The sequence below is a fragment of the Narcine bancroftii genome, chromosome 7, assembly GCF_036971445.1.
Source record: "Narcine bancroftii isolate sNarBan1 chromosome 7, sNarBan1.hap1, whole genome shotgun sequence".
In the NCBI taxonomy this organism is placed as follows: Eukaryota; Metazoa; Chordata; class Chondrichthyes; order Torpediniformes; family Narcinidae; genus Narcine; species Narcine bancroftii.
In genome coordinates, this window is record NC_091475.1 from 191,467,805 (window position 1) to 191,533,904 (window position 66,100).

The 66,100-nt window shown below is 43.1% G+C and overlaps 1 protein-coding gene across 2 annotated transcripts; it reads right to left on the reverse strand.

Annotated features, from left to right (window-relative positions):
* Nucleotides 1–18,692: 18,692 nt before the first annotated feature.
* fam168a (family with sequence similarity 168 member A) lies at nucleotides 18,693–53,079 on the reverse strand. 2 transcript variants are annotated; one of them, XM_069891798.1, is made up of 6 exons: nucleotides 53,001–53,079; nucleotides 33,118–33,243; nucleotides 28,210–28,352; nucleotides 24,029–24,203; nucleotides 21,554–21,684; nucleotides 18,693–20,388 (listed from the first exon to the last, which is right to left on the reverse strand). In XM_069891798.1, exons 1-5 carry the CDS (start codon nucleotides 53,032–53,034, stop codon nucleotides 21,572–21,574), a joined length of 591 nt encoding a protein of 196 aa, XP_069747899.1. In that variant the 5' UTR covers nucleotides 53,035–53,079; the 3' UTR covers nucleotides 18,693–20,388; nucleotides 21,554–21,571. The 2 variants fall into 2 exon arrangements, with proteins under 2 accessions (XP_069747899.1, XP_069747898.1); XM_069891797.1 differs by having other exon boundaries at nucleotides 24,029–24,206.
* Nucleotides 53,080–66,100: the final 13,021 nt, after the last annotated feature.

The window sequence follows — 66,100 nt, forward strand, 5'->3', positions numbered from 1 at the left end:
TCAGCATCTCAGGAAGCAGGCCACAGAGAGTAAAACAGAATTCGTGTTTCAGGTCTATGACCCTTCAAAATTGGAAAAGTCTATTAAGTTGCAGATGTGGAGGAGAGAAAAAGAATGTCCCCATTAGGGTGGAAACGAAGATGGCAGAGACAACACAATTACTCTTGGTGCAATCTATCAGGTAGAAATTAATGCTCATTAATTATTGTCGACCTACGTGGAGGACTGCATATAAAGGAGGATGAACAAAGTTGAGAGGAATAATGACAAATTGCAGTTTATCAAATGGAGCACCTGTTGAAACTCAAAGAAATTGCTGAAAATATTTAACAGATCAGGAACTTTCTATAGAGAGAGACTTAGTGTTTCATTATCAGCCTTTCAACACATTTGACTCTAGCAGGAAAGGGTAATTAGAAATTGTTGAATTCAATGTTGCATCTCGGGAGTTTCAACTTCCCTCGACAGATCAGATGCTGTTCCTTGAGCATGTACTTGGGTCTAGAGTAGGGAGTCAAAGATCAAGAAATCCGAGTGGGATGAAACATAGAAAATAGGGGTAGGAGTAGGCCATTTGGCCCTTCAAGCCTACATGGCCATTCATTATGATCATGGCTGATCAGTACCCAGTTCCTGCCTTTTCCCCATACCCCCTAATCCCCTTGGCCGCAAGGCCAAAATCTAAGCTACACTTAAATATTGACAGGGAGCTGGCCTCAACTACTTCCTGTGGTGAAGAATTCCACACATTTACCACTCTCTGAGAGAAGAAATTTTTCCTCATCTCAGTCCTAAAAAACTTCCCCCTTATCCTTAAACTATGGCCCCTGGTTCTGGTTTTTCCCAGCATTGGAAACAACTTTCCTGTATCTAGTCTGTCTAAACCCTTAAGAATTTTATAAGATCCCCCCTCAATCTTCTAAATTCCAGAGAATACAAGGCTAGTCTATCCAACCTTTCTTCATATGCGAGTCCCTCCATCTCCGGTATCAGCCTAGTGAACCTTCTCTGCACCCCCTCCATGGCGAGGATGTCCTTCCTCAGATAAGGTGACCAAAACTGCACGCAGTACTCCAGGTGTGGTCTCACCAAGGCCCTGTACAGCTGCAGCAGGATCTCCCTACTCCTGTACTCAAATCCTCTCGCTATGAATGCCAACATACCATTCGCCCTTCTCACTGCCTGCTGCACCTGCACGCCCACTTTCAATGACTGATGCACAGCAACACCCAAGCCTCACTGCATCTCCCCTTTTCCTAAACAGATACCATTTAGATAATAGTCCCCTTTTCTGTTCTTACCTCCAAAGTGGATAACCTCATATTTATCCACATTATACTGCATCTGCCATGTCCTGGCCCACTTGCCTAACTTGTCCAAATCACCCTGAACTCTCCGAGCATCCTCCACACAGCTAACCCTGCCATCCAACTTCGTATTGTCTGCAAATTTTGAGATATTGCTATCTATTCCCACATCTAAGTCGTTGATATATATCGTAAACAACTGCGGCCCCACTAGTACCTGCAGAACCCCACTAGTCATTAGCTGGCATTCTGAAAATAACCCATTTATTCCTACTCTTTGCTTCCTGTCCCTCAACCAATTCTCTATCCACCTTAATACCATACCTCCTATACCGTGCTTTTTAAGTTTGTACGCTCGTCTTTTGTGCGGAACCTTATAAAACGCCTTACTAAAGACCAGATATACCACATCCACTGGTTCTACCCTATCCATTCTACTGATTACATCCTCAAAAAACTCTATTAGATTCGTCAGACACGATTTCCCCTTCTCAAAACCATGCTGACTCTGTGCGATAATACCATTACTTTCCAAATATACTGCATCTTTAATAACCGATTCTAGCTCCTTCCCTACTACCGATGTCAGGCTAACTGGACTGTAGTTTCCCGATTTCTCTCTCCCTCCCTTCTTAAAGAGTGGGGTTATGTTGGCCACCCTCCAATCCTCAGGAACTAATCCAGTATCCAAAGAGGTTTGAAACATTATCACCAACGCATCAACTATTTCCTGGGCTACTTCCTTCAGCACTCTCGGATACAGACTATCCGGCCCCGGGGATTTATCCACCTTTAATCCCTGCAATTTAACTAATACAACTTCTTGACTTACAATTATTTCCTTTAGTCCCTCCGTCACAACAGATCCCCGACCCTCAATAATTTCCTGTAGATTAGTTAAACTGACCAGTGACTAGTAGTTCACTCTTGTGGACTGAGAATTTAACATTTTAAAATAGAGGGCTGCTCAACTAGTACATGAGCTCATGATTGATGGCTGTCTTGCCATTGCAGAGTTTTTAAAAAATGCTACACTCTCAGAGGCCTAACTATCTGGCAATATAATTTAACCAATGGCACTTGTGTTGAAGAGCTGGTCTAATGTTTATCCTTTAATCAGCTTCACTAAAATATATTCAACTTCCCTAATTCTGGCAACAACTTCATTAACCTTTTCTGTATCTTTCCAACTTTATAAACTTTGGGTAGCTCTGTGACCAAAATTGCACACACTTCGAGTGTTACCTCACCAGTCTTGTACTTCAACATGACATCCCAACCTTAGTATTCAACGCCCTGACCAATGAAGGCAAGTGTCCCATTCTCTTCACTACTTGAGCAACCTGTGCTGCCATCTTTAAAGAGCCATGAACCTGCACCCTCTAAGACCCTCTGCTCCATAACATTATTTTGGTCACTGCAGTTAACAGAGCCACTTCCTTTCTGGGTTCGATTTAACCAAACGTTGCTCCCCACTTATGACTTGAAAAGCATCCGCCATTCCTTTGCCCATTTAGGTTCCCCGTCTGATCTAGATCCCGTTGCAAACCTAGATAAACTTCTTCAGTATTCTCTGTAGCATATTTTTGTGTCATCACCAAACTTACCTTGCCAAAACATATTTGTCCAAATCATTTACGTATCTTACAAAAAGCAATGGTCCTAGCACTGAACCCTGATATACTAGTCATGGTTATCCAGTCTGAAAAACTGCTCTCTACAACCAACTCCCTGACTCCTTCCATGAAGCCAATTTTTAAAAAAATCTAGTTAATCTCCTAATCCCGTGTGCCCTAACATTTCATACCAATCGATAACGGGGGACCTTATCTTTACTAAATGCATTTTAAAGCACAATAGCTTTACTAAAATGCATATAAATAAACTGACTTGCCTTCATTTACTACCTTTGTGACCTCTTCAAAGAAGTTCTGCCAAGCTTCTGAGACTATTTTCTATGTACAAATCACGTTGGCTCTCCTTAATTTCTTCATGGCTATCCAAATGTTGAAAGATTATATCAACAGGTAAAGAAGACCTGACCACGTGGACGCAGAGGGTGGGGCTACAGGTCAAGCTGAGACGCCGGAACCTGAGCCTTCCACTCCCTACCATCCTCCTGGCCAATATACAAACCTTGGAGAACAATCTTGATGAACTCCAAGCTAGACTTCAACGTCAGAGAGTCACCAGGGAGTTCTGCATGATGTGCTTTATGTGGACATGCCAGACACGGTGCTGCAGCCCAAGCCCTGCACCCTCCATCACGCTGATCGAACACCGATGGAAAAATCAGGCACTGGAGGGACTGAGCATTGTGATAAGCATCTGCACATTCAGATGCCTTCCCAATCATTGTGGGAGACTTAAATCAGGCCAACCTGAAGAAAACAAACTACCACCAACATGTCACATGAGAGACCAGGGGAACCAACACATTCAACCATGGCTACACCACCATGAAAAATGCATACCAAGCCATACCACGACCGCACTTCAGCAAGTCTAATCTCCTGACATACAAACAGAGACTGAAGACCACAGCATCAGTGGTGAAGACAGCGAAGGTGTGGTCGAGGGAGCTGGAGGAGCATCTGCAAGACTGCTGTGAATTGGTGGACTGGAACATAATCAAGAATTTATGCATAGACTTGAATGAATATGCAACAGGTGTCACTGACTTCATCAAGACCTGCACAGATGAGTGTGTCCCCAACCAAAAGCCCTGGATGAATCAGAGAACCCACAGCCTGCTGAGGGCGAGAGCAAGGGTGCTTAAGGCCAGGGATCGAGATCTTTACAAGAAGTCCAGGTACGACCTGCAGAAGGCCATCTCCGAAGCAAAGTGGCAATTCTGGAGGAAGCTAGAGACAGACACTACACAAGCTATGGCAGGGAGTGCAGGCCATTACAGCCTACAAATCAAAGATGAACACTTTAGATGGCTGTGAAGTTTCACTACCCAATGAGCTGAACACCTTCTATGCCTGCTTTGAGAAGAACCAAACAGTGCCTACTAGAATCCTTGAAAAGGCTGAGGACCCTGTGATATCTGTCTCTGGGGGAGATGTCAAAACATCATTTAAGAGGGTGAACCTTCTAAAGGTGTCAGGCCCTGATGGCGTACCTGGCAGGGTACTGAAAATCTGCACCAACCAACTAGTCGGAGTGTTCAGACATTTTCAAATTCTCATTGCTGCAGTCAGAGGTTCCCACCTGCTTCAAAAGGGCATCAATCATCCTGGGAACCAAGATGAGTAGTGTGAGCTGCCTCAACGACTACCGCCCAGTAGCACTAACATCTACTGTGATGAAATGCTTTGAGAGATTGGTCATGGCCAGAATTAACACGTACCTAAGTAAAGATCCGGACCCGCTGCAATTTGTCCATAGTCACTTTCGCTCCACAGCAGATGCAATATCGTTGGCTCTCTACTCAGCTCTGGATGATCTCAAAAAGAACAGTGTCTTAAAAAAGCAGCCTCTATCCTCAAAGACCTGCACCACCCAGGCCATGCCCTCTTCACTCTGCTACCACTGGGGAAAAGGTACAGGAGCCTGAAGACAAGCCCTCAGTGGCTTCTTCCCCGCTGCCATCAGATTCCTGGATGATCTACGGTTATCATTATTTTATTTTATATAGTTATGTTGTAAGATGGTTATATGAATGTTTGCTCTGTGACGCTGCCACAAAACACTGAATTTCATGTCTTATTCATAACAATAAATCCTGATTCTGATTTAGAATCCTTTCCAACAGCTTTCCTACCATTGATATTAGGTCTGTTGGTACCTGGATTATCCTTGCAGCCTTTTAGAAATAATAGCACTACATCACCATTTCCCAGAACTTTTCTGTCTTCAATTATGGTTAAAAACGTATTCCAACACTTTCTTTCCTCCCTTCGAACAATGCTCTGGCATTCACCTGCTCTGGAGATTTATCCAACTTAATATGATCTAGGACTGCTTGCATTTCTTCACTCTAATCTATGGGGATGGCAAAAAAAATTATCAAACAACTCTAACTGTACATGGAGCTTCAGGGGATAGAAAAACCTCCGTAACATAGCTCTCACTTCTGTCTGAAAATAAGAACATGTTGAAAATCTTAAGTAAAAACAGAAAACATTGGGCAATTCTCAGAAAGTCAGGCAATGAAAGAAGCTGTCAATGTTTCCCGTCTCATCAGAACCAACAAAGAGATCAGGTGGAGTGATGGCAGTGGCTACTGGTACATTAAACCTTTTGTTAATGGTAAGGTGGATGAGACCTGTCCAACAGGCTGGACTTGTACAATTATAATATATGACAAGAATTTTTTTTTAAACTAGAGGGGGTCAGGCAGCATCTGTGGAAAGAGGGACAGTTCACATTTTGGATGAGAGATCCTTCAGAGTTGAGAAAGACAAATAATCTGAATAAGCAGTTTTAAATTTTAAAACATTTTAAAAATGTATTTAAACCTTTTTATGATGCCTCCAAAAAAAAGAAAAAAATATCAATGACCTCTAGAACCTGATGGGAAGAAAAAAGAATTGAGGCCTACCTTGACGATGAAACAGGGCGCTGGACTCCGTTCTGCTCCCGACTTGATGGAGGGGACTCCTGCTGGCACCTCTCAGCCACTCACGTGGAGAGATGGCGTCGGTGAGGAACCTGTAAGTATGCGCAATTTCTTGAACATGCGCGGCACGACGGGCCCCAAAGCATTACTAGGAGGGCAGCGACCCTTCATAAAAAAGTTGGGGACCTCAGCTTCGGCACTAGAGGAGGAAGAATCGGGCTCAAGAGGAGGTTCATCAGCTGAAGATGAGGAAGAAGGGATACAGGAAGAGGTAATGGAAGAAATTAAATTTTAGCCACAGAGGAGTTATCTGTAATGATAATGCAGCAGATTAAAGCAATGAAGGGGAAAATTAGAGGAGGATTAAATGGTGTTGAGGCTGAAATTAAAGGGATGAAAGAAGAAAATGATAAAATATTGGATGTTGTAAATAAAATGAAGAAGAAATTAGAGGAAATGGAAGAAACAATCACTAGAGTACAGGATGATGTACAGCATGTTTAACACAGGGTGTCTAATGTGGAAAATATGACTGGTTTAATTACGGTAAATTAAAAGTTTTCTGATAAAGTGGATATTTTGAAGAATTTTAGAAGAAATAACATTAAAATAATAGGTCTGTCAGAAGGAAAAGAAGGTCCCAATGTGATTTGCTTCTTTCAAGATTGGATTCCTAAAATATTGAGAGAAGATAATTTTGAGAATAAGATTGAAATTGAAAAAAAGCCCATAGGGCTCCGAGAGCCAAGCTTATCCTTCATCAAAAATCACATTCTATATTAATAAAGTTTCCGCTTTATCAAGACAGGGAGAAAGTCCTAAGTCTTGCTGTGAAAGGAGCGAAGGAACAACAGGGTTCTTTGCTATGGAAAGGAGATAGTGTGGCATTCTGCACTGTTGAAGAAAGCACAACCACCACGTTGAGGGTCATTAAAGACTGCTTATTTGAATTTAGCACGTGTGTGGTGATGTCATAATCGCTGCCTGAGGTGCGTGCTGAGAGGGAGGTTTGAATCAGGAAGAACCTCTGACGGCACCATCTTCCCATGGCTGCCCTGCCACATGGCGCTACACGTGGGGCCGATTTGCCATGAGAAGGTGCGCTGCCACAATAGGCCCAATTTGAGTGAAGATTTGTTGAGAAGAATTTAATTCACCTAAGAAAATTATATACGATAAAGGTTACAAGTTTGTCCTGTGATATCCTGCAACTTTTTTTTGTTCCAGGATAAGATTGTTTACAAATTTTTCTCAAATCAAAGAATATGCTTGGAGTCTTCCTGAAGCTCAGCCTCTTTAATACTTACTATAGACTTCATGCAATGAACTGATCTTTTTTCCTTTCATTTCATAATTGAGGTGAAAGATTTTGGCAATGTGTGTTTTTTTCTTTTATCCCTTTTTCTTTTGATTTTTAAATTGTTATCTTAATTATGATTAAATGATTAATTGATTATTTTTTTATTAGCTAAGCGATTAAAGTTTATATATTGAATGCACCAAAGGAGTTGATTTCTGCAGGATTATGTTTGTGTCTGTGACTTTGGCAACAACCCGTAAAATGGAGGGAGTTAGTGTTGTATTAGACAACACTTATTGGGAGGGATTTTCTCTATATTGTTATAGGTATGAATTTGTACACATTTTGTTGTGTTTTTTTGGATTGCTGGAGTACGTGCGTATGGATATAGATTTTTGTGGGATTTGGAGGCGACTTGCAGGATGAGGTGAGGGAGAGAGATTGATAAGTACTTGATCTAGATGCGTAATTAAGTTTGAACATTTTAATGTTAATGGGCTAAAATGTACATTAAGAAATTGGGAGTAGATGTAGCTTTCCTTCAAGAAACACATCTAATTGAATGATAGCATTTGAAATTAAAAAGGGATTGGATGGGATGTGTAATGTCATCTTCATTTAATTCTAAAGCAAGAGGGGTGGCAATTTTGATTGAAAAGATTGAAAGCAGTTCGACTTACAAATTAAGATTAAGGTCCAGGCATATATTTTCAGAAATGTGCACATTCTTGAATTTGACTGCTCCAAATATTGACAATGAGAAATTTATTCCAGCCACCTTATTAAATTTTGCAGAAGGACATTAAAATATTTTAATAGGAAGGGATTTCAATTTTTGTTTCGATAACGATAAGAGCAAAAGCAGCTAAAGCTACATTGGGTTTGATGAGTGATTTGAATTTAATGGATGTAGGGAGAATTCACCCTAGAGAGAAAGATTCATTTTATTCTAGAATTGATTTATTTCTGGTTTGGACTCAAATACAAACTAGGATTTATAAAGCAGACTATAAGACAAGGATTTTATCTGACCATTCACCTTTGTTAATAACTATGGAAATGTCTGACAAGGAAAACTCGATATATAGATGGAGATTATTTTTTTAAAGAGAAAGAAAGATTTTTGTGATTTTGTTCAAAAGCATATTGATATTTTGTGATACAAAATTTGAACTCGATAAATGATAAATTTATTATGTGGGATGCTTTAAAGGCATATTTACAAGGTCAAATTATAAGTTCCACTTATAATTATCTAAAATTATAAGGATTATATACGAGAAACAGATCAATTAGAAAAAGAAATTACAGTTTTGGAAAAGGACCTCCAAAGGTCTGTTTTTGAAGATAAGCATAGACAACTAATTAATAAAAATGTTTCATTGTAATACATTACAAACTTATAGGACTGAGAAAGCTATTATTAGAACAAGGCAAAGATTATGAATTAGGTGAGTGATCGCATAAAGTATTAGCCTGGCAATTAAAAGTGGAACAGACTTCAAGAATAATTAATGCAATTTAAAAAGATATGAATGTAATTACATATAAACCTCAGGAAATAAATGAATCTGTTAAAAATTTCTATATGAAATTATATTATTTGGAATCTTTAGGAGATGACGTTGAAATAAATGATTATTTATCACTTTCTATTGCTTAGGCTAAGTTTAGAAGAACAAACTGAACTTTATGCTCCGTTTACAAAGAAAGAAGTAAGAGAAGCAATAAGTTCTTTACAAAGTAATTTTATGAAAAAAATTAAAAGATTTACTAATTCATGTATTTATGCAAGTACTAGATCAGGCCTCACAAACTTCTACCCTTTCAGAATCATTTTCTTTAGCAATAATTACTGTGATTCCTAAAAATTCACTGACCCTTTAAAACCCTCAAGGGTTATGGGGAAAAAGTTAAGAAGTAATATGAGAGGGGGCTTCTTCACTCAGAGTGGTGGCTGAGTGGAGAACCACCGTAAGAGGTGGTTCCAGCAAGGTCAATGTTGTAATTTAAGAGGTTGGATAAATGCATGGATGTGAAGAAGATTGGAGGGTTAAGGACAGGGAGCAGGTAGGTGGGATGAGAAGAGATCACTTAAATCGGTGTGGACTAGAGGGGCTGAGATGGCCTGTTCCCGTACTGTAAATGTTATATGGTTATAGATCTATCTCACTTCTAAATGTGGATTATAAAATAGTAGCAAAAGTTTTGGCAAATAGAATGAATAATTTGTTACCTAAATTAGTTAATATGGATCAGACAGGGTTTAAAAAATCTTCAGAAAATGTAGCTCGATTGCTTAGTGTAATTCATCTACTGCAAAAAAAGAGTGATGCTGTAGCTTTAGATGCAAAAGAGGCAATAGATTAGAAAGGGACTTTTTGTTTAAGGTTTTGGAAAAGTTTGAAATTGGATTCAACTTTTAAAATTGGATTAGAGGATTATATAATAACCCTAAAGCTAAAGTAGTAATAAATGGACAAGTGTCTCTGCCATTCAAGTTAACAAGATCAAGTATACAAGGTTGTCCTTTGTCACCAGCCTTATTTATTTTAGCCATAGCACCACTTGCCCAGGTGATTCATTCTGACTTACAAATTAAGGGCTTTAGGGTGGGCTCAGAGGAACATAAAATTAGTTTACATAAAAACATAGAAGATAGGAGCAGGAGTAGGTCATTCGACTCTTCGAGCCTGCTCCGCCATTCAACGAGATCATGGCTGATCTTAAAGTTCAGTACCCCGTCCCCGCCTTCTCTCCGTAACCTTTAATACCCTTATACTGAAGAAATAGATCCAATTCCCTCTTAAATATATTTAATGAACCTGCCTCTACTGCCCTCTGTGGCAATGAATTCCAGATTCACCACCCTCTGGGTCAAGAAATTCCTCCTCATCTCGGTCCTAAATGGTTTGCCTATTATCCTCAAACCATGGCCCTGGGTTCTGGATTTTCCCATCATTGGAAACATCCCATCTGCATCCATTCTGTCCAGTCCTGCCAGAATTTTATAGATCCCCTCTCAATCTTCTAAACTCCAGCGAGTACAATCCCAATTTGCGCAATCTTTCCTCCTAAGTCATTCTTGCCATTCCAGGTATCAGCCTGGTGGATCGCCTCTGCACTCCCTCCATTGCAAGAACATCCTTCCTTAGATAAGGTGACCAAAACTGCACACAATACTCCAGCTGGGGTCTCACCAAGGCCCTGTACAGCTGCAGTAAGGTATCCTTATTCCTATACTCAAACTCAGATGATGTTTTAATACATTTGACTGATTCTGAGTCATCCTTACGAAGATTGTATGCCCAACTGGAAGAATCTGGAAAAAATTTCAGGTAATAAGATACTGGGATAAAAGTGAAATTATGCCATGGATAGTCGGTAATTGTACTCAATATCAGAGGGAAACATAGTTTAAATGGCCAAAAGAAGGTAATAATGAAATGTCAATGGAACAGGGTTCTTCAACTAATACCATGATAGGTGGTAATACAGGTGGTTAAGAACTCTTTATAATCAATATTAGACAATCTCAACTCATTGTTTCAATAAAGATTAAAAAATACAGGTTTACTGGTTTCTTTTGATAGAAGATGCATCAAAGCTAATTGATGGGGCAGCAATTCACCCTTCTGATTTCACTTATGAGTTTTCATTGCTGATTGTATTACATTTCTAATCACTGCTAACTGAGTATAGAGTGGGCTCTTTAAACAGTTCTTTAAAAACTATAATGTGCACACACCAACAAAATATCTATTAAAAACAAAGTCAGCTCCTTGGCCCAAGTCTACGCAGACCAGCAATCACACTAATCACACTTTTTATTCGCCTCATCTGCTCAACTGGTGGAATATCCTCAGGAAATCCAGTTAGTTATCTTGCCCCAGCATGTTCACCTTCAGTCTCAAGTAACCATAACATGGTGGGTATTCAGTTTCTGATTCATTGCAACACTTGAGAATGGATAGTCATCTAATATCATAGATATACCTTAAAAAGGTGGTCTCACTTTGATTTGTTACCATCTGCAGTTGGGTAAGAATTCAGTTATTTTGCAGCACGTTTGAAGATTTAACAGCCCCTTCTTGTGAGTATGTAATACAGACAGCTGCAGTTATTCAAAGCAGCGGTTAACAAATGACAACCAATCCCCTTTTTTTTGGTGTTTTATTGCCCCTGAAGGTTGGGTATTCTTGCAACTCCAGTATCCCCAACTCTAATGGCCTTTGAGAAGGTGGTGGTGCAAACTTCTTGATTTGCTGCAATCTGCTTTTTAAGAACATTAACTTGATAAGTACTAAAATGAGACTTGGAAGAGAATTTGTACGTGGCAGGATTATCATGCCCTTGCTCAGTTGTCATTTGCGTGGCAAAAGTCAAAGGTTTGTGAAGTGGTGTCAGAACTCCAAGTAGGTAGCTGCAGGGCATTCTATTGATAATACATACAGTGGCCTCCATACCATTTTGGACCAAGACACTTTTTTCCTCGATTCGCTCCTGTGCTCCACAGTTTTAAATCGTAATCAAACAATTCAAGAATTCCCATCTGTTAAGAGTCCAGAGAACCCCAAAAACTAGCAGCAATAGATATGCACCACAACACAGGGGTATTTAAACAAAAGTAGTTTTCAATTATATTTGAACAAGAAAACAGAATTAATCTTTAACTTATTACTTAACCTACCTAACCCACTTAATCCCCCCCTCCAATACTAAGCACAGGTGTGTATAATGTATATTTAAGATTAGAAAAGTTCTTTGGATCATCTGGTTGCTCCAGGTGACCCTCTTTCTTTCAGGTCACCATTCAGACCACCAGTCTTCTCCTTTGACCAGGCAGCCTTCCAAAGTTTTCCAGCTTGTCCCTCTGGAAATGATTTCTGAGACTCCTTCTCATTCCCCCCCCCCCCCCCCCCGAGAGCAAAGCGGTTGTCTCTGCCTGCAAAAATCACATGCTCTCCTAAGCAAGCTGTATGTTGATTTGTTTCTCCTCTGCAAAATTCTGTGTTTTAAAATGTGCGTGTGCAAGCTATTCTAGCAATTCCACCCAAGCCACCTCTAAATACTCTGTTACACATCATAATGAAGAAATATCCCCAAATGTATGCTCGACAGATCAGAAACAATCTTCAGGAAGCAGGTGTGGATATATCAACGATGACTGTTCACAGAAGACTATGAACAGGAATAGGGGTGAAACTGCAACTTGCAAACCATAGCAAAGGTGGTATGCTTTGGATCTTGGGGTGTTCCTTTAAACCTCCACACTTTACTCTTGCCATCACTCTGATACAGGTTAATCTTCAACTCATCTATCCATAAGACCTTTTTCCAGCATTCTACAGGCCATCCTTTCTGTGGTGAACTAGTGGTTTGCATACCCACATTGACATATCCACACCTGCTTCCTGAAGAGTTTCTGATCTATCAGTCATATGTTTAGAGATTTTTCTTGATGATGACAAGAATTCTTATCAGAAGTGGAGTTTTTCCTTGGAACACCAGTCCCTTTGGGATTACTGAGCTCACCAATATGTTCTTTCTTCTTAGATTACCAAAATCAATAGTTTGGAACATCATTAAGGTTTGAGTGATGTCTTACTGTTTCATTCTTGTTTTTTTCAGTCTCCTAAATTCTTCTTTGACTTTCATTGGCACAACTCTGGAACCCAGATTGAAAAATGGCAACTACGACTTAGAAGCAAGCCTAGTTCTCTCATACTTGCACTAATGAAGTAATTAAAAATACCCGACTACTCACAAACACCTGGGAAGTCAAGGGTCCCAAACATTAGGGTGCCCTGAAATGAGGTGACTATATATAAAAAGTGCTGTAATTTCTGCATGGTCAAACCAAAATGTTTACAAATAACCTTGCATAAAATCTGGAATATGCACTTTAAGTACACATAAATTGTTTGATTACAAATTTAAAACTGTGGAGCACAGGAGCAAATAAAGGAAGTGTCTTTGACCCAAACATTATGGAGGGCAATGAATTTCAGTCATAGTGGAAAGAAGTTTGGGTTGTGGCATACAGCAGTAACCATGTTGCTGCTTTGCTAGTTATACATTACTGAAGACAATGTTGCCCAGTCAGCATCAACTACCAGTTTAATCTAATTCCCTCTGAATGGTGTTGTATTTCTTGGTGTTGTATTTAGGCAAGTCTAGAAAGTTGCCTCTGGACCCATTCATTAATCCCCAAGAAGTTGATAGCAAGGTATTTGGAAATTGTAATGCCGTGAGCTGGTTAGGCTCTTTATTTTTAAATGTATGGTCATGAACAGACACTTATCTGAACCAAAGTGTGGCACAGTTAGCACCAAAGACCAGCGTTCGTAAGTTTGTACGTTCTCCGCATGTCTACATGGGTTTCCTCCCAACATTCAAAACGTACCAGAGTTGGTCAAGTGGGTGGCATGGGTTTGTAGGCAGAAAAGGCCTGTCACGGTACTGTATATCTAAAGAAAAAATGACTTGATATATGCTATGGATCTTGTTGGAAGTCTTGTGTTATGGATGAGGTGCTGATGGAAGACGAGGACTTCTCACCAATGGTTTTCTAATGTTTTTGGAGACCGATGGAATTCTATGGACTGAAGGACATTCTAGTCTACATTAATTAATTGTATTTGTCTTCCTTGATCAAGTTCCACAATTCAGATTACAAATATTCCAGAAATTAGAGGAAAACAGCAATAGAACATTTAAATATTAACAGATCAATTTTGGTACTCTGATCAGAATAGATTGGGAGCTGCAGACCATAGAATATGCTATGGATTCAGGCATTAACAAAAACAATAAATATTTATGCCCCATCGCCCCTTAAACAATTCTAATAATACCCTGAAAATGGTGTCACAGATAGATAAGGTTGTAGGCATTTTGGCCTTGATAAATCAAAGTACTGAGTATAGTCATTGGGATGTGTGGTAAAGTTGCATAAGACATTGGTGAGGCCACATTTGGAGTATTGTTTGCAGTTTTGGTCACCTAACTACAGGAAAGACACCAATAAGATTGAAAGAGTGCAGAGAAGATTTACTAGAATGTTGCCCAGACCTAAGGAAAGGAGTTACCGGGAAAGGTTTGGGCTTTATTTCCTGGAGCGTAGAAGAATGAAGGGCGATTTGAAAGGGCTATTAAAATTGATGAGGGAGATAGACAGAGTCAATGCAGGTATGCTTTTTCCATTGCGGTTAGGTGAGATATAAATTAGACGACATGGAGTATGGGTGAAAAGTGAAACGTTTAGGGGGAAATTCTTCACACAAAGAGTGGTGGGAGTGTGGAACAAGCTGCTAGCTGAAGTGACGAATGCAGGGTCGATTTTAACATTCAAGAATTTAGACCGGTACATTGATGGGAGGTATGGAGGCCAATGGACTGGGTGAAGGTGAGTGGGATGAGGCAGAAAAATGGTTTGGCACAGACTAGAAGGGCCGAAGGGGACATTTCTGTGCTGTGTTTTGTGGTTTTATAGGGTTACATATTGTACACTATTCCAACCTGTTAAATCTTAAGGTGCAGCAATTGTAGAAACTTAATCCTACTGATGCCTTTTATGGTAAAGGCAGGGTAATTCTGTCCATGTTGTAAATGCAAGGCTTCAGATTTGGTTACCAGACTGAGGTTACATTGTCATTCAGTCCAATGCACTCAGTCTGTAAACTCCCATTTGCATTGCTTTAAGACTCAATTATTGTCAGATCTCAGATTAGAATAAAGGAATTGTATGATAATCTTGAAATGTTGATATGTTAAATCTCAATTTAAAAAAAATCAAATTTAACATTTATCCCAAAAATTGACAAACACATTTTTTTGTAAACCTTTTAATAGTTATTGAATGTTCTACATCTTACAGTAAATATACAATTACAAACTCTTGGCTTAATTCTGTCACTTAGATCACTAACTGATCTTATCCAAAAAAAAAAAGAAAATTAAAAAAAAACAGATTTACACTTCATAGTCACAAGTGTGATCTGTGGGTCTTTCAGATTCCATAACTCCTAGTCTGTGTTATTAAAACACTTAGGTTCTATGAACTACACTTGGAAGACAATGACTTTTTCATAATTCTCCTCTTGCGTTATTAGTGTTCCAATAGAATTCAAAATAAGGAAGTCCAAAACTGCAATTGAAATACAGTAAAAGGAAAGCCCACAGACTTGTGTTCTGAATGGCTCCCTGTAGTTCAAAGAAGCATCCAACTTCAGTTAAACCATAAAGTTTTTTTTTCTATTAAGAATAATAAACATCAATCAATTAAACAACTTAAATAACACTTATGGTAAAAAGCGCTTAAATTACATATCTGAACTGCAAAGTTTTCCTAGGTTATCTTTCTTTAAAATACAGGAGCCACACTCGTACACACCGTTTAATCTCTCCTATATAAATCTGATATTCTGAAGTACTTATGACATTGAATTGGGCCAGTACAACTATTAATATGCATTGTTCAAGTCTTGCATTACACAGTACTTATTAATTTAGCAAAGGTGTACAAAAATCTTGTCATGTATAATGATAACTGAATTGGTAAACCTGGTTATATTGAATTAACTACAAGTATCCTGTTTGCCTTGGTTTTTGTTGCAAACAATTACACACTGGTTATTAGCTAAATAGTCAACATTTTTTTCATTACATTAGTTATCAGGCAGTATCCAAATTAGTCATTCAATATTAAACAGTCTGTAACTTTCACAATATAACTTGAATATTTCTATTGCTTTAGTCATTTTATGAAATATCATGTCATTTCTAAAAAAGAAAATGCACGATTATCCATTAAGAAAGTGTTCAGTCCAATAAAAATTCAAAATCCACTGAAATTTGGGCACCAATTTTGCTTTTCAAAAATGTGGCAGAAATGAAAATTAAAAAATTGATTTTTAAGATGACAAACAACAAAGATAAATTTAACATGACTGCAATTTCAGCTAACTGCAGGACAGCGAGTTAGATTAAAACTACAAGAATTTCAGGCAAACTGCTAGAAACATTTACTTTCTTAATCAACTAATCTTAAAGGCTTTTTTCTGGTAACTTTGCAAAATTAAAGGATATCCAATTTTACTATTATATGGATGTAAATAAAAGATACTGTCGTAATAAATAGTACTGCCAGCACTGAATAGTTTGAAAACATTGCCATTGATGACCAGTATATTATTAACCAAACCAGCATGATGTCTGCTGTTGCTCTAAGCGCACCAACCATTTTTATAGAACAATAGGACCCCCAGGATGCTCGAGATTGCTAAATGAAAGTTTATATGTGGTAATTTGATTAAGTTGTAAATGCCTTCTTTTAACAGTCACCAGAAATAGAAATTAAACAAACTTTTTATCAAAATAGAATTTACAAAGGAAATCTTAATGGTCTGTGATCAGCTTCAATGGACACTGATACCAAAACATTATAACTGGTGACATAATACCAATCTGACAAATGCTGAATCATTTAGTGAAATATTCTGGTGAGCAGCAGTAAAATTATCCAAAATTCAAACAGCTACATTCACTCATAACCAGTGAAAGAGTGGCAATTAGGAGGATGTGTAAAAAAAAAAAAAAATCGGAAGTACTTTATATTTATTCAAAAAATCTAAATATTTCTATCTATCAAGGCAAATGCTTATGAACTGAAGATGTGCTGATAAGCACATATTGACATTTGGAATTAAGCATTCTCAAGTCAGAGAGAAATGGATTTTGATAGGGCAAAGCATTCTCACATTTTTTCCAAGCTTTACAGCAATTCTTCCTACTTTACCACCTTATTTATGGAGGGAGTAAAATTCAATGCACCATAAATTAGCACCAAATTTAAGACAGCCTTGCTTTGATTTTGGTCCAAAATTGACAATTCTCCTAAGTGCAAATCTAGCTTTTTATTAAATCAGTAATCTGGCATAAGAAACAGAAAATTGCACTTTTCCTTTCATGTGAAGTGCAGTAAAAGATTATAAAGAATAGAGAAAACAGTTACAAAACTAAATACGCCACTGTATTGCTACAAGAGAGAAAAAAACCCACAAGGACTATGAAATGGAGGATAAAGTTCCATGAGGGACAAATGAAATTAATGTATCAGAATGTTTTGCAAGTCTGCCCTTGTACATCTTAAATGATATATTAAGTGCAGCAAATTTGTACAAAGAAATTGAATACCACCTTAATGGATCAATTTAATTTACAAAGATATTAGCAATACAAGGACAGCAAGAATTCAAGACACTGCAATGAGCTGGGAAAGTTTACTTTGCAATTCCAGGCACAAATATTTTTGAAGATGCTTAAAACCATTTAAGTCAATAGAGCATAACCAGCTAATGTCACACTAAATAGTTCCCATTTGCCAGTTCAATTCACACAAATTAGTGGGAAATTTAACCTCAACATAGCATTGCAAAAGTACTATTTCTTTGTTTACTGTGCTTTCCGCAGACCTGATGCAAACTCTTCCCCCCCCCCCCCTATTATTAATGCCCTGTAAAAAGCAAGAATGCTGGTTATGAGCAGTAATGCAATGAAGTACTTGTGATTTTCAGTGAAATGGAAAAGCCTCACTGACAACAGTCACAAGATTTATATTTGCATCAATAGTGGTTGGTTCAGTTTAAAATTGCTCTCTGCCAAATTGTACTTATATCCTGCAATACTGCATTCAATTAGAACAGTAATGAGAAAAATTGGAAATCCATTTTTGTTCTATCCCTATTGTAATTTAAATTTAAAAGCAGTTGCTAAGTCAAACTCACCATGTCTGCACACCTGGTGTTGGTAATGTCTCCACGAGACTGGTCAATTTCTCAACTGCTTGTTGGTTTAATTTAAATGAGAAAAAAATTCTCCATTTTGCGAAGATGCAAGATCACCATCAAATTATACTTCAGTCTTTAAGGCAGTGAAGGATACCATCTAATCACTGAGGAGTTGGTAATATAATTATGAAAAATTGATGGATGCTAAACAATCAAGCCAATCCCCATTTTCTGATGTGGAATGGTTTAGTAAATCGGAGTCAAAATATTTAGTTTTAATGTGTTGGTTAAATTAATGGGATAATAATTTTGAGAGATCCATCACTAAAATTTAGGCAAATGTAAACATGAGACAAAATAATATTTTTCTAGCAAATAATTGGACAAAATCCTGATTTAAAAAAAAAATTTGGTACATTTTTGTCCCAAATGGAATGTTGCTCAAGACTGACACAATTAGACACAAAATGAATCTGATGCATCTTTACCTTAACTAATATTAAAATTGTTAAAGCATTAAGATTTAAAATTATATATCGTCTGCAACATCCTTGCAATGCTAGAGGCAAATCTGATTAATTTCAAAGATGGCAATCAGTATTTCTTACTACTTACCAATCTGAACAATTTATCTTTGAATGTTTTAATACTTCAACATAGTGCGTCTTTTGATATCGCAGAATATACCCTCTTTCCCGCCTTTATTAAACAGGTTACATTAAGCAGAATGATGCTCCATATTATCATACTTTATTGGATTAGGATTGTGGTGTACCCATCGAAAACCACACTCATTTTAGGAAATTACCCAATTAAACCTCTTATTTATTGATCTGTATGCAAAATTTTCTGGAACAGCAGACTGTGAAGTTTAATATAAATGATTACAATTCCATTTAAAACCTAGGTCTCATATAGCTTGCTTTTCAAGAATCAGTCTATAAAGCCAACCACAAACACAATATGGGCGTTTTACATACATATCTATATATATATATTCATGTATAAAGTCTTGTACCTGTTTATTAGCATAGATTATTTTTATATATGTATTGTGCAACATTACCTATCTTATGTATTTTGACAGAATTCTGATATGTTGTCATTTCTAAGTTGAAGGAAAATAAGTACTCCCCAAAACTGAATTTACTTCCCCCTCATACCTTTGTCAGTGCCTTCCAGTCATTTACATTCATTCCCTTAAGATTTTACCATTAAGGTGGAAAGAATACATTTGCCAGGCTGTGAATGAATACTTTCGCAAATTAACAACTGCACCCATTTTTTGTGGGTGAAATTGTTCCACAAATTCCTGTCATCTAAGACCCTCCAGAGTGTTAAAATTTCAGTGTTCTCCCATTCAGAGTTTTTCATCAAGGAACATCTCAAATTGTAATTACTTGGTTTGAAAGTTGTACATTATTTAAATGACATTTTTTCATTCCAAAGAATGCAAAAAAAAATGTTAGCTAATAACTAACAAAGTGACAATGAACTTAATGAAGGAAACTGCATAAAAATAACAAGCTTAATGGTGGCAGGATTTCACAGGTTTGAGGAGAATAGCCATTGTGTGTCATAAATCCAGATTTGTTGACGTTATTGAGAAGTTGCAAAGGAAAGCCAATGCAATAGAAATACGACTTTGAATACATTGCAACCTGTATTTAGGACCTCAAAAGGGCACAATACTGAAATAATAGCTGCAGTAGACTGGCTGCAGGAAGAAATGGTTTTCAGCTGGCCAATTAGTTCAAACAAGTAAAACTGCATCACTTGAGAGCCATCCCAAGAATTCACTGCTGTGACAATGAAATGAGTGCTCCATTTCTATATCCCTTGAACCCCTCAAAGCTTTTATGAATAATTCTATCAAAACAAAAAACGATTAAAGGCCATTTCAGTGAGGAGTACTAAATATTGATAATGCCTTTTAAATGTAACTAGAAAAGCTAATATTCCAACTGAACATTGAAGGTTTTATGGCTGTTATTTGCTAGATTGAGCAAACCCTGACCAATTAGATCAGAGACAGGCAATCATAACTTTTGCCTTCATTGGGATTGATGCATCAAATTCGGTTTGGGCTCAATGTTTGCATTTACATGTAGGCTTCAGTATATAGGATCTCAATGGTGAAATATGCAACTTTAAAAGGATGTATTCTCACCATTGAATAGGCTCCTTTGGCCATAACCTCAAGTAATAACAAATGTTGGTCTGTAACAATTTGGAGTAGCTATGATGGAAAAGAACATAAATGAGGCAGAAATTTGGAGAAAAGCAGCTTTTACAAAAAAAACACTAAATGCATAAAGTGACCTTTGCACTTTGTCCTTGCAAACAGATTTGGTGCCATGTGGCTTCGATGCACAAGCACCAACGTAAGACTTGAGTAGTTGCATACAATGTCTGACTCCAGATCTGTAAGGAATTAAGAGAGAGAACTTTATGCCACATCTGACACAAGTAAAAAAGGTTAGTGAATGCAAGGTCATTTCATTCAAAAGCAAACTAATCCTTAAATCCTGGGTGCAACTTTTTAAATGTTTTGCGTAAATATTTTTGGTGGAATTAGACCAGAAGAAACTAGCACTTTGCTTAGAGTGGAAAGCACCAAGTTCCTTAACTAGTAACCTATCGTGAACACATCTCCCCACTTCTCAGGAAGATGCAACAGCGACTGAACTTCCTGAGAAGATTGAAGCGGGCAAGGCTCCTGGCCACCATTATGTCATCTTGGCCAGCTGCATCAGTGTGGTACGGTTGATGCAGAGAAATGGATCAGAGGTCAATCCACATGACCATAAGAGTGGCAGAGAGGATCACTGGAGTTTCCCTCTCCCCATCAACATGTTCTGATCATTGTCTGGAGAGGGCGTGCAAAATCATTGAGACCCCTTCTACCCTGCACACAGCATCTTTCAGCTGATTCCGTGGGGTAAAGATCCAGGAGGATCAGAGCCAGCACCACCAGACTGAGGAACAGCTTCTTCCCACGGGCAGTGAGAAGGCTGAAAGACCAAAGGAACTGCTCACACTGACCATCCAAGAATCTCACATTCATGAGCAACATTTATTTATTTGTATATATGAAATAGTTGTCTGCATATGTATTTCCTGTCTGTCTGTGTGTTATGTCTAGTTATGTTTTTGCACCTAGGTCTGGAGAACATTCTTTCTTTGGGTTGTATTTGTACAGTCAAATGACAATAAACATAGAATAATTTCTGGGGCAATTTTGACAAGGTAGATCCCAGGTTTAAACTTCAGAAAAATCGGCCATGAAAACATTTTGGATACACAATTAAAAACACATCTTAGTAATAAGGATTTACTTCCAATACAGTTTTGTGGTGACAGACTAAAACAATGTACTTAAATTCCAGTTGTGTCAGGTGGTGTCTGATGGGGCAGAGTGATACCTCGCAGGCTAAACATTTCCTTCAAAATTATCTAAAAAGTATGCTATGCACCGTCTGGGGAAGGGGCATAAGGAATGAGCAAAAGAATTCCAGCCTTGCCAGTGATGCCCAGATCCCTCCAAACAAAATAAAAACAAACTTAACTTCTTGGATGTCAAACTTACATGAATTGGTTTGCAAATTTACCAGTGTGGAGGTACATAGCTATACGCAGGTGTTCCTTGAGTCCTGTACGTTGGCACAGAAACAGGATGTGGTCCTAGTTGAGTATGTTGTGGCGTGGTCAGCAGGGTCCCTTTTGAACAAAGGAAGAAATTTTTAAAAATCTTCAGTTCAACATTATTAGATATAGGAGGGAAAGAGAGATGCCACACCTGTTTAAAAGTTATGTACAGTTGCATTCACAATAAAGATCCAGATGGTTTTCAGGCATTTACTGCAGTAATCCACAAATTTTATGTAATTTTCTAAATTCAGGCAAGTGATTAAAAGCGGAAAAAGGCTTTTGAACCCATCCCACCCTTACATTTTTGGATTCCATTTCTTATTCTCCCCATTTTTATGCTATGTCTGCATTCTTTTTATCACTAGTCAGAGTACAAGGCAAGAAATGCAGAAAATTACTGTGTGGAAACTCTAAGGTTTTCAAAATAAATTATTAACAGACCATGATTGGATGCAGCTGTGCACAACCTTAGTTACACCCCACTTGGAATATTTGTGTTCAGTTCTGATCACCTCACAATAGGAAGGAAGTGGATTTGATAGAGACGGTGCAGAGGACATTTACAAGGATGCTGCTTGGAATGGAGAGCATGCCTTGTGCAGATAGGTTGAGTGAACTTTTTTTTCCTTGGAAGGACGGGGGTGGGGGGTGAATAGGGTGTAACCTGATAGAGACATACAAGAGGTATTGATCACGTGGATGGCAAGAGGCTTTATCACAGGGCTGAAACAGCCAACAGAAGAGGGTATCGCTTTAGATCCTTGAATGTAAGTACAGTGGGTGATGCAAGATACAAGTTTTTCCTCACAGAGTGAAGAAATACACCGCTGGCAACAGTGGTAGAGGAAGATACAATCAGATTATTTCAAGAGACTGTTAGATAGGTAACTGGAAAAAAGGAGAATTATGCAGAAGGGAAATGCAAAGCAGTTCCAATACATTATTAGGTTGGCATAACACTGTGGGCTGAAGGACCCGTAGTGTTGTTAATTTCTATGTAGTGAAACACCAAAGTCTATAGACGCGGTGATTGTAGAAAATACACAGAAATGCTGGAGTAACTCAGCAGGTCTTGCAGCATCCAAAGAAGGAAAAGATATATCTTGAAGAAGGGTGCAGGTCTGAAACGTCAGTTATATGTCTTTACCTCTTATGGACACCGCAAGACCTGTTGAGTTCCACATTTCTGTGTTTTTACTTGCAGATTTCTATGTGACTACACTTCATTAAGAGTTCAAATGACTACAGATGCTGGAATCTGGAACATAAAAAATGCTGGAAACATTCAGCAATTCAATCAGCATCTGTGGAGGCAAAAAGCACAAACGTTTTGGAACCAAGATCCTACATAAGGAAAAGCAATTTGATTTTTTTTTGTTGCATTCTTGTCAGATCAAGACACAAATCCCATATTGAAATCAACAGAAAATGCTGGAAATAATCCAGAATGGCAACATCAGTGGAGACAAAGTTAATGTATCAGGTCAATAAATTTTCATAACCATTCTGAAGTTTACTGAACTGAAACATTTATTATTCCTCTCCAGATATGGCACCTGACTTGAGAATTTCCAACATTTCCAACAGGGCGCCAACAATTGGGACCGGACTGGGGTTCAAATCACGCGCTATCTGTAAGGAGTTTGTATGTTCTCCCAGTGTCTGCGCAGGTTTTCTCTGGGGGCTCTGGTTTCCTCCCATCGTTCAAAAACGTACCGGCATTGTAGGTTAATGGGGTGTAAATTTGGCAGCACGGACTTGTGGGCCGAAATGGCTGGTTACCATGCTGTACGTCTAAATTTAAAAAAAATTAAACTTCAGATTCCTAGCATTGACCTAATTTTACTTAAGCCCTACAATGGATTAATCAAAGTACTGTGCCAATTTTATGATTTACACAATGAGACACTGACGATACAAGATACTCTCTCTCTCTCATCAATCAACAGTGACTATATTATCATAAATATGTATTGTAGCAGTATCCTTGATTACTGATAACTCAAGCTATGACTGGCCTTCAATGTGCAAGATGAGATGTAGCACATTATTAAGGTAATGCACCATTTCTGCCCAGACTGATTTAGGAAAAGATTTCTAAATACAATCAATTCCCTTGAGAATAACAATTGCTATTACGGAATATTTAGAAATCACTATCCAAAATAATTTCAAGTGATCCTAAAATATTGCTGGTTTAAATATCCAGTTGCACAGTAAATCTCCATGGAGATTAAATATACAGGAAATAAACAGACCTGTTGGAACCTAATAAGCCTTCTCCATTTCTACACATAGGTATTTTCTGAATTAAGCAATAAAGTACTGAAGCCCACCTTGAGCTTAAAGAATGCTGCCATGGAAAGCTTTGTATTTTTGCCAAAAATATGGTATACATCCACAGAAAGTCTACCTGCTGTCATCGCCATGGTAGTCCCAGCAACCATACCCATAGCCATCCCATTGGTCCGCGGAGCAGGAACAGAAGTTGGGTAAATAGCGGGTTGAATGCTATTGGGTTGCACCACTGTGGTATGGTGGATTACATGAGGCTGTGCTGCATACACAGGCTGTGTGTAATAAGCCCCCTGCTTAAAAGAAATAAATCAGAAATTAGCTGAAATCCTATCCAATAGTTCACCAAGTATATGCTACGCATTATACAATCAAATGATACACTTACACAAGCATCAATTTACTGAAATTTAAAAGCTTCATTCTCCACCACATTAAAGCGGTAAATTTTATGAAAATGCCAGGCTTGCTAGTGATATTTCAATGGTTTAAAAATCTACAGAACTTTTATAATAGCAGCAGCGCACATGAAGAGCAGTTGATTACACTGTCATGAACAACAACATAGGAAATTGCCAACTATTTTGATAAAATTCTGGGAGTTGCTGCTCATGTTTTTGCTTCCTTACCAATCCACCACAACGCAGGGCACAGTAGAGAACAGTACACCAACTCTTGAGGCCAGAAGCTGCAGAGGGCACTCATTAAACCAGTTGCAGAAATGAAAACAAGCCTGCCTAACACCCAGGACTACAGGTAAAGGCTTTGGTTTCAACTCCTGGTTCTGTGAATCACCAGTACCTAAAAAAGGTGAAGAAGGGAAGAATAAAAAGGATGGGGAAGGAAAAAGTTCAAGGAATGATGGGGCGATTGCTGAAAGGGCAGGGAGGACTCAAGAGCCAAAAAACTGAGGTGGGAAAAACAGAACAAGAACAAAAGGAGTGGTGGTCAGTGCAAGAGCTGAACACTTGAGGTGGGATGGGGAGGGGAAATTCAGATAAAATGAAGGCATGGATAAGCAGGAAAGATAAAAAAGAATGATCAGAAGAAAAATGTGAAAGACCCTCCAATCATGCCAAATAGGATGAATAGAAAAGAAATCTTGCAACTCAAAACCAGGTGGCGCTGGAAATTATTCACAGATGTAGAAAACTGCATAATTGTAATCTGCAACTCATGACCAGTTATCTTCCTCAATCTACTGTTACCAAGCCTGAAGACCCATCCTATTCATTCAATGCAAAAAAACACTCATCACAGCTAAAAATGAGGTTACCACCTGGTGAAGCTGCAATACAAATGATGTTTGCTAAACAGAAAAAAATAGTTTACAATACAGGGTTAAGCAATTCCTCAAGCATCTGTTCAGAACAAAGCTCTCCAAATGATGGTGGGGAAAAAAAGCAATTATTAACAGGGAGAGACCACGCTATGAACAGTCACAACTTCAGTAATGGAGGGGCCCCATTTTTAACTGATAAAGAGAGAGTGAAAGCAGAAATGAGCAGATGATCATTCTTGGCTTCTTCCACTTCTATTGGTTACAACAATGAAGTCCACTCAGCAATGTGAAAAACTGGCCAGGCATGTCCTGTTCACACAAAGAGGTACTAATCTAATCCAGTACACAAAGTTGGGGAGAAATTCAGGAGGTCACACAGTATCCAGAAGTAAAGGCCAATAAATATTTTGGGCCTGAGCCCTTTGTCAGAAATCTAATCTAGCCAATCACTTAAATCAGCAAAAGGAGATGCCATCAACAGTGCTATCAAGTCTTTCTTTCCTCTCCAATAACTGCATAATTCCTAATTTATGTTTTGGCAGCACCATTTAGCACCAGACCTCAGAGTTGAAAATAATATTGAGATGTATGCCCTCAACATGTGGCAGCTTTTGACTGAGGGTATCATGAAATGTTGCAAACCAAAAGTTAACAAGCATCATAGAACAGTGCACAGAGATAAACCCTTCAAACCATGATATCTGCAAATTAATCCAAATCTCTACTTGCTCAGCCCTCACGCACACCTCCTCTATTTCCTGCAATCAGCCCTTTCCACCAATCTCTGCATTCAACATATCATACTCTGCAATTTCTACTACTCGCTGCATTGGGATCTCACAACCTGACACATCTTCCTCTCCCCTCACTGCTTTCCATAGGAATCACTCTGTCCCTGACCGTCTAATCCATTTACCCTCCTTCCCACAAAATGGCCCCTTATTGACCACAATAAGTGCTGCACTTCCATTTATTTCTCCTCCCTCACCACTATTTGGGGCCACAAACAGTCCTTCCAAGTGAAGCAACACTTCTCCTGTGAATCTGTAAAGGTCATTTACTGCAGCAGATGCTCTCAATACATCAGGGAGACTGGACCAGATTGGGAGATCGTTTCTCTGAGAATCTTTGCTGTCTGCTGCCATAGCAAGGAACCCCCCCCATTAGCCAAACACTTGAATTCCACACCTCACTGCTAGTGACCTGACTATGGCCTCGAGTGCTGTGAAGTTGGCCTCGAGTGCTGTGAAGTTGGCCTCGTGTGCTGTGAAGTTGGCCTCGTGTGCTGTGAAGTTGGCCTCGTGTGCTGTGAAGTTGGCCTCGTGTGCTGTGAAGTTGGCCTCGTGTGCTGTGAAGTTGGCCTCGTGTGCTGTGAAGTTGGCCTCGTGTGCTGTGAAGTTGGCCTCGTGTGCTGTGAAGTTGGCCTCGTGTGCTGTGAAGTTGGCCTCGTGTGCTGTGAAGTTGGCCTCGTGTGCTGTGAAGTTGGCCTCGTGTGCTGTGAAGTTGGCCTCGTGTGCTGTGAAGTTGGCCTCGTGTGCTGTGAAGTTGGCCTCGTGTGCTGTGAAGTTGGCCTCGTGTGCTGTGAAGTTGGCCTCGTGTGCTGTGAAGTTGGCCTCGTGTGCTGTGAAGTTGGCCTCGTGTGCTGTGAAGTTGGCCTCGTGTGCTGTGAAGTTGGCCTCGTGTGCTGTGAAGTTGGCCTCGTGTGCTGTGAAGTTGGCCTCGTGTGCTGTGAAGTTGATGCCACCCACAAACTAAGAACACCTTATATTCAGTCTTGGCAGCCTCTAACTAGAAAGCATCAATATTGACCCCCAATTTCTGTTAACTCCCTCCCCTGGGATCCCTTTCCCTTATCCCTCTTCCTCCCTATATACCTTTCCCTTCCTTCTCCTGTCAGAGAGCTCTCTTTATAAATCCTCTGCCTTCTCCCCATACCTTTTCGGCTTCTTTCTTGTCTACCCTCCCACCTATATATCCACCTATTACCTCATACCTGTTAGTCTGTGTTCCTCTTATTATTCAGGCATCTGCTGCTTTTTTTGGCACTCCCAAGGAAGGGCTCAGGCCATGTTAACTGCCTTTTACTTCTTATGGATGCTGGGTGACCTCCTGAGTTCACATCGAACAGAAATCTACAGCACAGTACAGGCCATTGCACCCACTGTGATCTAATAACATACTCTAACAACTGCCTAGAATTCCCCTATTGCATAATCTTCAATTTTGTCAGCTCCATATATCTATCTAATAGACTCTTAAAAGATCCGGTTGTACCTGCGTTCACTACTGTTGCCAGCAGTGTATTCCATGAACCCACCACTCTGAGAAACTTATCTCTTGCAACCCCCATACTTCCTCTAGCACTTCTATGCATTGCACAAGTTTCATATTTCATTTGTTTCTCTCAATACAACTAATAGCAAAGCATGATAACCAATTCAGCCAATTAAATCCGTGACTTTTCCTCAAGCAAGTTTGGCTCTATACCCGTATTTGATGCGCATATTCAAATTACTCCTAAACAGATGAAATTTTAAATAGACAAATGGAGTGATGATTGTTGGTAACTTTCCATTCATACCACATGAGACAAAAAAGTTCTTTAACTGATATTCCAATAATTTCAATGGCATCTGTAGCCCAGTCAATCGTATCTTTTACATCCAAAAGGTATCCCAAAATATTTAAGTGCTTTTAAGCCAATAATATTTTTGAATTATCACCAATTTGCTCAAGATACAACAACATAACCTGGACATAGACAGAGCCCCACTCCAGAGAAAACAAAATTAAAGAATGGCTTGCTGTGTTGGAGGTGGTTAGACGGAGAAGAGCCAATAGAAAACTAAAAACAGTGGAGAGAACAGCAATCCTGCATAATTATACTCAAAATCAGGCATTAATTGGTATATTATCCATAACATCTTCATCAATTACGGACAAATACAATGCAAATTTACCAGTTCAATGATTCAACATTCTTGGAACGTGACATTTCCATTTCACATTAAATTTACCTGAGCATACAAATTTTGCTGTGGGTAGGCACTTCTAATGGGATACATGGCAGTCTGGTAAGGATTTGGAGATGGAGAATATGGTGGTGGTGCACCATTACTCTGAGTAGGTGCTACCTTGTAGGGGGTTCCTCCAGTGTATCCTAAAAAGATAATAGCAATTAAAAGCACAGGAAAAATAGTATTAATGGACATTTTTGTATCTAATTTCTAGATTAGAATGTCAAATTCAAAACCAAACTTCAAAGAAATAAAAATTATTTTTAAATTAATCCAAGAGCATGCAGTAAAATTTCTACTCATTCTAAGGGTGTCGTTGCACACAACTTTAGCAAACTTGAGAGAACTAAAAGAAAGCCATTATTTAAGATAACAGCCAAGAATTTGCTGGAACAAGGAATTTTTTTTTACATATTCGCACCAATTTGTAGGATATTTATTACTCCTACACCTTATCACCCCTTCATATTGAAAAGGATTGTGAAAGAGCAGAAATAATAAGTTTAGGAAATCATTTGAAGTGGAGTCAAATTAAAGAATAAACGTAAGAGGAAAACTGACAAAAATTGTTTAAAAATTGGAAGACTTTACTAGCTGCAGAAGTGAATTTCTAAATTGAAAAAAAACAAATGCACATTTAGAGATACAGCATGAGTACAGCTCTTCTGGCCCGAGCCTGAACCATTCAAATACACCCATGTGACCAAATAACCTACTAACCGGCACATCTTTGGAATGTGGGAGGAAACTGGAGCACTCGCAGGAAACCCACACTGTCAAGAGGAGAATCTACCAACTCCTTAAAGACAGCACTGGATTTGAACCCAGGTTTCTGGCTCTGCAATAGTGTGCAAACCACTACGCTACCTGCACCGCCCTTATAGTTTCAACAATTTCTAGGGACGAGGGTAAGTGAATGGGATTGTATTAAATAGGACCTCAAGTACTTGTCTTTATTTTCTGTGAAGAGTTCAATTTGGAGATACAGCACAAATGTGTCAGATTATGCAAACAAGGGATGGCAACACCGAGTTCAGTTTTTGAGACTCACAGCAGCACACACAAATCAATCAGTAATTTTTGGCTATTTACCATTTGTTGCATTATCTACTTCTCACAAATTTTATATCTAGTCACAAATCAATAATGGTGCAAACATCAAACTCACTATTGTCCAAGCAAATTCTAAGCCAATGTGGTAACTGCAGTTCAAAACTTTCAGATCATGTAAGATTCTTAATCTTTAATAACGACTTAATATACAATCTAGATTTTAATAAGTTTGTAATAAACTAGTCAGAAGTGAAAACTAGCCATTTCCTCCTCTTCAAAATGTAGTACAAAAATATTTTAAACAAGCTTGGATCACTATCTAATCCTTCATTAAAACTGTTTATATTCTATGCAAAATTGAAGATTTTATGACTGGAATAATATTAACAGAAGTTATTTTACATTACTGGCCAACTCTGCATCTTCTATGTTGTCTTATACAAGATAGCTCTGTCGTGTAGCCTCAGCTTTCAGTCTGCATCTTTACGACAAAGATCTGCAATATCCCTTAATGACAAAAATCTCAAACTACTTACTGTGTGGCAAAATAAAAATGTTCAAAAAAACAATTTACACAAAAATTATACAGAACATCTACATTTCAAAAGTAATAAGATGCATTCTCAAACGGAGTTACGCATCTGTCAGATGTGGCATTGAGCAGAGATTTCCCCCTCCCCTCAGGAAAAGGAAAAAGGTTAATCAGTGCTTGGTTACAAAGCAGTATTAGTATGCACTAAAATTAAGCCAACTGACTCCCACTGAGACGAAATGTGGCATGGGGGGAAAAAAAATTGAGAAATACTGGAAACAAAAATCAGGTGCAAAAGGATCCTTGGTGTGCATGCCCCATGATGAATTATTCCAGGGGTTCAGCAATTTGCATCACCATTAATCTTACCCAATCTCCATGCACAAAAAAATGTAACAGAAACAGGAGAATGCTGCCCTTTGAAAATTGTTAAATGCCTTTACTCAGGTGTGCTACTGAATCTTCTATAACCTCTCCCCGACAAAAATGATCTGCGTAGTAGGAATACAACTGACTATTCGCCATGAATTTTCATTGTTGATTTTGTTGGCTCTGGATGATCATTTTAGCACTTAAACACAAAAGTTTCAGATGACAAGTCATTGTAAAAATAATTTGATATCAACATCAAGGTGCAGAAAGTGTGTTCATTACAGTCAACTTAATAGCTGACTGGAGATTAGCAAGCAGCTCAAGTTATCAAAACAATGCTTCCTTTTGCTGCGAAATCCAGCATTAGAAATTGCTCTTGATGTTACAGGTGAAAACTAAACGTTTTGTTTGGAAGGAAATGTGCTTCTTATAAAACATCCTAGTCTCAGAACCTAGTCTACATTACTTACAATTTTAAGTTGGTCCCTATTATTACGCAACAAGTAACATTTCTAGAACCAAAGCGCCAGGAAGTAATTGCCCTCATTTTCATTTGGTTGTTACAAAGCCAAAGCTTTAACAACTTTCGACATGCATTAGAATCTACAAGTTATCGACAAATATGGCAAGGCGCATTTATAAAATTAATTTTGTATGTCATTTCATATTTTCTGAAACTTGTTTACTTGAATATGGGGTGTTTTATCTCGCACGAGTCTTGAGCACTGAACCCAGTACATGATTCACATTCTGGGTTATATATCATTACCCTTTCCTGGACAAATAGAATCCTGCTTTCAGTCTAAATATTTCCAGCATTTTACTTTTATCGTTGCAACTAATCTACCCTCTAATTTACACTAAAAATGTTCACACAGTCTCACATGCATACACACATTCACACCTCAACTAACTAGGTAATGTAAATCACCTTGCCTCTTAAAAGGGACTTACCTGCTTCACGTAGAGAAATTGGACGTGGCCAGCCCTTTGGAAAAAGTCATGCGTACAGTACAACCTGTCCACAAATATAATCTACAATCATTTTAAAATATTTGGCCCTGCCCAATTTTCATTATATTAGGGAAAATGGAATTTAGGTCAGACACAATATAAATTGCTTTCTGCGATAGGATTCTGAAAGAAATTAGAAAAAAACTTCAATCTGGAAGACAATATCTTCAATGCTTTTCCACTGATAATTTAGAGTGCGCTCTTCCAACGACCACTCAGTTGTCTCCTGACATTGAGTATTCAACTATTTTCAGTGAAGCAGTACACTTAAATATGAGGGATTCCTTTTGAGGTGGTGAAAGGGATGCAGAAGGAGAACAGGAAAAATATAGGGAAGAAGCAAAATTGAAATCAAATATTTCCTGCACAATTTTTTTTCTGAATTCATAGGAAAAGAAAAATAATGGAAATACTACCAGACCTTTTGCTTTGGAAGATGGGCATTCCCATCCAGTCATCACTTAAGTAAAGTTAATTTCTTGAATGTTTTGTTATTACAGAATTAAAGTGACAAAACAGATTTTTTTTTGAGAACTACATTGGTATTAATAGATATTTGCATGTTACAGCTTCTTCCCCTTATTATGGAACAAAGTACAAATCACTATGGTTTTTAAATTCACATCCATGTTAGTACGACACAACAATCATCTTATTAGTGAGTCTTTCTCATGCATTGGTACCTAATGATCATAGGCAAATAGCAAATTTGGCTGTGCACTTCACCGGTATATTGGAGTACAACAGTACACGATCTCTATTCTAGATTAAATAAAACAGTCTTTCAGTTTGAATAAATGAAGCTGGTTACAAAAGGCCATGAATTAGATCAATGTTTATGCTAATCAAATCAAGTAAAATGTCGACAAATGTGCAATAGGTTTTTTTTAAAAAAAAATTAACATTTGCACGGATGTTCTGCTGTGTAGTTTATTTTTGCACTACTAATTAGTGATAATTCTGCGGTACCAGCGGGAAAAAGGAATCTCATAAATCTGAAATCTGTATCCTGTCAAAGAAGCATTTTATGAATTTCATTCCCATGTAAAGAAATTCGCTACAATAATGTAACACTGAAGTTCAATGCAATTTTTATATACTGAATACAGAATACAAAAAAATTACATTGACCAGCAAAGTACAACTTACGTAATGGATTTTGGGTTTGTTCCACTCCAAGTATACTTTAGAAAGCAAGGATTTTAGCTGCAGTTAGGCATATAATGTTACAGAAAGTAGTTTGAGATTCTTAGTCGTTTATAATCCTCGAGATTGTTTGCAAATACCATTTCTCTATTAGATAAAAGTATTTTGATGTGCAGAAGAGACATGGCCAAAATATTCATCACACTTTTAGGCAGCTTATAGGGAAGAAAAAAATGATCCTCCACAATTTTTCGTAATACTTTGCATTCCCTTTCTTGCTTTAAAAAATTTAAACATTTTCAATCTTCTGATTAATAGATTTTACTTAATTTTTCAATAATATTTTAGTTGGTTTGTTAACACTGAAAAATTTGGGAGACAACTAATGAATTTGACAATTATTACTGGTTCATACTTAGTATTAAGTTAAAACACACAAGGCTGGAGAAACTCAGCAGGTCAAACAGTGTCCTTTATATAGCAAAGGGAAAAAAAATACATAACCAACATTTCAGCCTCGAGTCCTTCATCAAGGTAACAGGTTTTTGTGTTTTACTTAGTATTAAGTTTCCATTTTAGCACCTTAATGTTCTAATTTGTTTGCAAAGTCAGCTGCTTTCTTTCTCCAAATAAGCTGCCATCCTTAACTTTATAAACCCAAATCTATACAAGACAATAGCAATTTCAGATGCTTCATGAAATCTCACTGCTCCCCAGGACTCTTCTGCACATTACATTTTACAAGAATAAATCAGTGTAGTAAAGTTCTACAATATAACAAAATTATTTACTGAATGATGCAGAAGATGCTTGAAAAGTTCTGCTCTCAGTGCCAGCATCGACTGGGAGGTCATAAGTGCCCTCAGAAGTACCAGACGTTGATGTCTGTGGCCAGCTCTGTCTCATCATGAATAAAGCTTGCAAAGAGAGAAAAAAAAATGGTCTCAATGTTAATACAATAATTAATGGATAAATGGCACCTAGGATTCTATAAATGTACATAGACAACTTCAGATAAATCTAAGGTTTCAACAATGGAATCTAATGTATTTTGAAACATTGCGCGAATTTCAAACTTATTGATATCACTATTTGTCTAGAGGTATTTGTACACTTGTTTTGCACAAGTCTACATTTCTAGTATCCATAGAATTTAAAACTTGTATTTCTGTGGTGTTAAAATGAATTTGTTTCACGGATAATAATTTTTTGTAGAAATTAGGTATGGCAGTAAGTTAAATGTATTGACAGTTAAATGAATTTATGTGCAGTTTTAGAAAGGCCCCATTAACCTTTCTATAAATGTGTTTAAAATCTTAACATTTTAGTACTTCCTATTTTCTTTCATAAATTTGCCTAGATTTATTATGTAAACTTCCTGTGTAAATTTTTATTTTAACTACATGCACTCTTTAGCAGATGTGAAAAAACAAGAACTATAGCACACAAAGTTAGCCCCCATGAAAGGGATACAAGTTATAGTGGGACAGTTGTAAATTCAAATAAACTATTATTCTCTTCTACACAGGTAGTCCTTATTACCCATAAAAATGAGAATATTCTCTTTTAGAACCCTCAAATATTGCATCTTTTAAAATGTGCAGGTTCCCTACCTGTAATTTCATATGGCGAGCTCTCCACTGGCCACCGTGACAGAGGTGCACCAAAGAAAAGGTACAAGGACTGCCTAAAGAAATCTCTTGGTGCCTGCCACATTGACCACCGCCAGTGGGCTGATATCGCCTCAAACCGTGCATCTTGGCGCCTCACAGTTTGGCGGGCAGCAACCTCCTTTGAAGAAGACCGCAGAGCCCACCTCACTGACAAAAGGCAAAGGAGGAAAAACCCAACACCCAACCCCAACCAACCAATTTTCCCCTGCAGCCGCTGCAACCGTGTCTGCCTGTCCCGCATCGGACTTGTCAGCCACAAACGAGCCTGCAGCTGACGTGGACTTTTACCCCCTCCATAAATCTTCGTCCGCGAAGCCAAGCCAAAGAAAGAAGAATTTCATAACTGTACTTGTCTCTCACTAATAAAGCTAAAAACAAATTTCCTTGATCACTCGGCACTTTTAAATAGGTTATTCCTTCCCCCCAGACATTTATTGTAATATATATGGTGTTTTTTTACCCCCTTATAACACTTGTAGTCCTCTTTTCAAAATTTGCTTAGTACAAGTTCCTTTGCAATTTACAGTACACACAATTATCGAGAAAAGAAAACACTTACTGCCATACCTAATTTCTACAAAAAATTATTATCCGTGAAACAAATTCATTTTAACACCACAGAAATACAAGTTTTAAATTCTATGGATACTAGAAATGTAGACTTGTGCAAAACAAGTGTACAAATACCTCTAGACAACTGCTCTAGGATACCAAAGCTACCTTTGGTATGTTAAGGCTTTGTTCTGAGAAATGGTGGGAAATATGAACAGGCCCAGAAAAGAATTCAGAAAATTGATGCAACTGGTCTTTAAATATTAAGCCCAATTTCTCATCTTTTTCCAGTACACTGATGACTATTGGTTCTGCTTCCTACTCTTGTCTGGAACTCAAACATTTCATAACCTTGTTATCAATTCCCCCCTTGCTCTCATTTCTTATAACTCCTTTTCTCGTCATCCGAGGATATTAACCAGCATGCACTACAAGCCCATCAATTTCATCATCATTTTTAATATCAATCCTTTTCCCCGTAAAGAATCCATTCACTTTTGACATCAGTATCAAGATGCCTTCCTTTCTCTTGAATCATGGCTTCCCTACTACCAGAGTTGACAAAATACTTTGCCATGGTAGTTTTATTTCCTGCACCTCTAAATATAACATGAATATATTGGGAATGAAGGGATATTGATCATCTGCAGAATTTTAGTTTAATTTGGCCATTGTGTTTGGCAGAGACACATGGGTTGAAGGGCTTATCCCCGTTCCATGTTTATCTATATTCCTACTTCCATCATGCCATCTGTAGGGGAGAGTCGGATTTCCAAGTAATTGTAATACATGTCTTAGCCACAGCTAAAGCTATTTTAACATTTAAATTCGGAATTTAGTTAATTTATTACTAACTTCAATAAAGTTGCCCAAAAGATAAAGCACCGGGTTGTCCGCGAAGCCTACCCCATTATCCTTGTTAATGTTTCAGTAATACCCTGCCAGAAAGGTCTCACCTTCACACACGACCACATACCATGTACAAACATTCCTATTTCTATTCCACATCTAAAACACATCAATATTTCTGACTTTGATTTATGTAAATTCTGTGGGGTGAGATATACAGTAATTGGTGTAGAAAATTATAATGCGCTAATCCATATCTTGCATTTATAATTGACATCATTCTATCCAAACACCAATCAGACCAACATCTTTCCATTATAGCAACTCCTAAATCCGACTCCCATCTCTCTCTCTGTTCCCTGGCCAAATAATTCATTCCATCTCACTCATTTCAGGTGGGTCCAAGTTGGGTCCCCATCTTTCTCTTTAAGAACAATCTTAACTGGAGAAAGCAAAAGAATGTCCCATTAGCTACTCCATGCTTATTTCTTAATTGTTAAAAAGACATGAGATCCTTCCATATAACAATCATCAACGTCTCTCATTCCTTTGTCAAAGCATGAATTCAATATTTTGCTATCCAGATTCATAGGCAGTAGTACATTTTTACATAAAGGTGACCTCCGTGATATACCTGCTTTTCCTCCCTGATATATTCATTTATTTCTTGTCATATTCTAATCATGTGTGTTAAATCTAGGATTATTCTATTTTGTTATTGACTTAAAATTCCACTTATAAATGAAGTCCTTCATTGACTCTTTTATTGAATTCATTCACATTCAAATCCACAGAGGGGAACTGTTTTCTTCAAAGAAAGATGACAGAAATCTTGCTGTGCTGATAGATGAAGCTTCTTAAAATCCGAGAGTCTAAGCCACACATGTCAAACTCTGGCCAGCGGGCCAAATTTGGCCCGCGATATAATTATATTTGGCCCGCAAGATCATATCAAAAATGTATTAGAGGTGGTCCGCTGGCCGCCGCGCCAGTATAGCGCATGCACAGTAACCACTGTGTCCCAGGGTGAGAGAGAGAAAAATCCTGGTCCTTGAAAAGTAGTGGTGGGTGGATTTATAAACACGCTGTCGTGTCCCCCCGCCCGCCCCCCCACCGCAGCACGGCCTGGCCGGTGTCAGGGGAAGCCAAGGCCGCTTCCCAGCGCCCGGAACCCCAGTGGCACAGCGTTTCTTGGAGCTGCAGATGGAGTCGGGACACCGGAGGGAAGATTGGGGCTCCTGGCCGGGCGATGGGGGCGCTGGCCACCGGCCGCCCTGTGCCTTCCCACCGGACCAGCGGCGGGTGCCCGGAGTACACGTGGAGAGCGAGGCTGGTCGGGCAGGTAGGGTGGAACCCCCCGCCAATCTCGGGAGTGGCGTGGGCTGCATCGGGATTAGCCGCGCTCACCTGCTCCTCCACCGCTGACCAGGATCCCAGCGCGGTCCTGAGCGCGGAGACTGCCCTGGAAATGTCCTGGGAAAGAAAAGGGGGTCTGGGAGAAACTCAGCAGGTCAAGGGGGGTCCGGGAGAAACTCAGGGGGGGCCTGACCTCACCAGGACCGTTGCCCACTCCCCCTCCCTGCCGCAGGCCGACCCGCGACTCACGGTGACGGGGCCACTGATCCGCTGAGATGCCGCCCTGCAGCGAGAGCCGATGCCCCCGCACTGTTGTTGTCCAACCCGATCGCCCGCAAACCCCGCCCTCCCGCACACAGGCCTGAGTAAGTATTATGAACTTTAATCTCAGGATAAAACGATCTTTCAATAGTTTCATGTCACAGTGATAAATATATTCCTGGTTAAAAATGGTCCTGCACCTGGATACAAGCTCATTAGGCATAAAACTTGAAAAGTGTGTAAATCAAAGGATATCTGTACCAATGGAAAAAGGGCATGGCAAATAACCCTGCTAGAGTTCATGCCCACAATCAGTCATCCATTTGATTCTTTCGGGAATCATGTTATTCTTCCACATTCTCAATAGCCCTCAGATTTTACTATTCGACAGCACACTAGCAACATTTGACAAATCCTCTATAGAGAAATATTATTTATTGAATATTTTATTTTTCATTTGTTAATGCTTCTGGAAAGAGTTTATCCAAAACTATTATTAAACATTTATTTTAATAAGAAAAAGTTTAACATTACATATGATGAAAGAAGAGAAAACATGCAGACGTTGTTGAAAATTTTCAATAAAGATTTAGTTTGGCCCTCGACTTAGTCCAAGTTTTTAATTTTGGCCCTCCGTGAATTTGAGTTTGACACCCCTGGTCTAAGCTCTCCCAATTTAAAGTCCCATGTTAACTTTTCCAGTGTAATTCTAGGTACTTTGTTATTTCTTAGGAATTTAAAGAATTTTTTAGTACAATAGGCAAAGAGATACTGTAGACTTGGCATTACCTTCACTTTTATACAATTTACCTTTCCTGTTCATGTAATTGGCAGATATTTCAATTTCTATAATTTTTTGTTACCTTCTTCTTCTTCTCTCTCTGGCTTGGCTTCGCGGACGAAGATTTATGGAGGGGTAATGTCCACGTCAGCTGCAGGCTCGTTTATGGCTGAAAAGTCCGATGCGGGACAGTCAGACACGGTTGCAGCGGTTGCAAGGGAAAATTGGTTGGTTGGGGTTGGGTGTTGGTTTTGTTATAGAAGGGCATATAATTAAGCTTATAAATTCTGTAAATTATTATCTGTTATTATTCCCAAGGATTTAATTCCATCTTTCTTCCATTTAAATCTACTACCTTTTCGGTATCTTGCACTTTTGTTCATATTTATTTTATATCCCAATATTTTTCCATACGGGACACCCCTGACTTCTTGATCAACTCAAGTGAAAAACAGATGACATTTGGTTATTAGTTATAATTTTAACTTTAGGCTATGGTAAAGTTTTCATCCAATTTATAAATTTCTACCTATTTCAAATGTTTCCAATGTTTTATATAAGAAAGACCATTCTAGTTGGCCAAATGCCTTTTCTGCATCTAAAGAAATATTATAATTGGATTCAACCTTGATTTTGCCATATGTATTATAATAATCTACCTCGACTATTTGAAGAACGTCTTCCTTTAACAAATCCCACCTGATCTGGATGTATTAATTTTGGTAAATACTCACCCAGTCTGTTGGCTGGTGCCTTAGCTACAATTTTATAATCTGCATTCAGAAGTGATATTTGTCTATATGATGAGGTTTTTAATGGGTCTCTACTCTTTTTTTCGGTAGGACTGTAATTATAACAGTTGAAAATGTTTCTGGGAGGGTTTCGATCTCCACCTCCACCTCCTGGTCTAACAAAATTCATCACAAAATACTTAAGTGTAGAAGGGTTCTTCTGTGAAAGGATGAACAGGCCACATAAAAAGCACAATTTACAGAGTATGAAGTATGGTAGAACAGTTGAACAAGAATTGAGCTCACAGGATTTCACCATACTTCTCTAGTGACTTTTAAATGTCAGATTTCTTTGAAACCTACTCAAAAGGAGAGCAACAACAGCATTTCTAATCTATCCACTAAATGAAGTCCAACATTCTTAAAATTGCTTTTCTGCACCAACACCAATGGCTTTATGTCTTTCCTAATACAGAATTTTTTAAACAATTTTTATTTGATCACTTCACCGTAAACATATCAACAATATATACAAATATTCATCATTAAAATATATACCATGAAATTTTCATTTTTCTTTTCTTTCCCCCTTTCCTAATACAGAATCTTGAAAAAAAAGATTCCATTTGTAGCCAAACCACTGCTTTAAAGGTCCATCAAACCGTTGCTCTGCGTCTAATTATAAAGAGTGCATCTCGAAAGTCAGTCTTGCAGCATCCATGGGAGATAAAGATATATTCCTGAAGTTTTATGATTGAGCCCTTCTCCAAGGAATAGACAAAAAAAAAATCTCAAATAGAGACAGTGCTGGCTGGGGAAGGGAAGGACTCCAGGCCAATAAAAGGTGTTGATTGGATATAAGGATAGAGGTGAGAATTGATTTTTTTTGTACAAGGGAAAAAAAAATCTTCACCTGGGCACCCTCCAACCAGATGGCATTAACATAGACTTCTCTGACTTTCATTAAATTTCTCCCCCCCTCCCCCTGCCCCCAGCCCATCACCTTCCTCTAGCTTTCCTCTCTACCTTTCTGTTTCCCCTCGCACAGACAAAAATCAATTCTCACCTTTCCCCTTATCATATCCAATTAACACCTTTTGTTGGCCTGGACTCCATCCCTAGCCAGCACTGAATCTATTCTGAGATTTCCTTTTTTTTTTGCTTATTCTTTGTCTGTTACTTGAAGTCATCCTCAAGACCAAAACGTAGGTGATAGGTCTTTATCTCCTATGGATGCTGCAAGACCAGCTGAGTTCCTCCAACATTTCGGCATGTTTTACTCCCATTATAAAGAATCAGTCCAGCCATTTTCAGTGAAGATACCTACCAAACAACATACATTTAACTTTTTAAATTTAGACAAACAGCACAGTAACAGCTTTTCGGCCCACAAGTCCATGCTGCCCAGTTACACCCTGAGTACGTTTTGAATGATGGGAAAAAAAAATCAGAGGACTTAGGTGTCCCAAAAGGTCTACACCTCATTTTCAAGCTCTGCCTCTAGGCCTAGGGTCTACAGTCAGAAGAAAATCCTCACTAAAACTTTTGAAAATTTCTTCAATATCTTCCATTCTTCTGAACTCCAAATATAATCCCAACAAACTCTTCTCGCACAGCAGCCTGCCATCCCAGACACCTGTCTAGATCTTTGCTACGCTCCTTTTGCAGTAAGTTTATCTTTTTTGGATAAAGAGACCAAAATGACAAAATACAAAGTATGATCTCACTAAATAAAACAAGACTGCCTTGTTCCTGTATTCAATCCTCCCATAATAAAAACTGTATGCTGGACTTTAGTGGCATGTGCACAAGCACACCCTGGTTAATATTACCCAAATAATTTGCCATTGAACAGATACTCAGCTTTTCTGTCAAGTTCAATGAAAATGACTGTTCATTGTTCCTCATTATTAAGGTTATTACTAAGAAGGTGCTTGGGATGGTGAAGATGGATATATCAACTGGAATGGATGACATGCCAGTCCCAAAGAGGCAGCTGAAGAGATTGGGAACACTTCTGTAGTGATATTTCAAGAATTAATTAGAGTCAGGAATGGACCTAGAGGATTGGAAGTTTGCAAATGTCACTCCATTCTAAAAATGGAGAGAAGCAAATAGACAGGAAATTATAGGGCCAATAGCCTAATTTGAATGGTTGGCAAGAGTATACAGAGTCTGTCGCACAGGTGATGAATCTCAGATGCAGGAAGAGGAGAGTGCGAATGTCAGGATCACCCATGTGTCAGTGAGCCAATGAGAATGTCAGAGGAGTTTAGCTGGGTGGTGTTTGGGGAGTTGAAGTCGACTTCATGGTATGCTGAAAGAAATGACTGAGCATATTCTTTATTTGTTTGTAAGCTGTGGTAAATCAATATTGTTACAAGTCCATTATTAAGAATGAGGTTCTGGGGTACTTGAGAGCCCAAGATTAAAAAGTGGCCAAAATGGTTTCCTTCGGGAGAGATCTTGCCTTACAAATCTGCCTCAATTCTTTGAGGAAGTAATGAGCAAGACAGACAAGAGAAAGTCAATGGATGTTGTTTACTTAGATTCTCAGGTCTTTGACAAGATAACACACATTTGGCTGCTAAACAAGATGGGAGCCCAAGGTCTGATGGGAAAGGTACGAGCATGGATAGAAAATTGGTTGACTGGCAGAAGGCAAAGAATGGGTGTTGTGTGGAGGAAACGTGGACTCCCTGCCTGTCTGGAATGTGCATATTGCAGGTGGTCATGTGTCCTCCCTGTCTGAAACTTATTCGGAAGTCGCATCACCTGTCAATCAAGGTTGAACTCCGGCCACCCATTAGGGCACACCTTGCCGATAGCCACTTTAAATTACCTAGGGTCATTATTGGTTAGAAGCACAGATTAACACTGTATATAACACCAACATGTTCTCTCTGCCCCGTGGTCCAAGACCCAGACATTGCACCACTCCAGGTCGCTACTGTGGACATTGCTGAAGTGTCACAGGTAAGGTGTGGACTATACTGAAGCTGAGCCGTGGCATTGTGATTGATCAATGTTCTCCTCACTGCGTGCCTGAGAGAGTCACACCCCCATTGATACATGGAACCGGGTGAGCCTAAGAGTCCCTGTTTGTAGTGTATGAGCACGTCGTGTATAGTCGGAGTCCAACCTAGGATCGAGGGGAATGTCTATATTATTGCTTAAGTGAAATAGTAATCAAGTATCTTTTAATGTTCACCTGTTTGTGTCCTGTGTATTAAAGTCACGCATGATTTTAACACTTGTGTCCAGACTAGTCTCTGTGAACCCACTGAACCTGATACCCTTACCAATACGACAATTGGCGCTGCGAGCAGGGTTTAGAGTTTCAGCTGGACACACATGGAGTCTAACCATGTGGGAGTGGAAGCTTGTACAACAATACGGGAGATCATAATAAAAAATGTATGTTAGTAACCCTATGGTATCCCTATTTGGGCACCAATGGGGTATCACGTCCAAATTAAGTAACCAGAGTGTCCAAAAATATAGAATCCCTGCAATGTGACTGTTGTGAGCTGCAAGAGGCAGTGCAGAATAGAAATTAATATCATGGAGTCAGCCACCAAACTGATTGAAACAATAGCTGCAAACAGCTCACTGGTCTGGCTTGCAGGTTGTCCGAGCCATTCTCCAGCGGGTGGGAGGGGATTGATACATGGTTTGGTATGTGTGGATGGATGGTGATAACCATGAGGAAACAGTTCCATGATGCATGTTCTCCTCTTTGCATCCCTGAGCCTTTGCAAGCCCGACCAGTGATCATGCAATCTCAGACCTGCCATGAGCACCCCGCCAACCCTCCAAAACAGAGATGTAGCCAAAAATGAAGGGACCCTGGGTGGGCACTTATATGATTATAATGGAGTCCCAGGACTAGTCTGCTAAGGAGCTAACCAAGTGAGGGGGCCGATACCACCAGCACCCAGGTGAACACATAGCCATGCCGCTGCTTCAGGTGGAAGACGAGGGGACCCCCAATTTTCTTTTCGCTCATCGAGAAGTGAGAACCTTGGGTGGTCTGCCTGACCAACAGATGATTGAAAATGCCTTGTAGGCGCTGCCAGAAGGGGATGATGATAGTACCACTCTGTGGGAACTGACCAGGCCCGGTTCCCTGCCCTCCTAGAATGGGGTCACATGGCCAGCCATTGTGGAACACCATTATATGGGGACAGGTTGTTAGGGAGTGGGCACTGATTGTGGGTATCTACAGGAGCACATGTGAGGATCACTTCCCAGGGAGCATGATGACTAGTGCCTTGACGGGCTATTGGTCATTACTGTCGCTCCAACCTTAGAGGAGAGATCTCCCCCCCTCATAGGACTGGCAACCGGGAAGTCATTACCCTCCTGGAGGGATAGTAGGGAGCACCTGTGCAACTCTGCAGGGCTAAGGGAAAGTTGGGTGATGTCACCATGCCAGTGACTCAGACAAGTATGCTCTCGAGAGTGCTTTGCAGGGGAAGCCCCATGGGGGTGGAGCTTCCGTGTACTGCCCGCTCTGACCTGGATCAACCTCCACTCTGGTCCTCCCCCACCGGAGGTGGTCCATGACTTATCCATCTTTTGAGCTTTCCCAAACACAACCCGTTCTTCTCCTCTCTTTCCTCCCCCCCCACAATGAAGAAAACTACCATTCAAGCTGTTCCTCTTCTTGATCCGAGAGTCTACAAAGTGCTCATCGTAGCAGATTGCTAAGATCCCATCACCACACCAACTTGTTTAAGCAACAATAAACACTTGCCACTCATCAAACAAAGAACTCTCAGCAAGATAGTCGAGATGTTGCCATGGAAACCTCAACATTGGACATTCAATCACATCTTTCGTGAGGTGCATTCGGGGTACAGACCCTGAGCTGTAGTAATAACTTATTTAAGCACACTCAGGAAATTGGAGTTACAATTCATTGTTTCAAAGTTGCAGTTTATAAGTAGTGTCACAGATAGAACTTTAGAAACATATATAGTTTGTTTCACTTGATAATGACAGTGTCATGCCAGCCCTCCCATTAACAGAAACAAATACCTCATGGGGTGGGTGCTTCAAGAGCTTTTATTTAAAAATCACAAATTGGCTAAATTTCAGTTCCAACTCCTCCTGGCTATCATTACAGGATTCAACACAGGTACCTGTGGTACCCATTTAAAGAGAATGTGAGCAGGAATGGCATCCTGGTGTCAGACGATAGCAAAGAGAAATGGCACTCTGGGTATACCCTGGTTGCACATCTGTCAGCCTGCCCTGTGCTTCATCACGGGATAGCATGGTGGACCCTGTGTTTAGGGAACACCAAGCATGAGGCCAAGGGTGCAAGTCAAGAGGGCACTCTGGTACTCCATGGATGTAAGGGTGCTCTCATTTGCCAGCAAAGCAAGAGAAACAAGGCAAGCAAGTCAGTGACCAGACATTTCTTTCTCTTCCCTTCCCTCTGATACTGGAGAGCAGCTCCTACAGCACTCTTCTCCATCGGAGACACAATTACTCTGTTTGGTCCAAAGGAGGGGGGCTGGAAGAGAGCTGGTGAGGCGTTGTCATTGAATTTGATTATGTGCCTTGTCCAGCATAAGGAAGGCATCTGTGTGTGTGTGTGTGTATATATATATATATATATATATATATATTATACCTACGGCTTCCACCAGCGTTGTCTCCGCTCCATCCTCAACATCCATTGGAGCGCTTACATCCCTAACGTCGAAGTACTCGAGATGGCAGAGGTCGACAGCATTGAGTCCACGCTGCTGAAGATCCAGCTGCGCTGGATGGGTCACATCTCCAGAATGGAGGACCATCGCCTGCCCAAGATCGTGTTATATGGCGAGCTCTCCACTGGCCACCGTGACAGAGGTACACCAAAGAAGAGGTACAAGGACTGCCTAAAGAAATCTCTTGGTGCCTGCCACATTGACCACCGCCAGTGGGCTGATCTCGCCTCAAACCGTGCATCTTGGCGCCTCACAGTTTGGCGGGCAGCAACCTCCTTTGAAGAAGACCGCAGAGCCCACCTCACTGACAAAAGGCAAAGGAGGAAAAACCCAACACCCAACCCCAACCAACCAATTTTCCCCTGCAACCGCTGCAATCGTGTCTGCCTGTCCCGCATCGGACTTGTCAGCCACAAACGAGCCTGCAGCTGACGTGGACTTTTTACCCCCTCCATAAATCTTCGTCCGCGAAGCCAAGCCAAAGAGAAAGAAGATATAGTATAAATATATATATATATATATATATATATATATATATATATACACACACACATATTAGATATATATTATATATATAGATCCACTTGCCTGGTATCTTTTTTATTTTTTTTTATTATAACCTGTACATAAAGTTATTGATCATCTTCATAGTGATTGCAGAGTAATGAGACTTCTGAGGGGTGGAATATTGTGTGGAGGAAATGTGGCCTTTCCGTCTATCTGGAATGCATGTGGTTCCATGTGACTTATTTGAAAGTCACATCACCTGTCAATCAAGGTTGGACTCCAGCCACCCATTAGTGCACACTTTGCCACTGGCTAACTTAAAACATTATTGGCTAGAAGCACAGAACAGCACACAACACTAATGCACACAGCACATTCTTTCTCTCTGCCTGGTGGTGCTGGCTCTGATACTCCTGTATCTCTTTCCCAACAGAAGCAGCTGAAACCGTACCACACTCTGCTGTAGTCAGCAGGATGCTCTTGATAGAGCTCCTGTACAAGGTTGACATGGATGGTGGCTGCTTCAGTCTTTTCAAGAAATGCAGTCGCTGTTGGGCCTTCCTGACAAGGGTGGAGATGTTGAGTGTCCACAATAGGTCACTAGTTCAGGAAATTATTGTGAACTTCTAGAGGAGGACATGAACCAGTCCTCATCGAAAGGTTAGCAGTGAAAAGGGTTAAGAACTTCAAATTCCTGGGAGAAATGGATCGGAGGTCAATCCACAGGACCATAAGAGTGGCAGACAGGATCAGTGGAGTCTTTCTACGCCCCTGCCCCCAATGGAAGTGATTTATCAGGATCATTGTCTGAAGAGGACCCCTTCCACTTTGGTCATTCAGGAAACAATTGCATCAATTTTGATCATCTCTAAATGTCTAAATATCAGAATTTTAAAACGGACTATGTTTTTGATCAGCATCAGACTTTGTTAGCCAGTTCCAGGTCATAAAGGGTCGATGACACTGGTCCTCTGTGTCCCATCCATACTAGGCAAGTGAGCGTGGGATGGGAGGAGTGCAGGTAATGAGAGCCAACATCTCTGAAGATCTGTCCTGGAGCCTACATGTTGATGCAATCAAATGAGGAATTTGAGATTTGATATGTGACTAAAGACTCTTGAAAAATTCTACTGGAGGAGTGCCGGCCGCGGGAGGAGTGCCGGCCGCGGGAGGAGTGCCGGCCGCGGGAGGAGTGCCGGCCGCGGGAGGAGTGCCGGCCGCGGGAGGAGTGCCGGCCGCGGGAGGAGTGCCGGCCGCGGGAGGAGTGCCGGCCGCGGGAGGAGTGCCGGCCGCGGGAGGAGTGCCGGCCGCGGGAGGAGTGCCGGCCGCGGGAGGAGTGCCGGCCGCGGGAGGAGTGCCGGCCGCGGGAGGAGTGCCGGCCGCGGGAGGAGTGCCGGCCGCGGGAGGAGTGCCGGCCGCGGGAGGAGTGCCGGCCGCGGGAGGAGTGCCGGCCGCGGGAGGAGTGCCGGCCGCGGGAGGAGTGCCGGCCGCGGGAGGAGTGCCGGCCGCGGGAGGAGTGCCGGCCGCGGGAGGAGTGCCGGCCGCGGGAGGAGTGCCGGCCGCGGGAGGAGTGCCGGCCGCGGGAGGAGTGCCGGCCGCGGGAGGAGTGCCGGCCGCGGGAGGAGTGCCGGCCGCGGGAGGAGTGCCGGCCGCGGGAGGAGTGCCGGCCGCGGGAGGAGTGCCGGCCGCGGGAGGAGTGCCGGCCGCGGGAGGAGTGCCGGCCGCGGGAGGAGTGCCGGCCGCGGGAGGAGTGCCGGCCGCGGGAGGAGTGCCGGCCGCGGGAGGAGTGCCGGCCGCGGGAGGAGTGCCGGCCGCGGGAGGAGTGCCGGCCGCGGGAGGAGTGCCGGCCGCGGGAGGAGTGCCGGCCGCGGGAGGAGTGCCGGCCGCGGGAGGAGTGCCGGCCGCGGGAGGAGTGCCGGCCGCGGGAGGAGTGCCGGCCGCGGGAGGAGTGCCGGCCGCGGGAGGAGTGCCGGCCGCGGGAGGAGTGCCGGCCGCGGGAGGAGTGCCGGCCGCGGGAGGAGTGCCGGCCGCGGGAGGAGTGCCGGCCGCGGGAGGAGTGCCGGCCGCGGGAGGAGTGCCGGCCGCGGGAGGAGTGCCGGCCGCGGGAGGAGTGCCGGCCGCGGGAGGAGTGCCGGCCGCGGGAGGAGTGCCGGCCGCGGGAGGAGTGCCGGCCGCGGGAGGAGTGCCGGCCGCGGGAGGAGTGCCGGCCGCGGGAGGAGTGCCGGCCGCGGGAGGAGTGCCGGCCGCGGGAGGAGTGCCGGCCGCGGGAGGAGTGCCGGCCGCGGGAGGAGTGCCGGCCGCGGGAGGAGTGCCGGCCGCGGGAGGAGTGCCGGCCGCGGGAGGAGTGCCGGCCGCGGGAGGAGTGCCGGCCGCGGGAGGAGTGCCGGCCGCGGGAGGAGTCCAGGTCGCGGGAGGAGTCCAGGTAATGGGCTGGGTCCAGGAAATCTCTTTCCCATTACTTTCCTCCAGGTGTTCCGTGGAGATCATTAGTACTGGTTGCATCACTGTCTGATATGGAGATGCCAGTGCACAGGACAGGAAAAGATGCCAGTTGTGAACTCAGCATCAGTTTTCACTCAGTTAAGGACATCTATAAGAGGTGGTGTCTCAAGAAAGCAACCTCCATCATTAAGGACCTTTACCACCCACACAATCCACACTGCTACCATCAGGACTGAGGTACGAGAGCCTGAAGACAAACACCCAGTGGCACAAAAAAACAACTTCTTCCCCTCTGCCATCAAATTTCTGAATGGACTACCTCTCTTTCTCTTTATTCACACCAATTACTGGTCCAATTATTATTCTGTTAAAATTGCAACAAAAAATTCTTGCTTTTTCCCATTCATTGATATCAGGCTAACAAATCAGTATTTGCCCCATTTCCTTTCCCCTCTCCACTTTCTATCACATTTCCTACCCTCAAAACTAATTTCAGAATGCACACACCATCTCGAAAGCTGCCTCCTTCAAAACTGTGTGGATCTTTGAGATTGTCAGCTTTCAAGCTTACCAACTTCTTTAGTACCATTTTTCTGCCTAGTTATTAGTTCTTTCATTTGCTCAGGTTTGCTGGATCCTTGATTCTCTATCATACCTGACCACGTTTCTCGCCCGTAATTATTTCATTCTTCTGCCAGTTCCTTAATTGCTGCATGTTAAATTCTCAATCTGCAAGGACCTCAGATTTGACCTCTGTTTTTTTTGTTCCTTTATACATATGAAATCACTTAATGAGATTTTTTGGCAACTCCATCATACTTCTCATACTTAAGTTGAAGTCACTTACCATAAAAAAGCAACTATGCTGGGAAATTTTCCTGACACAATAAGCACCGAAACCACCTTCTGCTTCTTGGCATTAAGCCAATTTACCACTCTCCATTAGCCTTTTACATTTTTGACAATCTGGTATGTGGGTCCTCAAAATCCTTTAAAATCAAATGATTTTTGGATATTAAGGGAACAAGGGATAAGTGGTGTTTAGGCAAAAGATCAGGATGATTTTATTGAATGATGGAGTCTGTACAAGAGGTTAAGTAACATTGCTGCTTCATTTCTTTCCTCCATCTCCACATTTTTCCCAATCAGGATATCTTCCTGTTCTTAATCTATCCTTTGTTAGTGTCTAGCTCTTTAAATGCAAGTTTCAGTTGGGGAAAATTTTAAATTATTAAGTGAATCCTCTAGTTTTGGCAAGAAAATATAATAAATCACTCAGAATTCAACCATTTGGACAGAAGCTTTTGACTTGTGTATACTCTCTGAAAGGCCAAAACTTACTGAATGACATTAGCCACAGGTGTAATTTTCTTCACCTGCTGGGCCTCCATTATGCCTGGGAAAATACTTTTTATGCAAGAACACACAGCTAAAATAGGTAGAAAACCTTAGTGCAAATTGGGAAACAAAAATAGCATTTAAAATTTTTCCTCATTAAATAATTCCAGGTATTCCTGAATGCATATTTATTAATGTTTGATTTGAATTTTTTTTTAAATCAATTGCATCAATTTTGATCATCTCTAAATGTCTAAACATCAGAATTTTAAAACAGACTATGTTTTTGATCAGCATCAGACTTTGTTAGCCAGTTCCAGGTCATAAAGGGTCGATGACACTGGCCCTCTGTGTCCCATCCATACTAAGCAAGGGGGCGCGGGTCACGGGAGGGGCGCGGGTCACGGGAGGGGCGCGGGTCACGGGAGGGGCGCGGGTCACGGGAGGGGCGCGGGTCACGGGAGGGGCGCGGGTCACGGGAGGGGCGCGGGTCACGGGAGGGGCGCGGGTCACGGGAGGGGCGCGGGTCACGGGAGGGGCGCGGGTCACGGGAGGGGCGCGGGTCACGGGAGGGGCGCGGGTCACGGGAGGGGCGCGGGTCACGGGAGGGGCGCGGGTCACGGGAGGGGCGCGGGTCACGGGAGGGGCGCGGGTCACGGGAGGGGCGCGGGTCACGGGAGGGGCGCGGGTCACGGGAGGGGCGCGGGTCACGGGAGGGGCGCGGGTCACGGGAGGGGCGCGGGTCACGGGAGGGGCGCGGGTCACGGGAGGGGCGCGGGTCACGGGAGGGGCGCGGGTCACGGGAGGGGCGCGGGTCACGGGAGGGGCGCGGGTCACGGGAGGGGCGCGGGTCACGGGAGGGGCGCGGGTCACGGGAGGGGCGCGGGTCACGGGAGGGGCGCGGGTCACGGGAGGGGCGCGGGTCACGGGAGGGGCGCGGGTCACGGGAGGGGCGCGGGTCACGGGAGGGGCGCGGGTCACGGGAGGGGCGCGGGTCACGGGAGGGGCGCGGGTCACGGGAGGGGCGCGGGTCACGGGAGGGGCGCGGGTCACGGGAGGGGCGCGGGTCACGGGAGGGGCGCGGGTCACGGGAGGGGCGCGGGTCACGGGAGGGGCGCGGGTCACGGGAGGGGCGCGGGTCACGGGAGGGGCGCGGGTCACGGGAGGGGCGCGGGTCACGGGAGGGGCGCGGGTCACGGGAGGGGCGCGGGTCACGGGAGGGGCGCGGGTCACGGGAGGGGCGCGGGTCACGGGAGGGGCGCGGGTCACGGGAGGGGCGCGGGTCACGGGAGGGGCGCGGGTCACGGGAGGGGCGCGGGTCACGGGAGGGGCGCGGGTCACGGGAGGGGCGCGGGTCACGGGAGGGGCGCGGGTCACGGGAGGGGCGCGGGTCACGGGAGGGGCGCGGGTCACGGGAGGGGCGCGGGTCACGGGAGGGGCGCGGGTCACGGGAGGGGCGCGGGTCACGGGAGGGGCGCGGGTCACGGGAGGGGCGCGGGTCACGGGAGGGGCGCGGGTCACGGGAGGGGCGCGGGTCACGGGAGGGGCGCGGGTCACGGGAGGGGCGCGGGTCACGGGAGGGGCGCGGGTCACGGGAGGGGCGCGGGTCACGGGAGGGGCGCGGGTCACGGGAGGGGCGCGGGTCACGGGAGGGGCGCGGGTCACGGGAGGGGCGCGGGTCACGGGAGGGGCGCGGGTCACGGGAGGGGCGCGGGTCACGGGAGGGGCGCGGGTCACGGGAGGGGCGCGGGTCACGGGAGGGGCGCGGGTCACGGGAGGGGCGCGGGTCACGGGAGGGGCGCGGGTCACGGGAGGGGCGCGGGTCACGGGAGGGGCGCGGGTCACGGGAGGGGCGCGGGTCACGGGAGGGGCGCGGGTCACGGGAGGGGCGCGGGTCACGGGAGGGGCGCGGGTCACGGGAGGGGCGCGGGTCACGGGAGGGGCGCGGGTCACGGGAGGGGCGCGGGTCACGGGAGGGGCGCGGGTCACGGGAGGGGCGCGGGTCACGGGAGGGGCGCGGGTCACGGGAGGGGCGCGGGTCACGGGAGGGGCGCGGGTCACGGGAGGGGCGCGGGTCACGGGAGGGGCGCGGGTCACGGGAGGGGCGCGGGTCACGGGAGGGGCGCGGGTCACGGGAGGGGCGCGGGTCACGGGAGGGGCGCGGGTCACGGGAGGGGCGCGGGTCACGGGAGGGGCGCGGGTCACGGGAGGGGCGCGGGTCACGGGAGGGGCGCGGGTCACGGGAGGGGCGCGGGTCACGGGAGGGGCGCGGGTCACGGGAGGGGCGCGGGTCACGGGAGGGGCGCGGGTCACGGGAGGGGCGCGGGTCACGGGAGGGGCGCGGGTCACGGGAGGGGCGCGGGTCACGGGAGGGGCGCGGGTCACGGGAGGGGCGCGGGTCACGGGAGGGGCGCGGGTCACGGGAGGGGCGCGGGTCACGGGAGGGGCGCGGGTCACGGGAGGGGCGCGGGTCACGGGAGGGGCGCGGGTCACGGGAGGGGCGCGGGTCACGGGAGGGGCGCGGGTCACGGGAGGGGCGCGGGTCACGGGAGGGGCGCGGGTCACGGGAGGGGCGCGGGTCACGGGAGGGGCGCGGGTCACGGGAGGGGCGCGGGTCACGGGAGGGGCGCGGGTCACGGGAGGGGCGCGGGTCACGGGAGGGGCGCGGGTCACGGGAGGGGCGCGGGTCACGGGAGGGGCGCGGGTCACGGGAGGGGCGCGGGTCACGGGAGGGGCGCGGGTCACGGGAGGGGCGCGGGTCACGGGAGGGGCGCGGGTCACGGGAGGGGCGCGGGTCACGGGAGGGGCGCGGGTCACGGGAGGGGCGCGGGTCACGGGAGGGGCGCGGGTCACGGGAGGGGCGCGGGTCACGGGAGGGGCGCGGGTCACGGGAGGGGCGCGGGTCACGGGAGGGGCGCGGGTCACGGGAGGGGCGCGGGTCACGGGAGGGGCGCGGGTCACGGGAGGGGCGCGGGTCACGGGAGGGGCGCGGGTCACGGGAGGGGCGCGGGTCACGGGAGGGGCGCGGGTCACGGGAGGGGCGCGGGTCACGGGAGGGGCGCGGGTCACGGGAGGGGCGCGGGTCACGGGAGGGGCGCGGGTCACGGGAGGGGCGCGGGTCACGGGAGGGGCGCGGGTCACGGGAGGGGCGCGGGTCACGGGAGGGGCGCGGGTCACGGGAGGGGCGCGGGTCACGGGAGGGGCGCGGGTCACGGGAGGGGCGCGGGTCACGGGAGGGGCGCGGGTCACGGGAGGGGCGCGGGTCACGGGAGGGGCGCGGGTCACGGGAGGGGCGCGGGTCACGGGAGGGGCGCGGGTCACGGGAGGGGCGCGGGTCACGGGAGGGGCGCGGGTCACGGGAGGAGCGCGGGTCACGGGAGGAGCGCGGGTCACGGGAGGAGCGCGGGTCACGGGAGGAGCGCGGGTCACGGGAGGAGCGCGGGTCACGGGAGGAGCGCGGGTCACGGGAGGAGCGCGGGTCACGGGAGGAGCGCGGGTCACGGGAGGAGCGCGGGTCACGGGAGGAGCGCGGGTCACGGGAGGAGCGCGGGTCACGGGAGGAGCGCGGGTCACGGGAGGAGCGCGGGTCACGGGAGGAGCGCGGGTCACGGGAGGAGCGCGGGTCACGGGAGGAGCGCGGGTCACGGGAGGAGCGCGGGTCACGGGAGGAGCGCGGGTCACGGGAGGAGCGCGGGTCACGGGAGGAGCGCGGGTCACGGGAGGAGCGCGGGTCACGGGAGGAGCGCGGGTCACGGGAGGAGCGCGGGTCACGGGAGGAGCGCGGGTCACGGGAGGAGCGCGGGTCACGGGAGGAGCGCGGGTCACGGGAGGAGCGCGGGTCACGGGAGGAGCGCGGGTCACGGGAGGAGCGCGGGTCACGGGAGGAGCGCGGGTCACGGGAGGAGCGCGGGTCACGGGAGGAGCGCGGGTCACGGGAGGAGCGCGGGTCACGGGAGGAGCGCGGGTCACGGGAGGAGCGCGGGTCACGGGAGGAGCGCGGGTCACGGGAGGAGCGCGGGTCACGGGAGGAGCGCGGGTCACGGGAGGAGCGCGGGTCACGGGAGGAGCGCGGGTCACGGGAGGAGCGCGGGTCACGGGAGGAGCGCGGGTCACGGGAGGAGCGCGGGTCACGGGAGGAGCGCGGGTCACGGGAGGAGCGCGGGTCACGGGAGGAGCGCGGGTCACGGGAGGAGCGCGGGTCACGGGAGGAGCGCGGGTCACGGGAGGAGCGCGGGTCACGGGAGGAGCGCGGGTCACGGGAGGAGCGCGGGTCACGGGAGGAGCGCAGGTAATGGGCTGGGTCCAGGAAATCTCTTTACCATTACTTTCCTCCAAGAAAATGTATGCATTCTGGATAATTTGTCAAAAAAATTTACCTGGACCTGCAATGTACAAATGAACATCAGCTTTCAATTAAAAATGCATTTAGTATGAAAAAGTATTTTTTGTTTTAAAACTTACCTGGAGGATATCCAGGACTACCACTAGTATACATGTTAGCAGTATAGGCTGGTGCAGTTGTCGGGTAACCCGCAGGATAACCTGGACAATGAAACAGAATGCTAAATGTCAAGTAATACAGTATGTTCAAATCAAAAGCATTAATATCAAACATACATTAAGATATTCACCTGAAAACTCATGAAATGCTGCATTTTCCCTGGTCTATTATTGATTGATCATTTGCAGTATTTCTACTGTAACTCCTAATTATAAAAGGGAATGCATCCTATATTATTCAGTTTACAGGACATTTTCATGAATCTCCAATCTGGCTGCAACATCCTGCTTTGGCTCAGATTAGGGTTAATGACCTATTGCAGAGAAACTTCTTGTGACTGCTATGTTACAAGTTTGCTTGATGCTAACACTCTCAATTGAAGATAAAATACAGGTAACCCTAGAATATAAGGGTTCTGTTCCTAAAGAAAAAAATCTACATTGTAATTTACTGCAATGCAAAGTTACACGATCTGCTCAGAAAATCAGATGGGGGGAAAAAATGCAACATTTACTTTTCTCTATCCACAAATTTCAAAAGTGATTTTTTATTCTGTATCCCAGATTCTTTGGTAGGTATTTGTGAATTCCATTTCCATCACCCAATCTGTAATAACACAAGGTTTACCTGTAACTTAACAAGGTAACCAAGATAACTAACACCACGGCAAAATACTTGTACCCATGATGGTAGTGCCTGTGCCTGGTCCATGGGGGGGGAGGGGGGGAAGAGGGTGGTGGGAGCAGCAGACTGGCACAGAGCACCAGAAATGGTAACATCCCCTATAGAGAAGGAAAAGCAGAGGTGACTTTCCTTTAGAAAGGTGGCCACTTCAGCGGTCTAGCAAGAGCCTCAGCGACTGAAGGACCCTCACAGGCTGCAGGTGACTTGCAGTCGAGGGACCCATATGGGCTGCAGGCTGCTAGAGACTGGCTCATGGGAACCAGGTTATCATAATCAGGATTCGAAAGGGAAGAAGGGCTCCCAAATGTCCTCAGTCGCTGAAGGCTTCCTGGTCGTATCAGAGGTTTGGATCTGAAGCTCAGTTTGCGAATGAATCGAACAGGGATCTGATCGGCTGCAGAAGCTCTGGAGGCGAATCCATAGTCTCTGACTGAACACTTTTGCTTCTTTCTCTCTTACTACAACACAAATGGTTATTCTTTGTCTGCCTTACACAAGGCAGAGGGCAATTTTGTGTAATATTACATGTTCTGTACTATTACACGATAATAGTGGAATCTTGATCCTTGGGAAAAAAAATTCACAAATTGGATCAATCTATTCTTATAGATTCAATTTCTTTGATCTGTATGATTCTGTTTAAACTTCAACTAGTTCACCTATACATTTCATAAAGTGCAGAATGGCGTTTGCAAATACTGGCATTAAGCTGGTTAGAAAGCCAAAGTCTTGATCAGCAAGTATCCTGTACATGTTTTCTTAACCCTTTAACTTTGAATACCCACTTCAATATTCTAACCATTTCATATTCTCCCAATTGATGAATATTCCTTTGCCTTTATCTCCCCAAATACACAGCTCCAAATTTCAAACTAAATTCAATCTTTTTTATCTTTCTAAGTGCTCCAATTAAATCTTGATGCATGCAACCCCTTTCAAAAGTCACACTGCCAATTTTGGTATATTAATCAAGACCTCCACATTTATTTTTAAATCAATAGTGTCAAAACAACATTCAGCACTAAGTACAACAGTAACTCACTGCGTACAGCTTTCTAATCTCCGTGCTTGGATCTAAATAGCTACTTGCAGTTGGAATCTAGCTTGATCAATTTCCCATGGAATCAGTGCAGATACTAATTTTACACTTAAACATATTTCCCTACTTTTAATCAATTCTCCATTTCCAATTACACTGAATCCTGACTACTTTTAGCTTTGCATGCAGAACTCTGAAATGATTTTCCGTGTCAAAGAAAATGGATGGGGTAAGAGTTTTAAAATTATAATTTCACATTAGTTGCTTTATAGCAATAATAATAAGTATACTACTTAAATAAACAAACAGTTGCCAAGACTGTGTTCCAGCAGTTTCATCAGTAAATTATCAAGAATTCTGAGCTCTGCACAGATTAGTAATTAAACTTGCAACTGATTCCAGGGAGATAACATTGATTGGTGCATGCAATCTGATTAATTGATGCATTGAAACAAATGGGACACTTCAAACAAGTCAACACAAGGAAAGCAGGCCTAAGATTTAAAAACTATTAATTAAGGAAATGGTTTTCTAAAATTTGTATTACTACCAAATGGAAAATATCAACGACACAATTTCCTCTATTTGTAGGATGCAAATTAAAATATTTATTCTTATTGTAATAGAAACTAAAATGCTATTAAATAGTTTAAAGATAACATGTTACAATAGTAATGGATTTATGTTAATATTGATATTTAGGTTAATGTTAAGGACTCTACATCACCTTTGTTGACCTCACCAAAGCCTTCGACACCGTGAGCAGGAAAGGGCTTTGGCAAATACTAGAGCGCATCGGATGTCCCCCAAAGTTCCTCAACATGATTATCCAACTGCACGAAAACCAACAAGGTCGGGTCAGATACAGCAATGAGCTCTCTGAACCCTTCTCCATTAACAATGGCGTGAAGCAAGGCTGTGTTCTCGCACCAACCCTCTTTTCAATCTTCTTCAGCATGATGCTGAACCAAGCCATGAAAGACCCCAACAATGAAGACGCTGTTTACATCCGGTACCGCACGGATGGCAGTCTCTTCAATCTGAGGCGCCTGCAAGCTCACACCAAGACACAAGAGAAACTTGTCCGTGAACTACTCTTTGCAGACGATGCCGCTTTAGTTGCCCATTCAGAGCCAGCTCTTCAGCGCTTGACGTCCTGCTTTGCGGAACTGCCAAAATGTTTGGCCTGGAAGTCAGCCTGAAGAAAACTGAGGTCCTCCATCAGCCAGCTCCCCACCATGACTACCAGCCCCCCCACATCTCCATCGGGCACACAAAACTCAAAACGGTCAACCAGTTTACCTATCTCGGCTGCACCATTTCATCAGATGCAAGGATCGACAATGAGATAGACAACAGACTCGCCAAGGCAAATAGCGCCTTTGGAAGACTACACAAAAGAGTCTGGAAAAACAACCAACTGAAAAACTTCACAAAGATAAGCGTATACAGAGCCGTTGTCATACCCACACTCCTGTTCGGCTCCGAATCATGGGTCCTCTACCGGCACCACCTACGGCTCCTAGAACGCTTCCACCAGCGTTGTCTCCGCTCCATCCTCAACATCCATTGGAGCGCTTACATCCCTAACGTCGAAGTACTCGAGATGGCAGAGGTCGACAGCATCGAGTCCACGCTGCTGAAGATCCAGCTGCGCTGGATGGGTCACGTCTCCAGAATGGAGGACCATCGCCTTCCCAAGATCGTGTTATATGGCGAGCTCTCCACTGGCCACCGTGACAGAGGTGCACCAAAGAAAAGGTACAAGGACTGCCTAAAGAAATCTCTTGGTGCCTGCCACATTGACCACCGCCAGTGGGCTGATAACGCCTCAAACCGTGCATCTTGGCGCCTCACAGTTTGTCGGGCAGCAACCTCCTTTGAAGAAGACCGCAGAGCCCACCTCACTGACAAAAGGCAAAGGAGGAAAAACCCAACACCCAACCCCAACCAACCAATTTTCCCCTGCAACCGCTGCAACCGTGTCTGCCTGTCCCGCATCGGACTTGTCAGCCACAAACGAGCCTGCAGCTGACGTGGACTTTTACCCCCTCCATAAATCTTCGTCCGCGAAGCCAAGCCAAAGAAAGAAGTATATTTCACACAAAATGTCTTAGTAAAGTAAGTTATAAAGTTAAAATATTGTCTATGTATTCTCAGCAAGTTAGTTATAGGCTGGTTATAGGGTCACACACAGGTCACAAGCACATTTGCAGAAACATCATTGCAATAAAATAAAAAGTTCAGTTGGAGCCTATGTCTGGGGAAAAACAAGGGCATAAAACTGAAGAAATGTTCTTAATTGAAACTCAAGTACCAGGTGTGGTTCTTAAAAGCAATTTTTATGTACAATCAGCATTATACTGGCAGCTGTTTCAAACCTCAAGTATCATTTGGAATGACCTGTGTAGGTTTTCCAGAACCAAACCACTTAAGCCTCTCGAACAGAGATAAGGTCAGAAGTTGTTATGAATATGGAGTAGTTTTGAAGTCAGGAGGTTTTGCAGAAATGAAACCAAAACTGTGATGTCATGTCACATGATGTCAGAGAGTTATATACTGAAGACAGAGATATTTTAAAAACAGAAGAATGAATAAACTGATCATCCTAGAAAGACAGGATTGGCACAGTAATCTCTGGAAAGAGGGGGATGCTGTTCTGTATTGTATCATCCTTATTATGGGAGATATTTATTTAAAAGCAACTTATGTTGTCTAAGACCAGTTCTGACTGCTTGTTTAAGAGGCAGCCACATTTGTGCCCAGAAGATGGCCTCTCCTGGTAGAAGAATATCTCCTGAAAGACAACTCATCAAGAGACTAGAGTTTAAAGAGATCTGAAGATATGTTTAAAAGTGCTTCATAATTACTTCTGAACTAAGATTTAATAAGGATCCTCAAGTCAACAAGATGCTTGAAACTGGACTTTAAAATTGGCATTTTTCAGCATTAACCTAAAACTGTAATGATTTGAATTTAATCACACACATATATACATTTGCGATAGAGTTAAGTTTAGAGATAAGTAAGAAATGCTTATGCTATTAATAGTTTAATGAAAACTATTATTTTGAATTTACCATTGTCTGGTGAATTTTCCAATGCTGTTCCTGTTAGTATTAATAAGATTTTATTAGTTCGTAACACAATAATCTCATTGCTGCAGTCAGAGGTTCCCACCTGCTTTAAAAGGGATCAATCATTCCCGTTCCAAGAGCAGTGCAAACTGCCTCAACAAACATCACCCAGTAACAGTATCTTTTACTGTGATGAAATGCTTTGAGAGGCTGGTCATGGCCAGAATTAACATGTACCCAAGCAATTTGCCTAACGTCATAATCGTTCCACAGCTGATGCAATATTGCTGGCTCTCTACTCAGCTCTGGATCACCTCGAAAACAGCAAATCATACATACGGTTGCTCTTCATTGACTAAAACTCAGCCTTCACCATTATTCCCTCAGTGCTGGTCAAGAAGCGATAAACTTTGGACCTCTGCACTTCTTTCCTCCACCCCCCCTCCCCCACCCCACCACTGCAAATGGTTCCTTGACTTCCTCATCAGAGGTCCAGTCAGTATGAATTGAAAACAATATTTACTCCTCACTAGTCTTTTTCAGGTGCATTCTCCACCAAGAATGTGACTGAAGAAACAAGAAGCGGCCCTTTAAATTGCCGTTCAGGTGGCAATGTTGCAAGCGCAGTGCTGGCCACCTGAAAGGACAGCTGCATTGGGATGCGCATCTGAGCGCATTCCGGCTCCTATTCCTTGGCTGTCATGTCGGGATGGCTGGCTGTCAGCTGGGATAGCTAGCGCTGGCTATCAGGGCGGGGACACCCTGGGTGGGACGTCCCTGCACTGATCCCGCTGCCCCACTCTCTCCCCACTCACGAGGCTGGAGCAGCCAGCGGGGAAGAAGGGGGCGCTTGAATCAGGTACTAGCATTGTTGCAGCCAGCCCCCTTCTCCCCCGCCAGCCACTCCAGCCCCTGTACTCACCCGCCGGTGCTCCAGCCCCCATTTCCCCACTCCCGAAATCAGCCCGCACTGGCTTCCTGACAGTGTGGGGACTGGGAGAGAAGCTGTCAGGCGCTGGCCAGCTGACTGTCATCCAAATGGGTGGGGAGACCACTGTGCTGCAGGGATTATCCTTCTCGGAGGAAGGTTACCAAGTTTGCCTTGCAGGTGCCTCCTGCATATTCACGTGGCCTTCCCTCAGCCGCATTTTGTCAAAATATGCGGCTTTACAATCAGGGCAATTGAAAGTGCCTACTGATTATCAACACAGAGGTACCTCAGGATGCATGCTTAGCCCACTGCTCTACTCATACTCCCATGACTGTAGGGGTCAGGTACAATCCCAATGCTATGTACAAATTTGCCAATTACACCACAATTATCAGCAGAATTACAAATGGCAATGAGGAAGCGTATAGGAGTGAGATAGGTCAGCTTGTTGAGTGGCGTCACGTTAACAACCTTGCACTCAACGTTAACAAAGGAGATGATTGTGGACTTCAGGAGAAAGTCAGGGGAACATGACCCAGTTCTCACTCATGGAAAGGGTCAAGGACTTCAAATTCCTGGGTGTCATCATCTCTGAGGATCTGTCCTGGAACCTCCATGTCAATGCAATCATGAAGGCGGCTCACCAACGGCTATACTTTGTGAGGAGTATTGTGGAGACTGTTCTAGCTGGTTGCATCACTGTCTGGTATGGAGATGCCAACTCTCAGGACAAGAAAAAACTCCAGAGGGTTGTAAACTCGGCCTGCAAAATCACAGGCACCAGACTTCACTCCATCGAGGACATCTACAAGAGCTGGTGTCTTTTAAAAATAAAAGACCCTCTATCCTCAAAGACCCCCACCAACAAGGCCATATCCTCTTCACCCTGCTACCTTCAGGAAAAAAGTACAGGAGCCAAATGACGAGCACTCAACAACACAATAACAACTTCTTCCCCGCTACCATCCATCAGATTCCTGAATATTCAGAGAATCAAAGACACTGCCTCACCTTCTCGTGCACTATTTTCATGCACTTACTGTTGTAAGGTGGTATATATTAATGTTTGCTCTGCGATGCTGCCGCAAAATCAAATTTTGTGACTTGTTCATGACAACAAATTCTGATCATGAGCCCAGACCGACCCCCCCCCCCCCACTGCCCAAGATCTCCTTTAATTTTCTGAATATGACCTTTGTCATTCACTCACCACACCTTCCCATGCTACCCTATTGTGAAAATTATGGAGAGACTCTGTTGTGAGAATGAAAAACTTGGTGGCTGCTTTCCAAGCTTTATTAATTGTACCGCTGCTGTTTGTATTTAGAATTACAGTTAGAATTTAGACTTAAGAATATCTAATATTACATTCTTCCCTTCTAAACATTAGCAGCATCAAACAACACTTTACAGGGCTACTCCCATCCATATCGATTGGGAGGTTTTTGTACATGATCGGATCTCCTTAGTTCTTGTGGAGCTAATGTTTCATCATCCTCCACACAATGGCATGCAAGATCTTCCTCCAGTATTGGTACCACCAATAGATGTGTGGATTGCCTGGGCTTCTGGACAAGGTGCCATGTCATGAAAAGACAGAAGACTCCCATCCATTTAGATACCTGATGTTTGCCTATATTGGATTACCATCAAGGAGTTCAATTTGATCTACAAGTAGTTCATTCTTGCTACTCCTCACAAATCTTCTATGGGTTCAGGGTTATTTAGCCTGAAGGGCAGTGAATTTTCATGGGATTAGTAGTATTGGAATACAAAAACTGTTCATGGGGTGTAATATTTGTTGCTGTACACATCAGTGACTTTGGGAGTGTAGTATCTCAGGAGGCACCAGTTCCAAATGCTTTTCGGGCAGGTTACATGATCCAAGGGCCAAACAGACTGCCTTCCATATGATGCAATTGAACCTCTCTACCAGTCCATTCTTGATTGGATAGTATGACTTGTAGCAACCTCCTTCTGAAGGAGATAATCCTTTAGATCCTTAGACCCAAAGATGGAGCCTTCAATCCAAGTTTATGTAATTTGGCATTCCGCATAGACAAAATAGCAAATCCAAGCATCTGCTCACTGTTGTAATATGCATACTGGGACATGGAAAGGTAATGGGGAAATGCAAGTATTTGTCAACAGCTGTAAGCAGATCTGTGTTACTCGAAGCTGTAGGCAAGGGTCCCTTGAAATCAATACTAAGCAATTCCATAGGTTTTGTTGCTTCGATAAGAGTCCCACCTGGTGGCTGGTAGAACTGAGGCTTTAGTTCAGCACAGATCTTGCACTAAGCACAAGTCTTCTTGGCATGTTCTGTAGTAAAGGGGAGATTCTTTGCTCTAACAAAAGGCAGCAGCCGAATTACTCTTGGATGACAAAGTCCGTCGTGAATGTTAGTGAGTATGGAGGTAATAAAAGCTGAACAAGTGTATGCCCAACTAAATACATCAGGGACCACATTCTCTTTCCCAAGACAGTACTTTATTATGTAACTAAATGCTGCAACCTCCATTCTTGAATCTTTGCATTTTTTAAAAACCTTTGTACGCTTTTTACTGTCAAAGGCCAAGATCAGTAACCAAGCTAAAGTGGCGCCGTGCCAGGTCGTGGCTCCATTTGCGCACTGCCTCAATGATGGCAGTCATTCCTTTCCCTACAATGTGGCAGCACAATTCACATCCTTAAAAAGTGTCTTTGACATGAATGCAACAGGCCGTCCTCCTTGGTTAAGGAGAGCAGAAGTAGCCATATTAGATACATCACACTACCTCAAAGGAAAAGTTTTCATCCATCGAGTGCAGGGTGGCTTCCTCCAACCCTTTCTTTAGCAAGTTAAAGGTGTTCGGGGCCCTTTTCCTCCATTGTGAACTTCTCTGTATTTACCATCAGTTAAATCTTGTTAGAAAACCCATGAATCCATTTGGCATAATTAACCAACATCACACGAACCCTTTTTTAAGGCTCACAAATTTTCTGCTCGAGGAAGCTCTTGTAGTGGGCGAAGTCTCTCAGGATCTATCTTAATGATACCATTCCCCACACAGTATCCAAGGACATTAATAGAATTCACAGACTCCACAGTCTTCGAATCATGTGTTCGGTGCCTCAGAATGGTGGTGTTTAGGAATTTCTTTACATTTTGATCATGTCCCTCTTGCGTACGTCCAACAATAGTGATATTATCAAGGTAAGGGAAGGTACCTTGCAGTTTTTCTTCTCTAACTAACTAACTTATTTGTGACTCCAAATGGAATCCTACAAAATTGGTATAAACGTCCATTGGCTTCAAAAGCCGCATACTTCTTGCCCGACTCCTTCAATGGTAGGCACTTCTTAGGCCATTTTGTCAATTCTCAGCAAGGGGTAAGCATCCAATTCCGTGTATTGATTGTGAATAATCCACACACATTCGCTTCTTGTGTCGGAGGGTAGGACCCTTCATCACTACCACTTGGGCTCACCATGGTGATAAGCATGTCTCAATTATGCCTTCTGAAAGTAATTGGCGAATTTCCTCTGCAATAAAGTCCTGATCATCTTCAAAAGCATCTTGATTTGGCAGCAATTGATTTACAGCTTGGTGATAAGTTTGGAAAAGGGGATGGCTCTTCTATTTTTTCAGCTGTAAATGCACAGTAATGATCAGCACCATTCACAGTCGGCTCAGATAAGGGTCCCGTCTTCAAATTTCACACTCAGATGCTGACGCTGGAAATCTTAGCCAAGTATTAAGTCAGAACATAGGTCCTTCAAAACCCCAAGTCGTTTGGCAGCGTATGACTGGCTATTAAGACTAAGAGTTAGATCAACAACAACATATCCTTGGGGATTAGTGTTTAAAGTTTTGAGCCACAGTAATGACTTTACTGAATGGGTGAACCTTCAGTTTTAGTTCCCATGTGACTTTCTCGCTAATGTCACTATCAGTGCTGCATGAATCCAACAGTGCACTTAACCTTTTACCATTCAGTCACAAAGTTGGCGGCTTGAGCAAGTCCTTGTGACACATTAGTAAGTGTAACTGAGAATTAACGACTGTTGCAATTGAGCTTGGTGAGGCTTTGGATTTGCACATCTGGGCATAATGTCCCTTCTTGGCACATTTATTACAAGTAGCCTCATGTGCTGGACAGTTATCCCATAAATGGCAAGAGAAACCACAGAAGAAACACTTCCGTTTTGTATTATAAGTGCCAGCTACACCTGGTTTCTCAAGAGCAACGGAAGGTTATCAGGCTAAAGAACCCATTGCTAAAGAATCCTTCTCACATACCTGCCGTACTGGTGATGGTTCAGGGTTCATTACTGCATCATTATTGCATTGAACTACGCCTAACGCAGTAGCTTGGTTGCAAGCAGCAAGTCCAGTGTTTTGTTTGGCATATTGCAGGTGAGGCAATGTCAGCGATGAATACGCCACACGTTGCTTCTCAAAAATTACAGTTTCTCTTCAACTTTTCCAACTCCCTAAAGAAATCAAATGATTCTCCTGACTTCTGCCGTCTGTTAACCAGTAAATGTCTTGCAAAAACCTCATTGGGAATCTTCACATATAACCGTCCAACTTAGAGATACCAGAGTCAAAATTTTCACATACTTCTATGTATAAAAGTTGCAACTCACACAGCCTAATAGTGTTCTGTACTTGTTCGGTATCTTGACCCCCATAGTCGTTGATGTAGTTCATGAAAATTGTACACCAGTGTTGCCACTCCTTGGCAGCTGTCAGTGAGCTGGAGTCGATGTCTGAAATCTTGGGCATCCACACCATTTCCATGCTTGACAATTAAATTGAGTAAATTATTCTAATAATGAAAAACTTGGTGGCTGCTTTCCAAGCTTTACCCAACTTAATTGTACAGTTAGAATTCATAATTATTTAGAATAATTAAGAATAACTTTGTCATATTAAAGTCTCTAAGCCCACTGACTTGATGTGCTTTTTCAAAAATATTTATATACTATCATTTGCAAGGGGCTTCTCCTATTCTGGAGAAATATTTGTGGTACATCTCAGATCAAGATACAACTGGAGGCTTTATATCACTTGGTATTTTAATTCTCCCCCACATTCCTTTTTTAACAAACTGGAACAACAATGAATAGCATATCCTTTGAAGAGGAAATTTGCAGTCTCCCAAATAAAACATAAGCTTAATAACTTCTAATAAAGTAATTCTAACCACTGACTCTAGTTTAAAACAGATGCAGTTATGATTAGACTATATCTCAAACCCATCATAATCTCACCTGCCTTGAACAATTGGTCTTTTTAACAATTTTCTGTCTTCTGCTTCAAAAAAATCTTTGCCTTTGGTCTTTTGGTCCATCCCCAATTCATTTGTCGTTTTTAAAAAGGTCTGATAAATGGCCATCAATTCAAAGTGCCCAGTGCTTAAGCTACAAATGTTATTTTGTATTTCATTTTAGATCTTCAGTTTTACAATAAAATTAATAGGCATCATTTTGATAGACTGCTGGAGAAATGGAATAGAAACCAACTTAATACCACAGTTGGATTAATTTATGTTCACCTCAGTAAACTCATGTAGCTAAATACAACTAACTACCTGTATATTGTTTTCAAGGCATTGCAAGATCAGTTGCTTTGTTTCTCTGGATGTGGGCATTGCCAACGAGGTAAACATTTACCACAAGGTAAACTTCTGCTGCCTTTTGAACCACTGCAATGCTTCTGACAGTAAAATCATAAACTCAATTCCACAATTTGAACAAAGGAATGAAGAAAAATGATGCATTTCCAGGATAGGAAGGGAACCTACATTTCATCCATTTTCGGTATGAAAAATAACTAATATTCTGCTTCATTAAATGTTTGCTGAACCCATTGCTTTAAATTGAGAAAATTTATTGATCATCACCTTGACAAACCTGAAAATACGATTACCTGGTACCAGATAAGCAGTCTTGGGCTGTCTACATCCAAATGCCTAACATAACTAATGAAATTCTTTTCAGATCAGTCCAGCACCAAATAATGACCAAATCAAGTTATTAAAATGCAAAAATACTCTCAACACATTACCAAAAAAATCAACTTTATACAGAGATAGGCATTAAATTGTGCATCTTCTATAGCAGAAACACAGCAATAGATAATGGCATTAAATGCAAAAAAAAACCTAGAGGACACCAGAAGCTGCTCAACATGTCACTTTTGCTTGATTGGACTGATGAGACAGGGAAAGAAGAAAATTACAGAAAATGGAACTGATGCATCATATAGTGGCAAGGGAGGTTAATGGCAAAGCTTGAAGAACTACCTTAGTAGTTCTTTCGAATAAAACCAAAAAAATTAAGAATGCAGTGAAACAAAAATAATCGTAGCAGAAAGGAGCCAAAAAATAAAAAATATGAAGGATTTTAAATCAAAGCATAACAGAGATATAAAAAGAAAAATGGGACTGGAAAGTTTAAGATCTAAAGTATGTTATTTTTTTTAAATTTAGATAAATAGCACGGTAACAAGCCCTTTACGCCCACGAGCCCATGCCACGCAATTACGTTGATCGATCTACACCCCTGGTAGGTTTTGAAGGGTGAGAAGAAACTGGGGCCCCTGGGGAAAATCCATGCAGACACAGTGAGCACATACAAATTCCTTACGCACAGAGCTGGTCGCAATCGCTGGCGCTGTAACAGCACTGCACTAACTGTTACACTAACCGTGCCACCCCTTGGTGACAGCAGATAACAACAAAATCTTTAATTTTCATCATCTATTGAGCTCAATCTCCATATCTTCAACATAGAACATGAGCAAGGATTTTGCAAACAGCAACTCTGGTGGGGGGAAAAAGCTGCTAAATTAGATCTAGGAACCTATACCTCTTGGGCCTTTATGATATCAGAAGCTGCTAAGCATAATCAAAAGGAATCCCTTCTTACCTTTAAGATGGCTGAATGACCAACGTCACATCAGAATATTCATACAAGCCAGAAGATGTTATGGCAAGACAAAATAGCAAAAGACAAGGATAACCAAGAGAGCAATCTTAAGCAATTCTGAAGCAATGCCCAAAAACAAATGATATTTTACCAGGTATGCCTGTAATTACGGAATGCCCAATAGTTGTACTTACTGGAATTCTTATTCTTAAGTATCAAACTTGACATCAAGGCTATTACTCTCATCTAGATTTGGCTAGTATTTAATGTTGGGACAAGATTAGGAATATGTTCAGGGACATCTTGGACTCCTTTTCTCTGGAACACTAAAATACCCTGCCAGCAACAGTTTCCTCAAGCTTTGTCTCAGTGTGTCACTAATACAGAATGTGAAGCTTGGAGGATTGCACA

Coding starts and splice junctions, on each gene's coding strand:
- fam168a (XM_069891797.1), bottom strand. CDS start 53,034: ATGTATACTAGTGGTAGTCCTGGATATCCTCCAG. Junction 28,353..33,117: donor AGCATCTTCTGCATCATTCA/GTAAATAATTTT, acceptor TTATCTTTTTAG/GATACACTGGAGGAACCCCC. Junction 24,207..28,209: donor AGCAAAATTTGTATGCTCAG/GTAAATTTAATG, acceptor ATTTCTTTTAAG/CAGGGGGCTTATTACACACA.